At 40.4% G+C, this 70,530-nt stretch overlaps 1 protein-coding gene across 1 annotated transcript; it reads right to left on the reverse strand.

Moving 5' to 3' along the window:
* Positions 1–20,135: 20,135 nt before the first annotated feature.
* ntsr1 (neurotensin receptor 1 (high affinity)) lies at positions 20,136–54,260 on the reverse strand. Its single transcript, XM_067528486.1, has 4 exons — positions 53,497–54,260; positions 41,869–42,070; positions 31,840–31,924; positions 20,136–24,992 (listed from the first exon to the last, which is right to left on the reverse strand). Exons 1-4 carry the CDS (start codon positions 54,160–54,162, stop codon positions 24,737–24,739), a joined length of 1,209 nt encoding a protein of 402 aa, XP_067384587.1. The 5' UTR covers positions 54,163–54,260; the 3' UTR covers positions 20,136–24,736.
* Between the last annotated feature and the right edge of the window lie 16,270 nt (positions 54,261–70,530).

Raw genomic sequence — 70,530 nt, forward strand, 5'->3', positions numbered from 1 at the left:
GATGTAACGGAAGATGTGGACACACTGCTAGAACAGACTTAGATAGATGGTAAAAGTTTTGTTCATTCACATGAATGTAAATTACACTAATCATCACGAGCCTTCAGCATGCGAAAACAGACACATACTTTGCATACGGCACAGCTTTCTGAAATCAAATGAAGTTCATAAGAAACCTAAACAAAGATGGGCTTAAGTAAAGAATAGCTTTGTTTAACTGTTGCATTGGCACTAAGAGGAGGAAAAATGTTCAATTATGCAGCCTTTCTATCTGCGGACATTTTTGTGTGACCCACTTGCTTTTGCTTTATTATTATGACTAGAATTTAGTCTGCCATCACATAAATCCAACCAAGTTATCTGTAGTACTCATTAGACTAATGTTACATTAACTTCCTGGTAGGTTTTCATTATACTGAAAGTAGTTCATAGTCCTTTATGGCTGTTTTGTACTGTTCATATGTTGCTAGCTTGAGAAAGCAGATGCGTCCTCTCCATTTCTTCTCTCTGCTGTGTATAATTGCAAGCTGGGTCCCAGAAGATCAAAGGGGCAATAATCCATCCATGGAGCTGTCAGCTCTGGGCTGTAGCCATGCTCTATGCGTTTACCATACAAATTGTCGGCCCTCTGTTTCATTTCAGTGTCTGAGCCTTTGCTTGAGGGTTGTTTTAAACCTTCACACTGCTTGTTCCTCTTTTGACTCCCGTTCCCTTCTCATCCAGACAGACGACAGCGGCGTCTGTGTATTTGAGATAGTAATAAAACTCGGTTGTTGCCTTCATCTTGCAGCTGTCTCTTTTGTCTATTGAACATAAGTCCGAAATTGAAAAGTGTTTTCATCACCTGGCATTTAACACGGTTTCTGTCAATTTCACTGACAGGTCCTGTCACTGTGGACCTCATCTTATTTTCTGCCTTTTATTTTCCTGTCCATCTGCCTCAGCTATTTGCCATTGGTGTTCTTGTCCTCTTTCAGAAAAACAGCTTGGTTTTGAAATGACATATAAAACACGCCCACTAAGTGGGCAAAGATTGATTGTGTAGTTGACTTAATTTAGCTATGATAGTAGATAATAGAAGATACATAAAATATGTAATATACATGTGCACATGCATCCTGTTTCATGAGACTTGTGACAGACAAAAGGCAGAAGAAAAAAACACAACCAACAGAAATATATAATCTACAAATATGTTATAATATTTCTTCTCACAGTTATTTGCATTTTTCAAATCCCACTGCCCACTTAATTATTACAATAGGTTTTTGTGAAAGATTAAACATTTGATTATTGAATTTTATTTTATTTATTATTGTGGCTCATCTTGCTTCACTAAATTCCTCTGTACATTCTGTAAAGTCTGAGCTTAACACACAGAAACATATTTGGAGTAATTTGGTTTGTAAGCACATCCGAACTTCTGATGAGCAGGCATCAGAGCTAAACCTGTTTTATCCCTGTTTTAGATGAAGATCTAAAGGCGTAGAGACAGTGTGCAGAGCTGTACAGGAATACACGGTGAATCTTTTCAGTGTCATGGGCCCAACTCAACAAAACAGAGGGTGGGTGCCCACTTGATGACCCTGCAACCTCATACTCTGTGCTTGGTACTTATACCAATACTTATTCAAAGTGGTTGTCTTTGGAATATGGTTCTTTTTCCCCATATTGATTGCAACAGTACAGATATTAGTAGCACGGTGAGGCGAGCAGTTTATGTAGCATCACATAGTTATGTTTCTGATATTCATGGCTCCATTACAGCCAGTGTTGTAGCTGAACAGAAATAGCCGTTTTATTTTTCACTGAATGTACATAATGATGATTGTGAAACCATTAGATGCTCTTGTTATGTTTTAGTCTGTAAAATTGTGAATCTTACTCTTGTAATGCAATGCACACAGCAGAACTTTTGCAAAGTTTCATAAAACATCGAGCATAACGCATCTAAAACTTGAACTGAACTGTCAGCAATTACGCTAGACAGCTCGGAACTGTGGGGACTAAGTAGTGACTGTTGCGCACTTTCCAGGCCACAAGAGTGCAGGGCACACTAACATGACATGTGGCTCATGGAGGGTAGGAAAATATGCCTCATTATGAAAGTTTAGTTTTTTAGATGTTTGGGTTTTTGATAGTTTGGTAGTATTCCAAAAGGACAGGATTCAAACACTCAAACACAGAAGAGCCATTGTCATGCCATTTAAAATCTTGTAAGTGGTTTTAGTAAGAACACTGGATCTGGATCATCTGGAGTTTTTTAACGATCGAATATGTACATTACAGTAATCCACCCTTGATGTTACAAGTGCATGAATCAAGGTCTCAACCTCGGTGAAGGACATGGTCTCATTGCAATTCTATTATGTAAGTGGAAAAAGAGCATCTTTAGTGATATTCTTAAGAGTCAGAAAGGTTTAAATGCTTATTTTTTTGAATTTATTAGTGGAATGATCCTCTGTCTTACCAGGGTTCAACACCAGAGTTTTAAGTGACATAGTTTTGGCCTTAAGTTTAGCTGTTCCAGTATTATCATCCACCCCCACACTGACACTGACATACAGCTGAGCATCATCCAAAAAGAAAAATGCACACAAGAAAATGATATTAACTTCTTTAACAAGTGGGGTTCCTGTCTAATGGGATATAATGGGATAAACGATATTTAATATTGCAGGACCTAAGATTGGACAGTTGGCCATAAGTTTGGTGATTTTATTTTTTGTATGTGAAAGCCAGTTAGGTGGGAAAAGAACTTTAATCATGTAGACTGGACTAGAGTGCAAGCATGTGGCTATTTACTAGTGTAAACTTAACTTGTACTAAATGCAGCATAGCAGTAAAAAATTTAAAAAAAAACGTATTAATTTTAAGCAGCTTATTAGGAGAACAAGGACTTTTCTCAGTACTCCTGATGAACTGTCAATGTTTGGGTTTTTTTTTTTTTACAGGTGTTGTGGTCCAATATTTAACAGGCAGGATTCTATTTTGCATTTACATTTACAGTCATTTGGCAGATGCTTTTATCCAAAGTGACTTACAAGTGAAGTACAAAGCAAGCAAAAATAGAAGTCGGGGAGAAAACATTAAAGCCCGGTGCCATAAGGGAAAATGTTTGAGTGACATGAGACGCAAGTACAAGAGAGAACAGATAGAGGAAAAATTAAAGTTTTTGTGTAAGTTGCATCTTCAGCGTTTTAAACATTTGGAATGAGAGTCGTCAGTGTGCTGAGTTTTCAGGCTGGCTCCACCATTGTGTGGCCACTGAAGTGAAGATTTATTAATGGCAGAAAAAGAAAGAAAGGACAGATTCAAAATGGATTTATGATAAACGACCTGACAGTGTAATACTTTCATTGATTACTTCTCAACAGTTAAATTTTTTTTTGATGCCTCAGCAAGACCCACACTGTCCACCTGAGAAGTTTCCAACACTATGTGTGTGTGTGTGTATGTGTGTGTGTGTGTTTGTACAGAAATAACATTGCAAGATAGGATTTGTTTCACATATAATCAAGACTCACAACTTTCTCAGAAAAATAGTCAAAAGGTTGGAAATATAAGGGTTTGTGTGGGTGTGTGTGTTTGTTTATAGGAAATACAACATCAAATAACCACTTTGAGTATTTTTACTGTGATGCAGTATTTTCTTTCTTTCTTATAAAGTATTTTCTTAGAGTGTGTCCTTTACTCCACATGCCCTTTATACTTTCACATCCTCTGGTCTGATTCTGGATGGTCATTTTTGGAGGAATAAAAGTGAGATTAGTTTGCTGGTCGTTCCTGCTGGTCCCACAGCACATTGGCTGTGGCTGAATTTACAGTGTGAAAGTCATGTAAACAGGCACGATTATGTTTCATAACCAGGGTCGCTTGCAAACACAGGTGTGTCCTTAGGTCAAATGAATAATTGCTATAGCAAAAAGTCAAAATTGGAGCCAGTCTGGACATTTGTGTTTATTAGTCTCTAGACCAGAAACACCTACTAGTTGGCACAGGGCGAACGAAATGCAGAGCCACAAAATAACTAAGCAGCAACTGATATCGTAATTGTCCGATGAGGCTGTGATAAAAAAAATACAAAAAATGACCTTTTTGCATCATTGAGTGACATTTTAAAGCAGTCATTGTCTCATTGCAAAGCTCAGTGTTTTATTATTGCAAAGGCTGACGCTGTGTAAATGCCACCCAGAGCTTCCTGCAACAGCAAAATGCCATCAGACACATTACACAATGGTATAGATCTAAGCAAAGTTGTGCGGCAGGTAATATTCATTTTAATGGTGACCAATTAAACTGTCAAATATACATTTCTATTCAGTCCTAGTTTCGACTTAATGGGCACTTTAACTTGTATAATGTACAAAAAAAAAACAAGTTACAAAAGGAACATGTGAAAGTCTGATAGTGACACAGTGGAGAAATTACAGATTCATGTGGAGGCATCAGAAATCTCACACTCACAATCCCACACACTCACCAGGAGCAACCAAGTTGGGGATCAGTGTCTTGCTTGAGGACACTAAGACATATGACCGGAGGAGCCCGGGGATTGAACCAATAACTGCAGGACTGGTGGACGGCCACTCTACCTCCTGCGCCACAGTCACAGAAGCGACTGAAACAGCCAAGAACCTTTTCAGTGTGTCTGTATTTTTAAGTGTCAGCTGTCACTGACTCTAATTCACCTGCAAGTCTGTCAGCAGCCAGATCTGTACAGGTCGAGCAGTTACATCGAGTTTGCACCCGATGATTTGGCTCAGCTCATCGACTCCCAAATGGCTCCTCATTTATTACAACTTCTGGCTTTTATAATTCAGCCACATTTAGCTGTAATTCGAACCGTGATTGGTACGTGTGCATGCACATAACTTAAATTACTCAGAATGTTAATATTAAGTAATATAAATGTTTCATCATGTAAAAACCTCAGTACACAAACATTTTGTTTGTTTTGAATTTGGGGACTTAGCATTCGCCCCACAAACACAGAGCCTCTGGTCCTTTTCATGCTAATCTGATGTATATTTTAAGTCTAATAAAATAACATTGACATAATGTATCTCTCCACCCCTCTACCTTTTTTAACCAGATGGCAGGATCCTTGTCTGTCATCATATCTGATTGGCTGCACACCAGTGCCTTGTGTGGCTAAAAGATAACCCTATTATGCTGAGACAAAAAAGGAACAATACAAAGAAACTATCTCTTTGCTTATTTACATCAATATAAATTAGTGGCCTGCAGCTGTGTTGTTAATGCAGCGGGAGACTTTAGTCAGTCCAACTTAAAATCTGTCATGCCCAAAATTTTCAACAATATTATCTTCCCCTCAAGACAGACAAATTCACTTGACCATGCCTATACCAGCATTCCATGCTGGTATAGGACGGAGGAGGGGGAAGAAAGAAAGGTGCATTTGACAGAGAATAAAAACCTTCACTGGCTACAAAAACTGCTTGTGAAGCCTTAAGTCCCACAGATAATCTTCCTTACACTCTGAATCAACTGATAAAGCGACGACATCAGCAGGTCAGATTCATCCCATGCACTCTCAACATCAAGTCCAGGTGGGGGGTTTCCAGGGTAGATATGCAACACCAGTTTTCTTATCAGACATATAGATCGAATAATGATGCAAACATAACAACATATATGTAGGGAGTGTGTGTCCTCAGTCCTTTCATATATTCCCTTTACTGCTTGCCCAATTACACCACTAGCGCCACTGTAAATGTTCATGATGAAAGCACATTGGCAGGACTGATAACTAATAAAAAGACAGCCTACAAGGGAGGAAATTAACCATCCGGGACAAAGGTGTTCCCAGAACAATCTGGACTTAACAAAAGAAAAGAGAGGATAATACACTGCAGGACACTAAGGTGAGTGGACCATCTTCCATTTAAATACATAGAGAGGAGGTAGAGTGGATGGGGGGGGGGACCGGTGCCCATGTACATATAAAATGATCATTCTATGCTAAAGAAGATGCAATGATTAATATTTTCAGGTGATTACACACTAATTGAAACCCAATTATAAAAACCAGATTACACTTCTAACAAGAGACGAAAGTCAGGATCCCGCTGCACATTTGCAGTCCAGAGGTGCAGTGCGGTTCAGCAGTCATCACCATCAGGATATACAGTTCAGATACTGCCGGAGACCTCAGCAGCCCCACGACCCCAGGCAGATGGTTAGGATATGGTAGAGACACTCACATGTTTGTGGTGGGAGTCCCTGGATTGCATTTTAATTTTTGTAAGTATAAACCTACTATACCTACTTTAGACCTTATTGCAATTTCCAGAAGGTAACTACATGTGTACGTTTGTACACATACGTAATTCAGTGCATTTTTTGATGGTTATGATGCTAATTAGTATCATTACTATCGTTAGTATGATGATAGCGTTTATTTAGTGTTATCAGGGGCAATATTTTTAGTAATGATTACTAAATGGTATGTTGGTGCAATTGTTTGATGCTGCTGTTCATCCAAGCTGGGGCTGGTTGAGAAATATAGACCCAGAGTTTAGGTTGATACAACTACATCACTATTGGTTCGTAACTCCTACAATCTTGTGACAAGAAATTCAAATTAAACTATCTAATTAACTAATTCAAAGTATGCACAGCCACTTCCTGCTTCAGCTTGGACAGCCCAGTTTTCATATTGTAAGGGCAAAGGTTTAGTTTGTCTGGTCATGTAGAATAGCTGTGATCATTTTTTCATTAACCCGCTTTTTATGTAACTCTGCGATTTTCAGATATTTCTTTGGAACCAATGCAGCCAGTGGCTCCAAGTGGGCCAGCAATTAATTATTGTTTTTCTGTAAGAAAACAATATGTAAAATATATCCAGTTGTATACTGAAATTCATTTCATCTTGTACAGTAATTACTGTAAATCCTACAGGCAATGTCTTACAGTCAAAGCAAATTTGAATGTCAGAAAACAGTTGGAGCGCAGGTTGTCACAAGCACATATAGACTGCACGTTTAAAGAAATGCCACTAAACCGTTTATGCGGGGTGTAAATATGTAAGACTGTAGACGAGATATCGGACTAGAATACAGATTACAATTCTAATTCAGTGCGCCCACCCCCTGAAATAGAATTACCCCCTTTCCCAATAACCCTGCCACCAGATCTGATGCCACCCAAGAGTTTTTATATGTTTAGTTCAACTCTCCTCCTGCTGCAATGACCCACTTGAGAAACACAAAAATTTGTTTTTCAGATGGATCTATTCGTAGAAGGCGCATTGCATTTTGATTATCTGACTATAAATTATGCAAAAGCAGTTTGTAATTAAAAGTTTCCCACTCTAATTATTTTTCTTTGAAAAGAAATCTGCTATAAATAATTATTCCACTTTATACAAAACCCTGACATAACAGCCATGTATTTGAAAATGATTGAAGCCTATTAAATTGTCTGTATGATTAATGCGCTACAGGAGATGAATGAGATGGAACATATCAGCTCGTGTGTTTGTGTGTGTTTGTGTGTGTGTGTGTGTGTGTGTGTGTGTGTGTGTGTGTGTGTGTGTGTGTGTGTGTGTGTGTGTGTGTGTGCGTGTGACTTTATGCACAGGCCCACATCTTGTGTTGCTTTAATGCTGGTGTTGAACTGTTTAAACCGATACCGTTTGGCTCTCGTTCCAGCTAAAATATGTTATCTATTAATTGCAGTCAGCGGGGGACTGGAGAGTCTGAACAGGCTGATGAAATGTATAATGCCTCCTCTTGGTGGAGAATCAGTAGTGCCTCTTTGGAGGTGTGGGAATTCATGCAGCATTTGTCTGGGCCAAGAGCCAAAAAATGGGATTTTATTTTGCTAGTTCAGTGAAAGCTCTGGCTTCCCTGCCTTCCACCAGAAATGACCCCAAGTATCCAGACGTCTTGTAGCTGGAGGGATTAGCCTGTTGCTCCCTAAATTTGCTCCGTTTCCCTTTGGCCCCCTTTCTCCCCTTCTCTCTCAACCCGTTCTCACAACCACTTACCCTATTGGAGAACATTAAAAAAAGGGGAAGGGGTGAACTCAATGAGAGTGGGAGACAATGGAAACATATTACACAACATATTGTGTAAGCTGCGTGACCCACCGGCAGTTAACATTATTGACATAAAGTGATCTGACATTACAATAGTGACACAAGAGAAAAGGTTATGCTTAATAATTCTCATTGGGAAAAACATTTTCAAAGATAAAGAGACAAAATGCTACTAAACATAGCTTTAAACTGTAAAACATAACAGCTTAGATAAACTAGTTAAATTAGATAAACGAGTCACCTTTATTCAGTTTTCGACAATATCTACTTCTTACTAGTTAGAGTTAATTGCAGTGTAAAAAATCTGAGCGATGATAACTTATAGCTATGCAAAAACAAAGGAAGCAATGACATTGCTACGAAACAGGAGCTTTGAGGACCAATAGGTGGAGAGGCGCTATATAATTTCAGAGCATTTAGCATTTAACGAGGTTGGTTCGGAGATACAGCATTCATCCTTAAAGGAAACCTTCACAACGCTAAGCTAAAAAGTGACACTGCACCCTCAAGGCTTGAACACAAGTTCCATTACTGAGTCACTACTGCTGCTTGCGCACACAGCTACAGTATCACGCACTTCCACATTAATTTTTCATTTCTTGGTTCGACTCAGGCCATCCTGCACTCTGTTTATCCCTGACGGTTCCCTCGCATGTTTTTGTTCCCCTGTGGAGTCTGGTTTTTATTTTATTTTCCTAATTTTCCATGTCACACACTCCATCACACTCATTCACTGTCTCATTAGTGTCATTTGAATGGGAGACAGACTGCTGTGGTAAAGGTCAACCAGCCATTTCATGCTCTAAAGGCTAGACAGTCCTTGGCACGAACAGTAAAATTGACGGATGGGTCGTTGACAAAGTCAGTTTCTCCTGCAGCTGTTTCTCCGTCTATTCAGCCTTTGCTTTGTCGTAATATCGACACAATTATTATGTACTGTATGTTGTTACTCAGATTGTCTGCACTCGATTTTGAATAATGTCCAGCTCAACATTTTATCTGGTAACCACGAGAATTTAATAGAATATGAAAAGAAAAACGTTTGGTTGGTTGTCGTTGCTAATGGAAAAGAAATATTACCCCAGATTTGACATGGTGACGTCAGCACTCTATAGAAAGTTTGACCCAATCAACTGCAAATTTTCTGGCATCATGCATTCTGTATTCTTTAATACAATGTTTGGGGGGAAAACAAAGGTTAATCCAAAGACAATTTAACACCAGTACAGATGTTGCTAAGCAGAAATCAACCTTCACAAAGCTAAACAATGGTTACTGTGTCACAACAGAAAAAAACTAGTGTGTGCTATAAAGGCCACAGAAAACAGAATAGTCATCAATGTTAGATATTTTTTTACTCCTGGAGTAGAACATGAAAATTCCAGTTTTTCTTCACCTTAATTTCTCCAAATCTACTGTAGATCTGTAAAATTAATTATCAATACTTGTTACTGATTGTTACTGATTTTTTTTTGCAGTTTTGGAGGTTTTGTATCACCAACAATAAGTTTTATGTCAAGATAAAACTTGGTAAAACAGGGGAGAAATAACTCGGACATTTTTCAGCACCCATCAGCCCATATTTATGGTTCAGTAGGCAACCTTCTACCTCCTAGGTAGGTTCAGGTGCGTCTGATCGTGTGCAAAGAGAACACATGGATACAATATTCTTTGGTGTAAGCACTGAATTGGCCCAGATAGGTTTAAGCACAAAACATCAGAGATAAGTTTAGGGAAAACTCATGAAATATCAAAGTACTCGGATTGAACTGGGAAGCAACTTGCTGGCTCCCAGTTAAGAGTGGGCTTTCACATCCATCCATCCACCCCAAGCTCCTCCTTGAACTGACATTTCCTTTTTTTTTCTTTCTTATATGTCACTAACAGTCCCTCTTTCTTCTTTAATACTTACTGTCACTAGATGTTGCCTCTCTATCAGTAGAAGGCTACCTACTGATCCATGAATATGGGCTGATACCGTTTATTTTCGGTTTGTTTTTATTTTTATGGCTGTCCATTGTGGTCCTAATTAAATATTGAAAAAAAAAATCAGCGGTGTCTTGAAGCACAGGAGGTGGCTGACATTTAAGTGCAACCATAATCGTTGTCTAATCCTTCAGCGACATTGAAATATAAAATTTTCAAGCCACTCACAGGCAGGAGAGCAACTTTCAGAATAATCGGTTTTCATTAGTGTTTCAAGCAGTGGGGCAGTATGACCAGATGCTACATTATTCAATTTCATTTTCCTTTGCACTAAAAGAAAGTTGATAAATGACAAAGAATATCCTTTAGTACAGTAGACTGGGAGCTGGTACTAACTTAATAACAATAATTAGCATAATGAATGCTACCACAGCATGCTCAACCACAATAACCATCCAACACATTGCAGTGGGAGACCGAAAAACTGTTTTGAGCTACAGAGCTATTTCAAGATCGAGAAGACGGAGGGTAATTTAATACTATTCATAGGCATGTGCTCCGAGGAACCAAGTTGAAAGTGTGTGACGTCACCCTGTTATTTAATAAAAACAAAGAAAGGGTTGAACACACACACACAAAAAGAAACAGCCTGCGTAACAGTCACCTGGACAGAATCAAAGAAGAAGACATGTGGAAAATCACTCATGTCCAATTATGGTGAACCTTGCAAAACCTGAAAGTATGTATCAACATGTTTCTGCATGCCTTGTCAGTTTCACATCTGCTTAACAACCCGTTGGAGGTTGAACAACTTCCAGAAAATGTTGGGAGTGAAGCCAAATCTGGGAACATACATCATCCTAATGCTTCCCACTGCCTTTCAAGATAACTTGACATAGACGCTACTGATGCTGCTCGGACTCCAGGGCTTAATTAAAGATTTTCCTAAGTAAATTTATATCGTGAGGCATGTTTACTGTATATGGTCCATCAGTGGAGGGATGGGGTCTTACAGAGGGTTTCACATTAGATTAAAATTTTGCTGAACAGGAAAAAAATCAAATAATGTGCAAAGGTAAAATAATTAGTGAATAAACAGAGTCTGACTGAAGCTTATTTAAGTTATGGTTTTAGGATTTATATTAATATTTAATTAGCTTTTTAGTAGAGCTTTGGTTTGTAATACTTCTCCAATATGTCAAGGTCATCTCTTAGTATTGTTTGGGTTTTTGCTTTTGTGGGAACCTAATTTCATCCATGGTCTGAAGGTTTATTCATTTGGATTTTTTTGTGTTGTTCTGTTAATTTTAAGATCATTTTAATTTAAAGCTAAACAAATGTGTAATTTGAAGCTACATGAGAATTTGGGACTTTCTAACAGGCTTCCGCATTTATCACTGTGAACTGCGATGCTAAGCGCCTGTAAACAGTTCATCCAATTGATCCCCACCACCTGTCCACATATCATTGTCTTTAGGCAAAGCACTGGACTGCAAACTGCTACTGATGGTTAGACCAGTGCTTTGGAAGTGGCTGCGATTCATTTCTGCATGCATGTACTTTACATGTGAATGGCTGAATAAGGATCAAATTGTCAAATGCTTTAGACAAAAGCATAAATGCAATTCATATATATGTCATTTACAAGGCAAGATTAAAATGTTTGACTGGCAGCTGGAGGGAAGCTTTTATTTCTGCTTGTGCCCAGTTCGATGAAGCTGACAATATGGTGCAACATTATGTAAAAGTGTAAGAAAGCCCCTTTCTTACATATAATGAGTAGGTGTGTAAGAAGACATGAGCAGGCTGGCAGCTGGTGCAAGCTGTTATTGATTAGGTGACAACTTTCATGCTTGTCATGTTAACACTACAAATGTCTATTGATCTGTGTGCATCAGATTGGTCGACTGTTCAGTAATTGTGCTTTAAAAGTAACTTTGATAACCGCAGCGCTAGAGTTTTAATCTTTGTTGACTTATCTGTATTTATGATTAAAACTGATCATTTAGAGGAAACAGTTTGTTTCATAAATGCCAGTTCAGTCTATAGATTGCTGTCCCTTTGCCATTATCATATATTTAATTCTTCCAAAATTGTAATTGTATTTTAAAGCCCACACTCTGTCTTTCCCTGAGTAAGAGGTAGATCTGTGTATCGTCAGCATAGAACAAGCCTTTATTCTGCTGTATATGCACAGGTTAAAGATAGCACCTGCAATCATTTTGAATAGGACAGATTAATGCCATTTCTGAAACCATAGCATTGACCTCACCCAATTTCATGCCATAAAAATGCCCCAAAACATTTCAACTTGGATTGCAATTTTTTTTTTTTTTAATGATGCCACAAAATCAACCATTAAAGTCAAAAGTCACCATGCACTCTTTTCAGGTGAGGAGAGGCAGCCTTGTGCCATGTCGCTCGATTTCCTTTTCATTTGCCGCACTGGCTCGGTGAATGAGCCTCGACTCGCCTCCAAGTCCTTTCAATCCCCCTGGTCCGAGTAGAGCGCTCGACAGTGATCCAGACAACGCAGTATGACATCAAACATACAAAATTCTTGAGAAAAAAATAACACAAGTTCTACAAGGCAGCCAGGAGAAGAAGCATAAGAGTGAAGGGAAGTGATAGACTGAGACGAAGACAATCAAAGAAAGAGAAGGGAAAAATGTGGCCAAGCGTATGAACAGCATGCTACTGCCCAGTCACTGGAGGTTGGTAGGTAAACCAACACAGGAGGGATCCAAATCCAATCTCTGGGAATTTGCACAGCAAATAGTTTTTAATGCCAACACAGGAGCTTAGACACGGCTTTCCCACAGCCTTCCACGAGGGAGCCGTCGCTCTCATTAGCTGCGGACTGACAGAGGAGGGAAAGCAGTCAGATAGAATGGCCGGGTCACGGACAAAGGACTCGGTAACATTCCTCAAGGTTCTTTCCATCATTTCGTCAGTCTTTAAAGGTGTCCACAGTTTGCCAGCACAGAAAAGCTAGAAAATAACATGCATTTGCTGAAGAGTCGCACAAAAATAAGACAACATACCGAATGTCTGTATAGGAAACTCACGGCATTTGAATATGAACACAGTAGAATAAGAATGGTTTACCTTGACCTCCACACTTCTACAAGCATTTCCAAGCTTTATGAACAAATGCATCATTGGCCTGTGTTGTTTATTTGATATATTTTATGGAACATTGTTGTAGAGTGGCTGTTGCTACAAGGCCAGTTCTCTCACTCAACACTGAAGAAGTTACATTCTTTTCATTTTTAGTCGCATTCTCTTTTTCAAAAAAACCAAAACGAACCCAACCTGCTTCACTGAGTCTGCTTTATTTCACTTTGACGGTTTAAATTAATATGCAGGCTGTGTGTACATGCTGCCTGAAAAAAACATCATCATGTGCTCTTTATTGATTGTTCTTCTAGAATTTTATTTCTACTGCCATGAGACACTTTAAACAGGGACAGGTCATGAATGTCTCGGGTGAAGCTATATGAATGTTATATCATTATTTTATAAAACACTGAATGTCAATCATTTCCAACAGACAGGCTTGATAGATCAGCACTGCTGGTTTAAATAAGCTGGTACCGCATCCGAATTTTTCTTTGCCGCTTTTTTGGGTTGGTGAATAGCAGCTTCCTGATTATTATGTTAACGTGACATCACAAATTAGGTCACAGTAACCTTGACAAAAATGTGCTAATTTGTTTCACGAGTGAGGCCAGGTGGGCATGACAGTGCAGTGATTAGCACTGTCATGTCACAACGAAAAGGTCCCCGGTGGGACTTGCGTGGGTTTCCTCCAGGTGCTCCACTTTCCTCTCACTGGCCAAAAACGTGCACGTTAGGTTCATCGGCAAATGTAAATGAGGTGTAAATGAGTCTGTCTGTGTATGTCTCTCTGTGTATCTCCATGGGATAGATCTGCCTCCTGCCTAGTAACAGATGGGATAGGCTCCAGCCTCCTACGACAAAAATAAGAACAAGAAAAGCATTTAAAGATAATGGATGGATATAGTTCAAGTTGACATTTGTGGCAATTTTGAAGGAATTCGCTCAAAGCATTCCTGATATTGTGTTCACATAAATTGACATACTTGAAGTAGAGATTGCTCTGAGTGGATTATTGTTAACGCAGCTGAGTTAGTTGCAGTCTCCCTCTTTGCCTTTTATTAGTATTTTTATTGTGACAAAACAGTTCCGACAGCTGAGTTGATGTGGTATTTTATTTTATTCAAAAGAACCACAATATCACAAAATAAAGTGTAATGTAAACTACGCCATACATGACCACTAGTTCTGCCCACAGAAAAAAATTATACACTGTAATGTTAAATATACGGACCAGTAAGTAGTTTGGTTATGTTGCACAGTTTTATGTGTCCTTTAAAAATGCAGCACTTTTAGTGATCGTTTTCATTGAAAATAGATGCTTGTTTATTGTATTTGTATTGCAGGCAACAGTCTATGCTGATTTCTGTTTGATTTCTCATGTGCAACGGCCAAGCAAACAGTAACAAATCATAAATGGTACTGAAATCCTATTTTACATTCTTACCACAGTTTTTTTTTTTTATTGTTTGCACATTGATATGTATGCTGGCTCATTGTGCTCTTTACTGTAAGTAATAGCATTATTTATTTTCAACTGAACTTGCGCTTGGCCCACATTATTTATTTTGTGATATTTCTGGGGGGTTGTGAGAATTTGTTTGCTGTGATAACTTGAGTTGTGTGCTTGCTTACACAATTTAAAGTAAAACAACTTGAGTTGTTTAATGTTAAGCTGAGACTTTAATGGATTGGTGTAATGGATTTTGGCATCTTCATGGATCCTCTAAAGGGCTATGAATCTCTCCAAACTACGGGCCCCCAAACACCATCTTGCATAGGGCCCCTGCAAAGCTAGAAACAGCGCTGACAGACAGCCTCCAGCCATGGCTGTCATTGGCCTGAGGACCACACACACACACACACACTCACACACACCAAAATGAGTGTTGTCTTCGTTTGCAGACATACTTTTGAGCTAACCCCTACATACGGTGACAAACACATTTCATTATGTGCATCTGCATTACTGAGGCTACTCAACATGAAAACCGCTCTGTTTTGGTAGTTGAATGTTGTTCATGTGAAGGAGCAGCTGTAGAAAAAGGTGGATTTAATAAGCAGCTCTAATAAAATTACAAACTTGCTGTGTTGCTTCCTGTCAATCTCTCATGTATGTGAGACGTAGGCGCCACAACAGAGATGGCCAACAAATGGAAAAACACTAAATAGGCCATTGGTGATAACATGTCAACATGATTTGGGAAAACATGTGCTTTGATGCCATGACTGTTATGGATTAAACTTTGAATGCATTTATGTTATTTATGTAACTCAAATATCAATGTGCTCACATAATGTGAAAAGCAAAAGTAGCTAGAATAAATACAGGCACTTGTAAGTCTTCCTCTGCAACCTCTGATGCAGCCACGTTGGATGATGTCCTACCGCCGGCAAAGTGATCAATACTTAGATTAGGAAAGTGTTTGCTAATTGGACTTAAAGAAGCCAAACACAACACTACTGCAAAGACACATTTGGTCCGATGTGATGCAGACGTCGGATCAGTTCAATGGCAACATCTCGGCCAGTGTTTAACGAGAGCTGTATTGATTGTTAAGCTCCACTGCTGAAGTTTGTATGAGACCCTCGAATGTTTTTGCTATAACAAGTTAACTTAGACTCAAATGACCTCTCTCTCTCGATCACACACACACCCACACACACACACACACACACACACACACACACACAAACATTCATGTGGGTTTTATGACCCACACACAGCCACTTTTATTTATGTAACAATTCATAAACGCATATTTTCAATGTGTCACCCGCTATGACGGGGTTATTCACAGACGGAGCAACTCACAGACGCAGCAGTGCCACGATGCGCCTTACAAAGCCCACAGCTGTAAGGTCATTGAAATTGACTGCTGGCTGAATGGCATTTTAGTCTCAACTGGTCTGCAATTAAAACGTCTGTTTTGTTCTGTCAGCAGAACAACTGGCACAGATGTTTAAGGCAACGAGGCAACAGGTAAAACAGGAAATAATCTTACGGTAGGAGGAAGCATTTGATTGCATGTTGTGTGCACGTTCAGTGTTAACTCAAGGTTTTTGTTCAGGTCTTTGGGAAAGTGTTAGCTAATGCTGAATATTGTAGAACATTCAATTCAATTCAATTCATTTCATGTTCACCTGGAAAAAACAAGTCCAGTTTTTAATATTTTGGTTCTGTTCTGGTCTAAATCTAAAGGGAAATGTGGGTTTTTTAGTTGCCACATGCTCCACTGTATTCGCCATATCGTCTTTCTGCTGTGCGGGTATGAGCATGCAGTGAACGGTGGGCTTGTGAGAGCATTTTAATTGAAACGAACTACTGAGTACTGCCGAGTACTGAAAGACAACAGTGTATGCAGTAAAAAGACTGTGCTAAAAAAAAACTGTGCTAAAACTATAGAGCTCGACAGAGCGGAGGGAAGTGCAGATACTTTTACTGTATGTGTGCTCATCACTACGAGGAAACGCTTCCTACATTACACATGGTCAGAGCATTAAGTTAGTACTCAAAAGGTGACTGATAAAAGCCTACCTTTAAGAGAGAATGTGAATGAAGGAGAAATGTATTTATCTGTGGAACATTAATTACTTTTTCATGCAGATCTAGAGCACCAGCCATGTTAAGGGTTCGGTACAGCGTTGCATTATTTGATGACAGTGTTTTTTTCAGTGGAATCACAGCTGCCAGCAGCCCTGTATCAGAGCGCTGCACGTTCTTACATTTATGGATCAAATCCGCCCATCACAGCTCGTGCATGATCCCACAGGTCTTGAAGATATTTTACCTCACATCTCAAAGGCTTCATCAGTTCTTACTGATGTCCTTTGATCCTGGGATGTTGTTTCTTGTAACAATCTAAAAATCAAATAGACACAAAATACTTCTTATTTCAAAACTAACTAAAAGCAAATGAAAGTGATAAATAAAAAGTTTTCGGCTTTAAAACAAAAATGCCCAGAAGAGGTAAAACTGGGAGATGGAAGTAGAGTCATCAGAGCAATCAGTTCTGGAAAACAATGAAGGCTGTTTGAACCAAGTTAGTCCCTGTGGTACTTCACTTGTTTTGAATACACACGTTCTTTAATTATAAAAGTGGATAAAGAAATAAAAAAACTGAAACAAAGATTTTTTTTATGTGCAGGACAATACACTGACAGAATGATGCACTAAGTGATAGACTTTTCTTATCGTTTGTTTTTCTTGAACGGGAACTCTCTCGGTTGGATGATGGGCCCACAGAGCGGCATTTCTCTGCTTTGCAGCTTACAATGCATCCTCACGTGTGTCACGCTTCAGTATCAGCCAGGTTACAAATGGCCCCCGCATCGTCCCATGCCACTGATTCCGAGCCGCATGCCTAATTACTGTACAACAGATTAGTTCTGCAGGAATGTGTTGAGGTGTTCCCCAGAGCGAGGGGAGAAGCCATGTGTGCGACACACTAAGAATGGAGGGATTATGGTTCCTTCTGTTAATGAAGCAGTGTATTTCCACACCTCTAGATATTTGTGGAAATTTCCAAGGTCTGGTAATAAGGTACCACATGCAGTTTAAGTAATGCAGCAGTTTGTAATGTGGGTCTAAAGTACTTCACAAAAAGCTATAAATATTCAATCAATCATCAATAGGCCGATGTGCGCGATCATCACTATAAAGTCTCTTCTACAATTACTAGAGAAACTCACAGGCAACGGTTTTGAGAATATTATTCTAACTCACTTCACTTGCACCTGTTCCCATGTTGGTGTTGTGCTCTGAATATATGCCGAGATCATATGACTAAATCGCCATCAGATCAGTGGACATGGGGTCAGGGCACTTCCTCTGTTCTCTAACCTTTAGTCCACCGCTGCTCCCGAACGAGCCACATTATAGATTTTTATGTTTACCGTGTCACCCGGCAGGTTCCATGCACTTTGTCCACAGATGCAAAACCAAACCTCGTTTGTTCACAATGAAAACTCCCCAGATTATATTTAAATGAATGAAATTGTCTGTCCTCAGGTTAGTGCAGAGAAGTATACAAAAGAGATGTGAGGAGAGGACCGTGTAAAGAGTGAGAAGCTGTTTTTAGCCGTTTTTCAGACGGACCAATTGCTTTGATAAGTATTGCTGTTTTGATGGCTGATCATGTCCTGGTTTCCTAAGGACTCAAATTGTCTGTGCTTTGCTGCCACAAACAAATTCAAATGCTGCCACTTGAATTTCACTGGCCATGAAAAAAAAAACAACAACTAAAAAAAAATAATCTCCCTCTCAGAAGTGGACATGGATTAGTTAGTTGTGGTTCGCCATGTGCTTAAATTTCCATTTGGCAGAACGGAATCAAGTGGATAGGAGGCATGTGAGAGAATTTCAATTCGTGTCCACCTCCTCATGGAAAATGGATGGAGAATAATGGGTGAATGAAAAGACCGGCATAGGGCAGGTGGCTGTGGCCATAAACCTCAGGGTTTGTGGGTGGATCCCCAGCTGGCCGCACGTCAAAGCGTTTTAGAAAAAGACACTGAACCCCCACGATATAGCACCTTGACAGGCAGCTGTAAATTATTTCCCAAAGGGATCAATAAAGACTTTGATAAATAAAGTCAGCAGAAAGTTTAAAGTTGAGAAAGAATAACAAAGTTCACACGGTGAACCGTGTCCTCTCAGGCTTGGCAGTAGAGCTGCACTGCAACAAGGCGCTCTGGAGGGTTTTAATCTCCACATGAACTTTTCATTTCTCGACTGGAGAGTTTGAGTCTAAGGAATAAAGTTCTTCAGAGTTCAGATCTCATTCGCGTTTTATCCAATTTCTGCATGCTTCCACAGGGCGGTTACCTTAATGCCTTCGTTAAGATCGCTTTACATTTGCTGTTTCCTCTTGTGACACAACTGTGAAAGTACATGCATATGATTTGAATATTAATGTAAAATTTATATAATAGCATTTGCTTGGCCCGGGCCACATTACAATGAATGGTATAAATAACACAGGTTCTACAGGATCACGGCCAGGCAGTAAAAATGTGGTTAAATACACCCGTACTGAACTACAGAAATACTTTATAACATGAAGATCAAGCTCCAAAGAATAGAAAACTGCAGTTTTTTTGTTGTTGTTGTTGTTTTTGCACGGCATCACTTTCATCCCCTGCAGCTTGGATAACTTGAGTTTGTTTGTTTGTTTGTTTGTTTGTTTGTGTGGTGCTGATGCTAGGAAACATGTCCTTAACTTTCAGCCACTTGTCTGTTATGGGACCATGGGTGAAAAGCCCCCGTCCGGTCCTACAGTACTTGGGTCCTTCAGTCCGAATGAGACACGAATCAACTTGTTTTTTTTTTTTTTTTATTACCTGATATGTGGTTCCTCTTTTTGGTCATTTTTTTTTGGTAACAAACATCTTTTGTTTCTTTCTGGTCATTTTTCATGCTACTTGATGTGAAATAAAGGGAAAAAGACATATTAATACTTCTTTCACAGCAGTCCTGTTTGATAATCCATCTATGTATGAGATCCGTGTGATAATAGTAAGGAGCAGGTGTGTAATACAGTGCAAAGCTTAACCTTATCTGGGGCCTCAGCTAATACATCTTCATGCTGCGAAAACTCCTCGTTTGAGCAGTCAAACACAAAAACCACATTTTCATTTAGTTTGTGGCTTTGCGAGTCCGGCCTGCCGCTTCTCTCTTCACACTGGACAGCCGAGAAAAAGTCCCATTCAACTTGTTACCTTCTTAATGTGTCTTATTTCTTTTTAATGCATTTCAGTTTCCCGCTTTGCCGAGTGGAGAGTATTATGGTCCCTAGCTATTCCTCGGTTAACACTTTAAATAAGACAACAAAGCTCTGCACCTAGACGCTGGTGCTTTGTGAGTGACATTTGTTTTTTCAAGCCTACAGCTATTAATTGTCATGAGTGTACTTTAGAAAAGGTCAAACACTGCTCTGCTAAGTGGTGAGTGTGTTTGTGTGCACATCTGTGTGTTTGCACACCTCTCGTTGCTCGTATACCCTTATACCCAATACCGTCAGAAGGCTCGTGTGGCAGGGATGAGGCAGAAATAGATGTACAGAAAACAGCAGGGCCAGTACTTCACTGTATTACATATATTTGTTCTTTTATTTCCTTTTATACTGAAAATGAAATAATGTGACATTCAGTTAAACAGGACTGATCTGAATCATCAGTTGAAATAAGCAAAATGGTCCAATTAAAATACAGTGCAAAGTGGGCCAGAACACATTAGAGATATAAAACATTCATTTACAAGTACAGTGTGTACTGCAAAGGTCAGAGTACACAAACCGCACATCTAACTGCGTGTGCAGTTTAAACAGCTCAAGTTTAAATTTAAAGGGACATACAGTACAGCATGTTTCCACAGATTTCATCTATCTGTGGGTTTGAGTTTTAATGGAGGAAAAATAAAGTGTTTAAATCCTCCACAGATTTATCAACGACACAGCTAATGCACAAGAACGTAGAACCATATCAACCATTAAACAGCACAGCTAGTGACGGTCACCAGTCAAAACAAGGGACGTTATGTTAAAAACAACCATTCATGATATAAGCATATGTTTTTCATGTCTCTATTTTTTTATTTGAAGCCATGCTAAGCACAGGCCCTCACACATGATGATTTCTGTCAGCCTCCCACTGCGAGCAACTACTGCATTGTCCCCTGAAGATGTATCTGATTGTCTTTGGTGATCCCATTGTTTTTCCCTTTCACCTTTTTTTTTTTTTTAATTCGATTTAGACAAATTCTCATAACAATTTGTACAAACAATATCCCCAAATAGCTTTGGTGCCCCGTTTTTCTTACCTCCTCTCTTTGTTTGGATGAAATGTCTGAACTGGATCGACTGGATTGATGGCACGCTAACATGCTAACGTAAGGTGGTGAGCGTGGTAGAACATCATCTGCTTGGCATGTCATTATGAGCGTTTAGTTCAAGGCACTGCAAAGAGGTGCAGACTTGCATGCACACAGCTGATGAGTATCACTTTCTACTCTACATATATTTAACTAACCCCATTTCCAACCCTGAATCTGGTTGGGAACAGGGCAAAGCATTTCTCATCACCAGCACTCAACAACACTGTTGTGCAAGCAAGGTCTTTAATCCTAACTGCTTCAGTGGACCCGTCGTGGCCACAGATCAGACTGTGGTTATGCTGGGCAATTTCGAGGTGGGAATGTGTGTGTGTGTGTGTGTGTGTGTGCGCACTAAAGAGAAAGGCTCTCGGTGAACTGAACCTATAATAAATACATGTGAACAATAAAGATTTTACACACCAGAAAACACGATGGCAACTGTGTGTGGGTTATTAAAACTAACCGGGCGCCAAATGTTTTAATAAAGCGAGTGAAAGCAGGACTTCAGTGACACAACCAGTGCAAAGCTTGAATGACTGAAGTGCTGTGACTCAAGTACTGCAACATACTACAATGGATAACTGAAATCAGTGTATGCAGGTACTTTGAAAAGTAGAAGTACAACCTGGGTTCCTATGCTACCATCTGAAAATACTCTCCAGTAAACGTAAGGGATAAATGCAGGTCATTAACTGATGCCTTAAGTTTACAGTGAAGAAAAAAAAAAAAAAAACAAAGTTACTTGTGCGCAACCATCTTCACAAGTTACAACATAAATAACGTAACATTAAAGTACATGCAAGGTTTCTCTAAACCAAGTTAAAACTGAAAACAATTTCAAGTCTACTCAACCGATGGTTTGTCCCACGCGTCTTCATCACACTGCTCCAGGTTTTGTATGTACAGCTTCAAAATGTTCATATATTAAGATCAGGACTGTGAAGATGCTACTTCCGAACGTTCGGTGTTTTCTTCTCCTTTCCTTGATGTTGTTTGTTTGATAGAATGATGCTCGTCTTCTCTGAGCGTAGAGCTGATGTGCCTTTAGTACCTCTCTCTCTAAAAGTGGGATCTTCCAAAGTCTTTCTCCATGTAGTGGCCAGAAAGTGACGCAAACTAATCTTATAGCAGCTTATGTCTGTGTAGAGGTTTTTCTCAGTTCTTCGTTGCTTGGTGGTCCTAAAGCCCTAAATACCGTGACCTTTACCACTAGGTACTGTGACTATTTTCTTCCTTATCTCTTCAGTCATATCTCTTCTTTATCTTGTTCCATTCAAGCAGCACTTTGAAGATTGTCTGCCTGCAATATCACAATTTACTTGCAAATTTATCACCACTTCTAATGGGAACATAAAGTAAGACTTACTTCTTTTCTGTGTTTGATTTTATGGCAAACTAAAAGCATTCAGGTAGGTGTGACGAATAAGGTTTTTTCTTGTCAGGAACAGGATACAGTTTTAGCCACATCTGTAGAGTACATGCGTGGAACAACAATTATCGTTACACCGTGCTGTGCAAACTGTGCTACAACGCATGCGAAAAACCAATGGTCATTTATCACACAGATAAAGCTGAATTATGACCGATCACCGAATCAGCCGGTGTCCCCAGTTCATTTTTAATTTGCTGGGCCACACAAAATACATTTGCTTGAAAAGTGGCTCAGTCCATATCGGGGCAGACGTGCTAAAACTACATGGCAGTAAACTATTTCATACTCGCACTAGTTGGTATTTTAGCTGTGCATTCATGTACACATGCCTTCACATTTTTCACCAGACAAGATCATTGATCCTCGACGGCGCTCGATAAAAACCCAGTGTTACATTCAATGACCGCAGTTGTTTTTTTTTTTTAATGTTATGAAAACGCTATGAAAAATCAGCGTATTGTAACTTGAGGTGGGAGAATGGGAAAGAATGTCACAAACTATTGTTTTTTTTATGGTTTTATGGGTTTTGTAAAATGTCAGCAGGCTTCAACTGAATTGTTTGCCATGTCTGCAGAGGTAAGAGCTTAACAAAAGGAAAGACGGACCATATTTTGTTTGGAAAAATTCAGACCTCCCCCCTTTGTATGACAGATGGATATTAACCTGACAAAACTGGTATGACACTGTATGGATTCGGACAGATTTTAGCCCCCACTTGGTCGAACATGACGAATTTTAGAATCTGCCTCAAGTGGTCCTGGTGTCTGATTAATCACTTGAACAACCAGTGATCCAGCTCCAGGATGATTTGTTCAGATTTGTGGAATATCCAACATTTTGGTGGTCTTGCCTTCCCACACAGTTCCATGATGTGATTTCCTTACAGGACTATTGTCGAGATATGTGTTATAAACAGGAGTGAGTTCTTTTAAATATAATTGGAGTAATTTACATGTTCTGAAACTGTAGTATAAGGACAATGTCTGCATATTAAATAGAAATATGTCTGCATATTTCAACCATCTGTGGCTTATTATTATTGTAATAACCATTCTCCATTGACCCTTTCCTGTCAAATCACGAAGAGTAAAGTAACTTAAGACCGAGAGCAGCAGTGAACAGCAAAATCAAATAAGTGAGCCTTGGCGTTCCAATTAGTTTGGAGGAGACTGTCCGTCATGGGGTGTAGAATCGCCCAATTTGGGTATAATTCATATGGATACTGCCCTGGTACACTGGGCTTAATAAACAATTTATCAGACTAGTAGAAAATGCACTTTGTAATTTCATTCTGGAAGGAGACAAACATGAGGCATCTTGTGCTACCGATTACAAAATTACTTTTCAAAGTGCTCTTGCTGAATCACAGATAAATGATCAGCACTTTTCTAATTCCTTCCGTAGTGCTTCTCGTGTGCCTTGGCTGAAAAAGTCCAGATTGTTTCACATCTTTGTGCTGTTCTTAATGGAGGCGTTGGAGTCCCAAGCCCCCTCCCCTCCCCCCCCCCCCCTGCCTCGGATTTCTCAAGCCGCAGCTGTTGGGGAAGGCATTAAAGCAGGTGCTCTGTGTCTGTTGGAGCGATCCATTTTCTGTCCCTGATGGACTAACATCATGTTCCAGGTAAGCTTGCTTTTGTGTCTGTGCATCAATTAATTACCAGCTGCACACGGTCACAACTGTTGTGTACAAATACCTCAATTAATCATTTACAGCCTCTTAAGGATGGTATGAATGCAGAAAACTATTATCAAAAATAATTACAAGGTCCTTCTGCACTATTTAGAAATCACATAATGATGCAAATGAGTCTTCCTATACAGAAAAGTAATATCTAGTATTTGTCACCTTCTTTTTTTTCCTAACATCAAATCCACAGATGCTCACTCAAAACAATATAAAGGAGGCTTCTGTCAACTTTTTTTTTTTTTTTTTTGAGAGCAATCATATCAGGAGATTGATGCTTAAAAAGTAATTTACAAAACCAACTGAGTGTGAATGATCGGTGCAATAAAAAGACATAAAAGCATCTTATATAAACATTTGGATTCGCATTGTCTTCCAGTTTAGAGATAAACTCTGAGTCCGTAGTTTTTTCATTTTAAAAACTCATGCTGAATAAAGACACAACACATTTTAGTTAGTGCGTCCGAAATGAAATCCCAGTGGTCTCAGAGTGGGCACTTGACCTGACATGAAAACTGGCTTGTGCTAAGTCTCCGATCCTGTACCAAAATGTCGGAGTTGAAGTTGGATCTGTTATCACAAAACAGCAAGCGGATGCATTCATGGTATGAGAGCAACTGGTCCCTCGCAGTTCAATCAGTAAGCAGTCTCCTTGATGATGTTGGTGGACAGGGTGTGGTTGCTGGAGATGCTGATGGAGTGGCGGGTCAGAGGGTGGGGATGCCTCCTCGGTGCATGGCGACAGGGTATGCAGAAATAGCGCAGCGTGGAGAGGAAAATCTGGCGATAGTTGCTTGACACCAGGTTGTAGAGGATGGGATTGATGGCCGAGCTGATGTAGAACAGGACATTTGTCAGCATGTAGAAATAGTGGTAGAAGTCATACAGGTCACTGTTGGAACACAGAAGACAGAGACAGAGCGTGACGTCTTAAAGATGTGGTCAATGCAAATAAATGCAAGATTATTCAATTATTTGCAGTGATTGTTGCAGTTTTTACTTAAAGCTACGATGCAACTTGTTAAGAATTATTTAGTGAAAATTAGCTCAATAACTTATCTTAATGTGAAAAGGTGCCGTTTAAGATAAAGACTTACAGAAAAGCACTGGGAGCCTTTCAGAGATTTTCACTTCCAAAGGTTTTTTTTTTGGGCTCACGTTTACTGTATCTATGGTGGATTGATTTAAAGTCTCGTGATGCAGCCATCTTGATTGCCACAAGTTGCATATTGTAGCTTTAAGTAAAGAAAAGTGGTTTTATTCTGTTTCGTTTCAACCATCGTGTTGCTGTAGCTTAAAGGACGCCTTCACTGATGTTTACCTTGGTTCTAGTTTGGGTTCTAGTTTGGGTTGTACACGTCGTTAAACATCCATCTGACTTCCCTATGTTACAATATCTCTCCGATTCTGACTAAAAAATGCCTCCAGATGACATCACTTGGAGGAAATTTCAGTTCAGATTATATCATGTCATCACTTATACATGTGAATTAGGGTTAGGGTCAGAGGGACGAGATTTAAGTGTTTGGCAGCTGTGCACACACATAGCAATTCAAATTTGTTAAATTGGTAAAGATGTACAGATTGGGCAGGGCTATGAAAGTCAAAGACCAGCCCTGTCCTTGTGCAACAGTAAAGAACGTACCATGTAACGAGAGTGACTTTACTGCAGTGAGCAAATACTTATAATAATAATAATAATACATATAATACAGAAATCTACACGACGTTTCATTCCGCCACACAGACTGAGTGATGCCTGCACCACTGGATAGCGAGCATGTACAACCCTAACCCAATAATCTTCTCTTAAGATGTCACTGCTCATTTTCTGATCCAGTACCACAATTTGCATCCAAAGTCATCAAAAGGTCAACTATTGAGGAAGCATGTCCAAGTTTGTGCTGCAGGCTTCCTGCCAATCTCTGGCTTTATTAATGATGCCAACGCATCAGCAAGAGGAAGGGAACATTTTCTGTGCTCAAATTAAACCGATACGTATTAAAGAAAGATCAGCTGCTGAATTTGTTGTGGTGCATTGGTAATGTAAAGTTTCTGGAAAATAAAAGATTTCTGTTTGCATGGAAAACCATAAACAGAGTTGCACTGCGGCTGAAATCCTCTTTGAAAAGAGGATATTCATTTTTCTTGCAGTTTTTAAAGGACAGTAAATATACTTTGCCATAAAGTGCCAATTTTTTTTTTCATTCTTTTGAAGATGTTTTTTTTTTTTTTTTTTGTGTACAATACAATTTGTGTTTAAGTGACTGATGACTGTGATTGCTGGAGAGTAGTAAGGGGGAGATTAAGCCATGAGGGGGAGCGGGGGGGGGTAAGGATATAAAGATTACATAAAATGGGACAGGCAATCTGAAGTCGTAAGAAAAAGGGAAAAAGTCACACACACGGGGGCTGTTTGCACCGGCTGCAAAAAACAACCACCAGGCACATATTACCATTCTCCACAGTTTTACAGGGGGTTGTGTCGGGTGGTGGATGGGTCACGAAACACTGCGCATTTAGAACAGGACACTGGACTAACCCTAACCATGTTTGTCGTGTGAGGCCAAGAGTGGTGCAATTTCACCAGCTGCCATCTCCCCAACCTGGCAGAGCTGTTTCAACGAAATGGTCCATTGGGTTTGAAAGATTTGGCAGATTTTGACAGCACCTCTCCACAGTGCATTTGTTTTTAGTTTTGTTGAACTAAATAAGCAAACAAGTCAAAACACAAACAGGAAGCATATAGTGCACAGTAGATGAGTCTTTTTTTTTTTTTTTAACAAAAATTTAATTTAAGTTAAGTTTGGCTGCACAAACAAAGCAGTGAAGAGAAACAAGAGAAGGAGATGAGACAATGGTATAAGAATAAGAATAAGACATCAGTCTGTCTAAACACATTGTAGATAGAAACTCCTGGGCATCACGTTGATCACTAGGATTTAGTGTATTGATCCGTTCTGCTCTCGAAATGAAGAGAGATCACTGAAAGGTGCACAAAGTCAAAGATGTATGTATCCGCCCGCATACAGAGACACCATTAAAGATGAATGAGGGCAGGACTGAAAGGGACATGACCTTTTTGTTATTACTGAGTCAGGTACATCTGTGGGCTCTGTTTATTTAATGGAGAATGACACATGAGCCAAAAGTGAGTCTTCAGTTTGGTAGATTTTGGGGTTTGGAAACAGGCGGCGGACATTTTTCATATGAGTTACAGGCGCAGCATTTTCCCGAATGCAGTCACTGTGTGATTTAAGCACATCAGTCAGTTTTACTTTGTGGCAGATTGACTCCGGACCAATCTGGCTGTCATGGGTGTATCAAAGAGGACAGCTATTACTGGCAGAACATTTGGACTGGTCATGACTGCAACCTGTGCCTACAATACTCACTGATACAGACCCACATCCATATGCCCAGTGTCTCTCAAAGTCCAACTCACCTGCAATAGTTTAGTTTATTTATTTCACCGACATCGGGATAAATGTGTATTCGGGAAAGATGTAACACTGAAGATAGAGGATGTGTCAACTGTCTGGAAAATGTGTAGGTGCAGTACCTCAGTGGTGCTGCCGCTGCTTAACAAGATGCTGTTGCTGATTCAAAGTAAATCATTTGGTATTTGACGTTTCCATCTCTTTGGATTTTAGTTCAGCTGGCGTTTCGAAATCATCCTGACAGTGTCACACTATTTTTCATACTGTAGCAAATCATTGTTTTCAAACTAATTAACCGAATATTGATTTACATGTCCTATTAATAATTAAAGAAAGTTTCCAGTGCAAAGTATCTTCTAAAAAAAAAAAAGAAAGTCTGTGTTTTCTCTATAGCTGACTAACCAAACTGATCGCCAAGGTCACATCAGACAAGCAGGAGCAATGAAAAATAAAAATTTCTGAATATCCATTGAATAAGTGACCTTAATTCACTGCTGCTTTTCACCGTGGAAAAATAAGACATTTCAAAATAAAACCCTCTGTCTGAAATGTTGCAAAATAAAATAGAGTTGACTCGTGCTGTCTTTATGAAGGCCATGCTGATGTTGTACCCTGTGGTTTCTTGGGTGCCAATGGCAAAAAAAATAAAAAAATAAAACCTACTGAGAGAATAATACCACTCCCTTCCTCTCAATAATATCTCCACTGCGGGCATAATGCAGAAAACGCATCAGCACACGGTTTAAATAAATTCCATTTATTTTAAAGAGAAATGGCTGCTTTGCAACCAGCGAACAAGTAGCTGAAATGTGAAATACTACAAATTTGTGGTCTCAGGGAATTTAGCAACTGAAGCTCAATCATTTGTGTTTGCCACACTGCATATAGGGATCTGGGTTTAAAATAAAAAATAAAAAAAATATTCTGTTAGATGTACTGTAGATGTACATACAACAAAAGATGAAACATTACATACATTTATCTTTTGCTGTTAAACCTAAATGTCCTCAGAGTACAGCAAAAACAAGGGAATTTTCCTTGCTGTTCCAATACTTTTGGAGAGGACTGTATCTTAGAAAAGAGGATTTCAAAGTGTTGCACAGTACAAAAGAAAGAAAATGAGAGCACAAGCTTCCTTCCTTGCAAAATGATAAAGCTGCAGGCCCTGCACAAATAGATAAGGAGCACAGAAGAAGAAAAGCTCTAATCTACAGCAGCAGGAAGACGAGCTACATGTTTCAAGCTCAACGCACAGTATTACTTTTATTCTATTCATCATGCTATTTATTTGTATTGGGATTTTATTTTTATTCAGTTTTATATATGTGTTTCTTCCCTTCTGTTTTCTAATGATCTTAATTCCAAGATGGCTCCAGTGTATACAGCTTACCGTGTGATATTTTTCTTTGTGTTTGTGCTTTTAGAAACTGTCTCTCAAAATATCAAAGCGCTACTGTTGTACGATCGCAATACGCTCCTGGAGCTTCGATTCTCGCTGAGAAATTTGTCTTTTCTTCAGCTGGTACAAAATGCAGCTGCACGTTTGGTAACTGGAACACATCGACCCGGCTTCAGCATCGCTGCACTGGCTGCCTGTCCATCTTAGAGTTCATTTTAAAAATTCTTTTGTTTTTAAGTCCTTAAATGGTCTTGCTCCGCCCTCCCCCTCCAGGTCGCTCAGGTCTGCTCACCAGATGCTCCTGGACGTCCCGAGGACACTGCGGAAGCTCAGGGGAGACAGAGCATTTGCTGCTGCAGGCCCCAATTTGCGGAAAGCACTGCCTTTGCAAGTTAGACAGGCCATTTTAAAATCAAAGCTGAAAACTCACTTTTTCTCCCTGCACTTTGCCACAGCTTAAAGTTGCTGTTAAAGTTGTACTTTTGAATTTTCCTCACTTGAAAACAAATAGTGGATAATGATACTAAGTGTTGTTGGATAAAATATTCATGGTCACATGAGCAAATCCTCACTGGGCCCATTGACTTTATATTATATTTATAGGAAGCTTCTAACAGCAGAAACGAGAGAAGACTTAGTGTTGGTTCTATATTACATAGGCAGGCTCTTGTGGGAACCATTATTACAAAGCATCAGATATAAACAATGTTCTCAGTAAGGTTTTCAACTACTGCAAGAAAACCCAGAGAGAGTCAAAGGGCTAGAGAGGTAACATTTTTCCTTTGTCACCACTGCTGAGTTTACTACAACATGGCAGCAGGTGGAGATGGGCAATATGGCAGGAATCAGAACTTAACCATTAGTACTGACAACTGAAGTTATTATTGGGACATCTACACAGGATGTAGGAAGAGAGAGCGTTCAGCCCCTGTGACGTACGTGGATGACATGACCACATCACCATCACAGCACCGTGTACAAACTTAAAGTGTGCTAAGATGAAAATTAACTTTGAAAAATATGGGAATTCAAATGTAAATGGTGTGTTCTTAAAATAAAAGCTTTTATCAATGAGGAGGCAACAGTGTTAGAGACAGACCAGTTAAAAGTTTAGGTAGGTGGTGCAAGTGATAAAGAGCAAATTCAGTGCACGACGCTGAGTCTATACAGAAAGCATCAGCTGCGTTTTTGATATATCTGTAATCAGTGCCTGTCACTCACAAACCAAAGAATATTTTTTAGACCTCAAGTCTGGTTAATGCACATAACTACCATCATTGTGTTGGGCGGTTTCTCAGCAGTGAGGAAGTGGAAACCGACGGAGGCGGGTTTACAAGCGGAAGCCTGCCTAAGGGGAAAGAGAACAGTTGAAGAGAAGAGTTTCTAATCTAGGCTGAACCTTCGTTGTTGGAAAACAAATGTTTCATTTAAAAATCTATGTTATAGACTTCAACTAAAAGTCCCTGCAGTTTCATGGCTTTATGTCCTGCCCAGTCAGCGTCCAAAGTTTTTTGTCTTTAGGAAGAAGTTTAGAAAAGTTGTAAGTATGAAATGAGAAGCCTGGATCCATTGTCTCCCTCTTTGATTGGTCATTTATGCATGTAGAGTATAGAGTATTAGAAAACTATGAGAATAATAACAGTATATCTAAAAGTAAAGTCCTCGTCTACGTTTTGGGCAAAAGTTTTTTAATTTGTAATGAAAACATGACACAGCCCTGCACACTGCTGCAGATGTTTACTAAACTTGATAGAATTCATTAAGTAATAAACTTATTAAATGAGGACTCTTTCACTTTATACATAGAGCTCAAAAATATTTCAAAGTCAAATTTCTATTTGCGCTCTTATAGCCACTTCTAACTGTCAGAGCTCGTTGAGAGTAGAAGAAGAAACTTAGTTGGAGGGAAGTGCTTGGGATTAGAGTGATAATAGCAGTAACTTGCTATGACCTTTAACCTTTGGAATATTCTACTACTTTAAGCTTTTCAAGTTTTTAGTACTAGATTTTGCGCCTCTTTAAGGCTCAACGCTGCAGGACACACTAATGTAATATATACATAGATTAGTAACTTAAAATTGTGTCTCGGTGGTTCATTAGCATTTTTACAGTAATACAAGTATAACAGCTTCTGCGTATAGTACAATATGTTGTGCTGCAAGTAGAAGATAAATGAAATAACCTGAAAATGCTAAGCAATAATTAAAACTCTAATATGTAACACTTTTACATGAATCATTTAATACTGAATACTGGACTATGGAAATTTGAAGTCCTGTCCCGTAGACTTCTCACGGGACACAAATCGCTCAGGATTCTCATCCATGGTTGTTCCCAGCATGGTCGTACATGAGAAATGTCACATGAGGATGATTTTGAGAAAGTGAGGATAAGTGAAGAGAATGCAAGAGCCTGAACCAGAGTAAATGTCAATACTGGCTTTTACTTGTTAGTGAGAGCTGGAGAATAGATAAACAGATGGAGGAGCTGACCGGTGTTTCTACTGTTGTACCAATAAGTAAAACCTTCTTAGCTGACTAGTGTATTTGATTGATGTGTGATGTGATGTTCGTCATGTAGTTTGTAAGTTTGCTAGCTGTCATGTTTGTGGAAAATTTGCCTATCCATCATGTAGGACAATAGAAGATGATGCTTGCCAAGTACTTACGTTCATTCACATAAAAGGGTTCCTGTTCAGTTTAATTAGGGAAACAATATTGTAAAACTTTTAGAGCAAGAAATGGTTATTAGAGAGAAAGAGGATGAGTCCATCCTGCTCATCTTTGTCAGACATTCTTAACTGATTATCCTCCATAGCCAATATTTGTGCATGTGAGTGTAAAACAGTGTTATGCATGTAAAGGTGTGTGTGTGTGTGTCACTGAAGAATCATTACTCACTCAGACCAGTGAGAGACATAGCAAAACATGAGGCGACGAGCGTGATAGGGCAGCCAGCAGACCACAAAGGCTATGACCACCGCTCCTGGACAGAAGGGAGAGACAGAGAAAGACGGAGAGAGACAGAGAGAGACGGAGACCATCAGAAGCCGGGAAGTGGCCAAAAAAGTAAATTAAAGAAAAGCAAATATACACAAAGTACAGTACACAGCATAAAACCAAAGTGCAAAGTGTAACGGTTTATATGCAAACTATGCATAGTTTTCAGATTACAAGATGACTTGTGATGCAAATTCTATAAATGTGCATGTTGAGTACACAAGAATAAAGAGAACATGAGTTATTTGAAAAGTTATTATCCTGGCAACAACCCAGTGGCAATGCACAAAAAGTACCAGTACACATAAAGAGGGAATGTTTATTTGTACAGACTTTCAGTGCATTTAAAGACACCATGTGTGCAATGTTCACATGGATGTACAGACAACTTAGTTACTGAAATATGATTCTGGAGTTATAATGAAAAGGAACTGGAGCCAGATCAAAGAAGAAATCTGCCCTTCATATGCAATGGTTCATTTTCACACACACACACACACAAAAACTAACACTGCTTTTACGAATATAATGAAATTGTAAATTCAATTTCACGCACAGACTTTCATATAGGTGAGAATGAAGAATTTGACCCGTTTCCTTTTCTGTTACATGCAGTTTCTCAGCAGCGTTAAGACGACACATTACAGGGACTTATGATGTTTTCAGTACAGTGTCCCATATACATTTATTTATTATCTTGGTTTTTTGGTAATTAGCACTATACATGTATGCAAGCTTTTGGTTTTATGGTTAAATTCTAAATCTAAGTAGCCACTTAGAGAAACCATAAAGAAGGCAGAAGTAAAATGTCTCTCCATTTCCCCCCCTGTGCAGATGTGTGGCAGTTTGAAATAAATGAGAGGAAACGTATTCTTGGCGTGGGTGGGTTTTTTTTGCTCTTAGCTTTCCTCATTTATACAAACCACAACACAACACACCAGTGGCTGTGGCCAGAAGGCTGAAGCCAGCACGGCACAACACACAAGCTGGCTGTCAGGTTTGGCATTTAGGGTGGACTCAAGAGCAGCAAGGCGAGAGGGGTTCGCTGAGAAGATAAGCTTTATTAGTAATTATACCAAAAAGACAAGAAAAACGCATCGCTGAAAAGCGAATATACAGGAAACGAGAAAAAGGGGGACAAAATAAAAGTCCAGGGCAGGAAGTGACTGTGAGGGCCAGATCAAGTAAAAATTAAATGGTATACAATCTCAGGGAAAAGAAATTTGCAATTTGCCTGGTCTTCTGGACGATATTTGACACGATCTCCACCAAAGTGACAAATATTAACAATCAGCAAGTGCTTCCTGTGGCTGTGGATTGTTCCTCACAGAGATGCTTCGGCGACGTCTGGTGTGAACAGCTCTCTGGAGATCATGCACAGCATCTCTGTTTGGCCTCTGAAAGGCTCCAAAATCACCTCCTACTCACTCATTCCCAACTTCCTTTAAAACGTCCACTAAGGCCTTCACTCAGTTGTGAGCAGTCGGCGAGACATTTCTGACACTTACCATACACTGTCATCACTTACAGGTGTCTAAGCTGCAGGACCCCGTAGGTTGAGTAGCTGTTCTGTTTTCCCTGTACGTGTGTGGTCTATCTTCCCTGCTCCCCTTGCACAGTCCCGGTCTAAGTTGTCCTCCCCTTTTGGCTCCTCGAATCAGCCTTCTCAAATCCTTTTATGAGAAATACCCTTTTTCTTTGTACCTCCTCAGGCCGTCTCCTTACTTGGGTCCTGGCAAATTACTTATTCAAATCGTGACCCTTCTGTATTTGAATCCATACATTTGTGACTGGATTACAGGACTTTAAATTGAACTGTCTTAGCAAAGGGTTGTCATCGGTTCAGTCTGAGCTCCTCCTCCTGTGTCGGTGCATCTGACAATACCGTTTCAATACCAATCGTCTCGTGGCAAAATTGTATTGAAATTGCCTCTGAAAGAATAGGCTCAAACATTGCAGGCGAGGTTCACATTTGTATGCATACTTTAATCTAGCATTTGTTTAAAACTGTACAGTTCATTCTTTTGAAAGACCTGTGTGAACGCATTGATTTCACAACTCTCCAAAGCAGCTGTGAATGTCTTGATTGGAAAAAGTACTGTTTGACACTGAAAACAATACAAGGTAAAGCAGCCAACCTGTGCAAAGCTGCACCGTGAAATATGATTATCAATCAAATCCCTATTGTTTCGTCTATATTGGATTGTATTTGAAGCAGTGTCTGTAATTGAACAACATGGAAAAGGTAAATGAGTCCAGGTTACCTGTTGTTTTCGAGAAAACATTGTGAACTTATGAAAAACACTCAGTATGCAGAGTCAGCAATCAGCCAAACTTGGACTATTCATCTCCACTGCCTTAAGCTCACATTTACTTAAGACAGAGGCTTTAAATAAATCAACTGCTTCCTGGCCGCAGCCTTGAAAGCACCTTTTCACGATGCAAATATCTAGAGGCACTTGGCACATGTCAATAAAACCATGGGACTTTTATTCCATGGGAAGAAAAGTCAGGATTTCCTACGTCATTACTATTCAGTTTCTTGGTAAATGTTACAGAAATGACGGAAAACATTTGCTGCGACGCTTCTGCCTGGACCGAAGTTGTGTACGGCCCTGCTGTCAGCGAGGCTGAAAATGTCGGCTCAATTCTTAGATCAGTAGGAGATAATGGAAAGAAAAAAATCATGAGTACGGCAGCCCTGACACCAACCTCATGCAAAATTCATTTCACCACCTTCAGCACAAACTTAGCTCACAGCTGTTTCGCTCACTTGCCACCGACACCGCAAGTCCTGCCAAAACTGTCGCCCGTCTCCAGATGTCAATGTGGTAAAACACGAGTGAAACTCTTGCACAACATGATCGGCAACAAAGTGTCTCGCCGAGAACACGTAACACGTCTGCATCATGGTGTGCTTGAATGGTGAAAGGCATTTCGTGGTCGTAATGGCTTCTTCTGTAATTTGCACCTTCCAGTTTCCAAGCAGCTTCTCATAAGTAACCCTGCTGTCATCCCCAGTATTCCAGGCAACAAATTTCAGGTTATAATGAGACCTTTCTAGCCCTTGACATTTTGAAGTTTTGAAGTCAAACTTTGAACTTTTTTAAAACGTACGTTGCAGAAAATGACAGGCAAAACGTACGTCACTATTGTGGCCATTACCACAGGCATAATAAGAGAAACTACTATGGTTCACTTGAATGATGCTATTCTGGGGTCAGGTCCAAACTTGGATATAGCAGGAGACTCATCCAGTTCTTTAAAAGGAGCACTTATCACTGCATGATGAGCCAGCCACACAGCAGAGATCTCCAGTAACAGATAGCGGTTCCCATTCGAAGGCCTGTCAGGAGAGATTTCATCACGGTGCATCGTCTCACTTCTCGCCTCTCGGAGCTCTTTGGTGCTTTTCTGCAGGCGGTTAAGTACAGCTCGGGTATATTCTTCAACACAATTCTGCAAAAACACAATGTCGCCTGGATTGTTTTCCACTCGGCGGTGCACCGTTTGACGAAATGTTCACACAACCTGAAAAGGTCAATCACATACACTGTGCATGAAATGGCAGCTCCGTCCTCTGCTCCACTGTCGGTCCACATTGGTCCGTCAGTCATCAGACACACACACACGGCTCACATTCACATTTATCGCTCATCATTCTGAAAGCATGAAAACCCACTAATACACTCTCAGCTTCACAATTGCTTGTTTTATTTAGAGACAGCCCTCTGGTTTTAATGTTGGTTACACCTCTTAACTATAAACGCAGTCTGATCAGGCAAAACCCAAATCAGAAACTGAGCACAGACCTTCAGTGCTATTTATAGTTTGAATAATCAGTGTCACAGGACAAACCTGGACAACAAAACACACCTGTCAGCCACATGTTCTTACTATACTTTGGCTCACATGAAAAATGGGTGGTGTCAAACGAAAGGTGCTATTTTCTCCAAAGGTAAATACATAGAAGTAAAAGCTGTGTTTTCAGTCTACACCAAAAATAAAGGAATTGGCCTCACTGTTCCAATAGCACACGATTTCTCGTAGCTGAATAGAATAAAACTGGACGCCTGTGAAGAAGATATTAAGCTTTACATTACCATGGCAACGGTACTGCAGCTTCAACAAGTCTCAATTAGACAAAGAAAACCCATCTCAATTCACCTCTGTGGACTTTTACATAACCTCTGCACATCTGACTCGTGATAAACAAGGACGTATGAGCAAAATGGGGGGGAAAAAAAGTCCATGGAGAGACGGTGGAAACATCTAACAGAGGCACAGCTGAGTAAAACAAATTCTGCAGTTGGATTATTTCAGGGGTATAGAGTGAGTTACAGCATAACCTGGCAATCTAAGCTTGAGAGCAGCTGTCGACACCTACTGTGCTTGAGCTCAACTTCATAACCTACACAGGGTTTCGCTCACCAAATCCAGCTTTTAAAACTGTACTAAATATCTAAGTACACACTGAAGTGTAAAAGTACCATCTTGTTTACACTTGGTTTTAATTGTGCGTTCTGGTCACACTAACACGAGTGGACAGCCAGTTCACACTCGTCTATATACAGGTGTCTCCAAGATGTCGAGCAGACAAGTCCTGTTACGCTTTTGTTTGGGCTCTGTCACTTTTTTTAAGTATTCGCCAAATTTGTGTCAGACAGACGCGCAAAAATCTTCCAAAACATTGTGTACATGTACAAGCTATTGAAACTGCTTTTTCTTTTTATTGAGCATCAGTGCAATCACTTGGTTGGTGCCCCGCTCTTCCCGACCCGATCACAATGTCCCTGGGCCCACTGAACTAAGGTTAAGTTACAACATAAATTACATAAAAGCTAAATGATACAAACAGTGACAACAACACACATACTTCCTTACTGTAGTAACCACGTGTGACCCGTTGCATTACGATAATTTTTAAAGGTCAAAATCTATTGTACTAGAGTTGAACCCTGGTCTTACTTAACTGTATTTGTGATTTTGAAATTTAGGCTGATTTAATCTTTTTGCCACGGCGCAAAATTTCTCTGGGTGGTGACAGAAGCAGAAAAAAAGGAATTGCTTCTATCACAAAGTCTGACATGTGAACATGGAATGTGTTTGGTTTGAGATTCTACACAATAGTCACTAAAAGAAAAGCTGTTCTACTTCTATCTCGTGTAAACAAAGCCACATGAATATAATCTGTAAATCTAAACTTTAAGACAGACCTGTAAATTGTTTCACAGAGACCAGTGTTAGAGGGACAAGAGTCTCTCTCCTGATTGGTTTGTGTATGTTGAGCCAGTATGAGTAATGTATGGACTCTGGATTTTGAACCTTCAAGAAGAACAGGAAGACTTGTTTGGTATGTAGAGGTCAACATGCATTTATATACAGTAGGAGAATCAATCAGAACCTCGAGCAAATGTGACTTCGCCACAGTACACAGCTGGTGTTAAACAGACAAATGGATCGAACCAACTTCCTGATGATCTAAAATGTGCCCAAAATCCGGCCACTCGCAAACTTCAATGGAAAGCGCAGCTGCTTTCCAGCGGCTTGATTGATTAGTTTCTCTGCTGCACTCATAGTTCCTTTGTTGGATTGTGAGCACAAATATATTTCAAATCTATTATTATAATTGTCTTTTTGTATTGGGTATTGGATCTGTTTATTATTATTAAATAGTATAGTTTATTCAATTTTAAGATAATTTTAACTGTACTTCAGTATTTAGTGGTTATTGTTTTCAAAGTTGTTCAAATGCCTTTCATTGCTTTTGCCTCTACAGTATGTATGAAATGTACTGTACGTAGATTTAACGTAACGCTTTTGGTGTCTAACATCTGCGTTGGCATTTAACAGTCTGGTCATAATACACACAGAGAGGAACAGTGGCAGAGACAGAGGTGAGTGGAGCGATGAGGATATTTAAGCTTTGACTTCTGTTCAGCCCAAACTACAAACAACATGCTGTTACCCAGCTGTTATCGAGGAAACTGTGAACTGTCAACATACAGTAAAAGATGGCATCTGATTGAAAAACTGGAATCCTCAGATCCTCCAGGCTCCTTGTGACAGCACTTTTTTCCTGTTCTACAGGTCAAGGGTTGTATACAACCACCTGAACTATTCGTACACATGACACATGCAGCTAAAGCAATATGAGGAAGATGTTGCTGACAATATGTGTAATAGAGTAGAATCTTGGTGGATAATACCTTTAAAATAATGTTAATGGCTCTATGGTTTTATACTGTGGGCAAGCTTTGAATAGAAGCTGATTTTAAAATGTCAGATAATGAAACAGATAAATAAAAAGAAACTATTGTCCTTGACAACGGCGAAGCTATTATGATGAACTGGGTACTGAAGTAGGATACAATGACTTTTAATTATATTTAAGTAAAAAAAATAAAGGATGACAGAGAAAAAAGAGGTTGAACATGCGACATATGACAGGGAAGATTGGATTAGTCCTCTGGGTGATTTAATAAGGTAGTGTCAGATATCCATTAATGCTGTCTCTGTGTTTGAACTCGCCCGGCATTGATGAATTAATTGAATTATCACAAAAGTGCAACAGTAGTTGCACTGAACGCTGTTATTGGGACTATTAGAGACCAGACTACACTGTTCTGGCACAATGCAGTTTCTCCACTTTCACCCTGATCCAATTAAGCTTTTTCAATCTTCAATTCAATCTGTGATATGACGATGTAGATCAGAACGAGAGCACAGTCGTTATAGAGTGACAGAAATGTCAAGTGCCATGAAAGGTTAGCTCAGGGGTCCCTTAATTTAACAAGAGATCAGAGTAAATAATGCAGTATTACACACACACACACACACACACACACACACACACTGCAACTTGCACATTTACACAATAAACACGATATAAAACATTCTCACACATATGTCTTAACAAAAGCTAAAGTAATAAAGTCAACTGAGTACACAAGTTTATCATCATTTCTATGCTAATGGGCACAATGAAAATGCTAATATGACACTATAATCCTCATTTTAGTTTAGAATGTTAACATGCTAAAATACAGAGGTAGAAACTGGTGATGCTGCTGGTACTGAGCTTATTTTCCAATATTGATTTACTGTAAAAACTGAAGGTCCTGATTCCAAACTGAGAATGGATGTTTGATTTGTTGATGCTTGATTGTTTTATATCAAGGGGAGGTGGTGGTGGTGGTGGGGCTTCCGGGGCTTAAGCGCTGAATGTTTTCTCAAAAAATTACTTCTTTGTGTCGTATTTGCACTCAACCTTTATGACTGAGCTGTTAGACCAGTGGAGCTGGAACAGTTTTAGTACTTTAGTACAGGAAAAACAAAAAAACAACACAGGATCCTCTCACCCATCAGCCACCTTTGTACTTTTAATCACGATTATAAAATCCCCCATCTCTTTCTTGTGTACATCCTCCTTATTGTAGTTTTAATGCAGCAAATGTGACATCACATCTGTCATAATAGTTAACCTGACAGAACAGCATAAACCTGTGGCCATGGCTTAATAAGAGCTAAGCTCAGAATGTTCACAACATCTGGTTTCATCACAGCATAGGAGCTGTGGATTTCAGGATTAAAAGCACTGCAACATTTACATTTTTAAATCGACTCCAAAAAAATCTTTTTTTAATGGATTAGATGAGCGTAGTACAAAAAATGTCCACAGTTACTTTATTATGCTGCTAGGTACTTGAGCTGTGTGCATAAATGCAGCACTGCATGGTTGCATGAGAGGAGAACATGATATTAACAAAGCTCCATTAGCAAGAGCTGTAAACTGTCTGTTGTGAGCACGGGTGGTGTCAAACTGCCATTGGATCAATATTGCTGAAACACATGAAGTGGTCAATCAGGAGTAACTATATTAGTCTGGAGCCAAATGATTGATCCCTGGAGTCGGGCTGCTAGCATGGTTTTCATAGGCGAGATCATGAGGCCACCAGGTCCAGATTTGCCTGGATGATGGTCACTACATGGCTTATTTTAGGATTAGATGGGACAGTTTGGTAATCTGCTGTCAGTCATCAGGTGTCTCAATTCATCTGCTTGGACAAAACAAGAAACAAACAAAAAAAAAAAACGCCGCTGATGTCGAGCGCTTTTTTCCAGATGTGCTCAAGGTGCTGCTGCAAAAAAAGGCCGAGCGCATCGAGTGGAGAAAGGCGAGGAGCGCCACACGCAAAAGCGCTGCATCGAAAACAATTACAAAAAAGTTAATTAATATATAGTAAAACCGGAAATGTAGAGTAGCTTTTTTAATATTCCTCTTTAACCCTACTCAAATCTCCTGACGTGAAAAACAAACTGACGTGTTTAATGAAAGTGTTTACATCAATCACAATTTGTAATTATGGTCACTGAAAAAACTAAAAAACACAAACATGCAAACAAAAACCAGCACCAGGTGGGCTTTCCTGAAAAAAAAAGAAAAAAGGAAAAATTGCACGTTAAATGACAGTGTTTGTTGTTTGGATTACAATGACCGTCAGCTGCAGCTCATAATTTAGCCACAGCTGATTTACCACTACATCACTGACTAGATAAAAAGTGATGAATAAGCTGATCACTGCCAGTGTGATGAAGCAGCTCAGTTAATATATAAAACTCTTGACATCTTTAGGAGTGTGTGTGCATCTGAATGTGTATGTGAAGACCAGATTATTACAATTCAAATTGCCTAACTGTGATTGACAATTTGATGAAGAGGCACAGAAAACAAGTGCAATACAAATAAAACAATATGTTCTAAGTTTAAAGTGGCTACAGGTAAATGTTCAATGATCTGTTCGATTATCTGTCACACAAACCACAATATCAAGGTTAACAAAAGCTGTCAAAGTCACGTCCATGATCATATGATAATCAGTTGGCAAAGTAATCATTGTAACAGGAGCATCTCCGGCATTCGTTACACCTTTCATGTGCCTCCACACCTCCTCCGGTTCGCATCGCCACCGTGTTCTCCACATTGGCGTCTTGTTTACGGCGTCGTGTGTTGTCAGCGGAAGGCAATAAGCTTCGTGATGGACCATTGAGCAAATGCTGTTGGCAGGCAGTGCTCATGGGACTTGTCACGACTAAAGAAACAGACTCACCACAGTGTATATGCTTTAAACTAACAAGAACTACACTTAACATTTATTACAAACAGCAGTAAACACTGTAGCGTGGTTTTAAAGAACGACTGACTTTACATTTCGTCTGTGTACTGTATGCTGGTCCTCGAGACCCCCTTCACATTTTCACTGCCCCGCGTCCTAAAATCAGGGCAGTACATGAGTTTCTTGACTGGATTATATGTCATCAGAAAACACTTTCATGTGGGAGACAGCAGATTGTTTCCCAAAAAGATTTTGCTTAAGTATTTTAGCCCAAATAATGGAGACTGTAGCTCCAGGTTTATTTTGTAACCACGTTTGGGTGGAACCAAAGAGAACATAGGAACTCACTCAACCTGCTAGGAGGTGGAAAGTAACCTACTGAAGCCTAATTATGGCCTGAAAACCACTGTGAATTAAACATTAAATTATGTAATTTCTTCCCAACTGGGTGCCTTCATGGTGATGCTCGGATGTTGCCTAGTTAACTGTGAAATCCAATGAGTTAATGAGTTAACACCTGGCAGCCAGGTGTTTAAAATCAGAATAATTTCAGGTTGAAAAAAAAAAATGCAATTTGTATAGAAGAAAACTTGTTAGTAAAGCTGAATTAATTTGTAGGAAATGTTGTGAACTATGTGGGGAAATATTAAAAAGCACAGCTTTTTGAAAGAATTATATGTGTACTTTATACTATACAGTGTGTACTTTATACTATACAGGACGTGTATGTGTGTGTACTTTATACTATACAGGACGTGTATGTGTGTGTACTTTATACTATACAGGACGTGTAAAGTGCGGGATCTTCACTTACGGAGAACCAGAACTCCATGGCGAAGAGACTGAGCTCTGTTGGGCTCCACAGAGACATTCAGCATGGTGGGATTTCCCCCAATGATGCAGACACGGTTGTCTTGCCCTGCCTCGCGGAACATCCGCAGCAGCTGATTGGCTATCACCCCGTTCAGAGCTGATATGGCCACCATGGGTATGACAAAGGACAGAAATGCGTTTACCTGTTCAGTGAGGAAAGGCAGATGGTTGGAAACACTGGTTAGAGGGAAGAGGTCAGGTAAAACATATTGCAGCTTAGAAGTATTATGAAGCTTCTGGATCGGTTTTATCCGACCTGAGGAGTTAGCATGATGAGCCTCCATTGATGAGGTTTTAAGTTGGCATGAGCTAAATAGCGGGATCATCAGAAAAATAAAGGAACCAATATGTTTTTTTGATGTGTGTGTAATTGAAATGTGATGAAGTCATATGTTGATAATTGTACCTACATGACAAGTCTAACTAAGTTGGTGAGGCAGTCGTCCACGGACCACAGTATCCTGGTCCCTTCTGGCTACGTGTCAAAGCAAGACACTGAACCCCAAGTTGCCGCCGGTGGGTAATGTGAGCACCTTGCATGCCATCGGTGTGTGTGAGTGTGTGTGTGTTTGTGAATGGGTGAATGAGAAGCAACACTGTAGCGGCCATTTAAAGGAAGCTGCAGACGGAAACCCCTGTCTGTGGTGTTACAGTCAGGATTTCTGGATGAGTTAGTAAATTGTTCATTAAAAATAAAGGTTCAAAGCATCAATCCTACAAAGTAATTTAGGAGGTTTAATCCCCTGCTCTTCCTGTCTTAGAACAAATCAAATTCCCACCACTGTGTAGCTGGAATTAAGTAGCATTTGGTGTTTTTGCTTAAAACATGACTCAGAGCAGATGAGATCATTCACAATGCTCACAGCAAATAAAGTTTGGCCTCTTTTCATCATCAGCTTTTCAAATGAGGTCACAATATGTTGTCATATCAACCCGCTTGATTCACAGTACATGCAAAAAAGTTATTTATTATTTAAACAACGTGTCAAATCATGGAAAACCCGCAGAATGGGAAAATCAGACACGTAACTTCAGACACGAATGAGAGTGATGACAGACGGCATAAAAACAAAGGGATGTAGAAGAGAATGTGCAGGAAGACAGATGGGAGGTGGAGGTGAAGTGACTGACAGCACGATAAATCACAGGCACATGACAGACATTTAGGGCTGCGCCACTTTTTACACCGTGCAAAAGCCGTCTCTCATCAAACTAATTTAGCAGAAACAAAGAAACCATAGTTTTCAGCTCTTGCTTTGTTTTTACCCTGACACAGGATTGACAGAAGTGTAAATTGAGTTCATACCTTAGCAATTGAAAAGTTCCATCTAGAAACACTGAAAAGCACTTGAAAAAATCCGAATTTAGGAGCAATGAGTGGAAAGGTTTGCGCAAATATTTTTTCTTCCCACTTTGAAGCTTCACTACTGAACATATCCATCCCACACACGCACACACACGCTTGTTTTTCCAAGGGATAATCATGGATGAAAAATGTTAATGGCTTTAATGAAGAGGCCGGCTGACTTCTGAGGGGTCTGACTTCTGCCTCCTAGACACTGTTATCTGGCTAAAGTTGAAAAGGAGAAAAGCAGCAAGGCAAACACTGGCCAAACCTGTGGCTTGGGTGGGAATACAGTTATGAAAACCAGCCAAAAAACTGACAAAGTTAATGTGGATAACTGTGGACTGAGGTGCAAGAAATTTGACATATTAGTGAAGAATGATTGGAGGGGAAACGGTGACACGCACACACACACACAGAGAAAAGTCTGAAAGGTTTGAAATGTCTTATTACACTTTGCTGCACACAGAACGGAAAACTCAAACCCCTAAAAATGAATATGTTGTACAAAGACAACAGGAGGTTGTTTGCTGCCTGCTGCCAGTTCCTCAGCTGCGTACAGTATCTTAAGAACCCGTTTTTCTAATTCACCTCTTTAAAAGGCAAAAACAGGTGATTTATTTAGCCTTTTGCTCAATGGAGGTCAGGAGATGACACTTTGTATTCTGTTCCCTTTTTGCTCCCTTTGGTGGGGTGGGATTCAAACCTGCAGCCTTCTGCATCCCAACCCAATGCTCTACCACTGAGCCACCAGATTTATTCACCACCACTCTAATAAACTTCAACAAACCATCTCACTGGTCATTTACAGTTTATGTAAAGTTCGGTTTTGGCCCCACTGGGCCGAGCAACTACCGGTAATGAGCAACGGCAAACAACTTCTAAATGTTTTTAAGTGTTTAAAGCCTTCGTGTCATATTTGACTTTTCAGTCCGCGTTTAACTTTTTGTTGGAAACACTTTGAAAAACCGGACAAGGACGACAGACAAAGCCACACTGATGTCTGGTTTTCTTGGTCCAGTCTGGCTGAACACTCAAGCTGTTAGCTGGCAGAGATGCTCACAACTGATGTTTGTGACAGAGACAAAGGCCGACATGACTGCAACTCACAGGCAAGCACGAAACAAACAAACCAGAACAAAGCCAGAACAAGGACGACGCTCCACTTGCCCCTTTTACAAAGTGTTTTGATCATTGTGCTTCACGCCTGCTTTAGTTGTTGCCTCTGCGCAGCTCAGCTTTCACTTTCTATCAGTATCAGAGTCTTGTGGCAGATGCTGGATGTTTGGTTGTTGTGCTCTCACACCTGTGAGCTGTCTGCAGGGAAAAGGCAGCGTTGGCATCAGCTAGAATTTGTCTCGCCGGGTGAGACATAAGGTTAGAGCCACAGCTTGTCTTTTCTAGCACAAGTGTGGAAGTTGCCGAACTCACGTACCCGACAACAGTTGGTGTCGGCCGAATGTAAATATGTCTGTTGTCATTTCAGTGAAATGTACAAATTAAATAAATGTCGGTTGCAGGACGGTGTGGATACAGTAAAGGGGAACTAACTTTTTAAAACAAATCAAAAAGCAAATTTCAACACAAGTAACTTTAAACAGCTCTAAACGGGCGTTTTCCCACCCCAACCAGCCGCAGAGGTTAACGTGGTATCAGGCGGAGTATCGGAGAAGTTTTACTAGTACAAGTACACATAGGCACGTGGGGCAAAGGCAGGATACTGGTTTGGACATGGTGACATCCCAAGCAATCACAGAACCCCCACGGGCACTAAAACCAACAATGATTTGCCTCCTCGTGGTCAATGTCCTTCAGTTACTACAACTCCTTAGTGACGGAAACCTGCGAGCGTTGGTATGGGACTCATATACATATACCAGTAAATCATTTCCCTATTGTGTTAAACCAATGACATAAATGTAAGTAAGAGGTTCACATCAGTGCCTGACTTTTCTGCTGATCTCTTCAGCAGCACCTGTCGTCTGCCCTTCCGTGTACAGAGTGTAGCCCCGCCCTCACACTTCAGGCTGCAGCGAGATAACCTGAAGGACACGATGTTCATACTTCAGAAACATTTTATGTCCTTGCTTACATCACACTACCTGAACTTCTATATATAACATTTCTGCAGTTATATAATACTTATTGATTTTTTTTTTTTCTGCCAGGCTTCTCTCTCTCTGGCTTCCTTTTACATAAAACCACAGGAAGGTCAACAATTCAGTCTACCCACAGGATTAAAATCCATGGCACACCAAAAAGGGGAAAATATTGCAATATCCCAGCATCTGCTGATTTGATTTTGAAATTAAATCCAACTATTTAAAATATGGACATAAAATCCTAAATTGCCGTAGTTCACCGTTTAGTAAAGTCATCATGCTGCCGCTTCTCGTGATTAATTCAAAAGTCTCACTTCACAAAATGTGTTTTGATTCCATTTCCCCTTCCTCGCATCTTCTTCCTGTATCTCGTTCACATCTAAAACTCGGAAGCTGCGCGCGCCAAGATAAGGAGAACAAGGAGGGAACAGCGAAATGACAAGTGGCAAGAGGAAAAACGCCACGAGTGCATCTGAATTTAATTAACTGCATCAACGTTTTCGTCAGGCGTGTCCTCGCATCTTCGTGCGTCGTGCTGAGATGCAAGGGAGAGTGAAAAAAAAAAAAAGATGAGGGGAATGAAGAATGAAAACTGAAATTCTGTAAACTGTATTTCTGCTCATCGTCCACAGGTGTCAGAACACAGGACCCGCTGTGTATACTGACCCCTTTTCCATCACCACCACCACAACAACAAAAACACCAGATGGTGTTAATGTTGTGGCTGATCATTGGACAGTAAAACTGTGTGACGTTCAATAAAAAAGGTTTAATGACGGCTGACTTGTTCTCTATACTCTGGACTTCTAATGAAAACTTCCTCCCTCTTTGCTTCTCAACGCAGAAATTAAAGTGATGGAAAGTCTTTGACGAAAGCAGCATCACAAAACAATTTATTAGAATTATTATCCAAACTTGTGTGTGTTACGGTATTATTTTTTTGTGTTTGCAGGCTCTTTATAGTAAGTCGCGTGCACTGCTCTAATATTTGCCATGACCTGGTTCTTCATATCTGAATAAACATCTATCTCACTTTCAGCAGGGCATAATCCAAATATTTACAAGGTGGTGACACTGTTCAGACCGAGGACCCGAGTCAATAATCAAACTCGCAAACAATAACTGATGCACATCTGGCTCTTGTCTAGTCTCAAACATCCACAGTGTGGAAAACCAAGAAAATGTAGCAATATTTAATTACGCACCAAAATCATTTGGCCACTTTAATTAGGATTGTGTCGCGTTACCATAGTAGGGAGGTACATGTCTGACATTGTCATTGTACATTGTTTTTATGCAATTTGTCTTGTAAATTATGGGTTTTTGTTGAGACTGCACAAGGAATATTGGTTTTCGGAGAGAATCCATGTTTTAAACACACAGAAAGCAGCCGGTGTAACAACGCATTTGTGGAAACGCGAGTCAGCAGTAGATTTGTCCGTGAGGCCAAAGCAGCATTTGTGAGGACGTAAACGTACGAGACTCTGTTCTGCCTGTGATCTAATGAAGATGACCAAATATAGACCACTGTCGCCCAGAGTCCTACTAAAACATTATGTTTTAGAAGAAGCCCTGATTCTCTTTAATACATTTTCAAAATGTTTATTCCTCCCCGGGCACAGCCATTAGGAAATTTGTGATCATGAAGCAGCAGCTGCTGCCTGGAAACTGATGAGTAGTCGAGTTAAAATACTGTACGAGACGAGCTGCCTGCAGAGGTTATCAACCACTTGTTTCCCAGACATTCGGTCTAGCACCTTTTTGTTAGCAAGCTGTTGCCAGCACTTTAGAAATCAATAAATCAAGACTATGCTCATTTCAAGCCTGTACTGTTGCTGTGTAAATACTATAGGCAACATCTGCTGCCATTTCCGGCCCACACACTGTGTGCCGCGCTCAACATGCTTCCCCCCGACCAGCTCGGTGACGGCTAGGTAGATTCTGTATGTGACGGCAGGAAGCATAACCATCGGTGGGAGGTGCTGTTCTTCCACTGTGCAAAACTCCCAAGTGAGCAAATCCCAATTTAAATGGCAACTGCAATTTTTGACAGGAGAGTTTGCAAATTTCCCATTTCCCTCAAAGCCGTCGAGGTTAACCGAGGTGACCCGATGTTGACTGCAAGGAACCAATAAAACAATTCGGCCTTCATAAAGGTCAGCAAGCACTTGACATGCATGACACATTCATGCAGCCACAGACAAAAGGTTGTGCTCATCCCAACATGCACACAAAAAACAAGTCAGTTTACATGCGGACCAGAGGCATCATGAATACTTGAGGGGAAAGGAACTTCATGTAGAGTCTATACGTGGGGATATAATGTAGGACGCTGTGTTCTATGTGGTTTTACGTGTATATGCAGGACTGAAAGAGCAGTGTGGACCATCAGGGTGCCATGATGTGTGACAGTTTACTAATGGCACTTGACTGAGTGCTAAAAAGTAGTTTATTGTTTTTTAATAAACAGCAACACCCAGGAATTTTGTGCACATGCTTCAATTCCTTGGAGCTTTTCTGAAATCGATATTGCCCCTATTTAACCCTCAGCAGACCTGCTCGGTACAAGCATCTGGTAGAACTTCTGCTTGGATGTACATCATTTGTACATTTAAACATGTAGCGGATGTTTTGAGGTTCTGCTGAAGATAATTCCCACGTAATCCTCCTCCTTCCTTAATCCATGTGATGCTGCCACTGCGATGCTCAACAGCTGATACAATGCATTTAGGGATCCCATAACCTCGCATAACTCTTTGAGTACAGTTGTTTGAACTCGTGATCTTGGAAACTGCAGTTGTTTAGCAACGGCTCCAAACGTCATTCCTGACTTGTGTACCGTGAATCTCCTCTCTGGACGGTGTGTAGATCAGTGCAAAGAGCACTGTCGAACAAATCCATTGTATGTTGGCACAAAAAGGCCAGTAGCTGTAGTCCGTCGCCATCGCTAACAGGAAGTCAAGCGGCTTCGGGCTCGGCACATTAAAACATTTTGGACAAAACAGTTGGGAATCTGAGTGGATGCAGGTATAATTTTGAGCCTTTTTTAATATCAGAAAAAAAACTAAATGAATTAATCCTTTGTGCCCTGAATTAATCATTGTGACATCATTCTGTCCCAGCAAAGATTGGATGGATTGCTATAAAATTACAGACATCCCGAGAGCGTATATGAAGAATCCTAGTGACAATATTAAATCCATGGACTTTCATTTTTGAGACAGCGTGAAGTCGACATTCTTGATTTTAAGTGAAATGTCTCTGCAACAATTAGATGTTAATTAGATGTTCCCATCTCTCAGCTATACTTTATGATTATTACTAATAGGCAAATGTTAGCAAGCTGATACACTTTTAAGTGAGATATGTGACATGTAACAAAAGAATTATCTTGGTCATTAGAGTTCTGTTTGTGTTTTCTCCGCATCCTGTTCAGTCCTTCAGTTCTATAAAAGAAGCATTAGTCCGTAATACTATTAGAATAGTACAATAGTTTTTGTTGTTGTCTGTTTCTTTAACATAGCCTCATAATGTGTGGACCTATAAAGAATTTAATTAATATGATTTATAACTGTCTCCTCTATAAGTGAATTTAGCCCATTAAATCCCTGTTATCGTCTGGTTCGCATTCAGCTTTATTGCCCTAAATTCTCAACCCTCACGCACCTTGCAACCCCAAAGGGAAACATTAAAAAACCGATCATGTCTTATAGCTTATACTTTTCATGCGGAGATAATTTTATCTGCGTTTATTGAACTGGGGCTCTAGTCCTTAAGATACGGAATTTGTAAAAGTCTGATTGTGGAAGGTTGTAGCTCAGTAGGTTCAAACAGTGCCAGCGTCTCAGAGCCGCTAAGTGGGCGACTTGCTGATTGGCTCATATTACGGCTCTGATAAGTATTTTGTAGGGAGGCTGTCGCTCAGTTGTCCATAAACTACAAGGGCAGTGCTTTCATTCCCAGTTACTTCTTGCCAAATGTTTGGAAAAAGCATCTGTCAAATGTTTAAAATGTTCATTACTGGTTTAAAATAATTGTCAGACCTGACATATCATACATAATTTACAATACTTTTCAAGAACGCTGGATTGTTTGCTGATGCTAAAAGGGCTCATTCATGCTTCATCAACAACTAGGAGACGGAGCATTGTTATTATGTTACGTTATGTTATGTTTTACTATTATGTTGATGAAGAACAACTCTTTGTTTTACTGTTCTTACCATTTCAACACGAGAGGATGCAAACTTTTTATGCCAGTTCTCGCAGCTCCAACTAGCTCGGCTGCACATCCTGCACGACCCTGAACAGTCCCAAACTGAAATCCCTGCACAGCAGGAGACCACTCAGTGCACCATCAGCAAACAACCTCACAGGTAAGCGAGCCAAGGAAAGTCCACAGAGGACAGCATACACCATACAAAAGCATGAGAAATGTAAATATGCTGCAAATATCAGCTATCGGGAAGTAAATGTCACTTTGACGTTGCTAACATCCTGCAGCCTTGAAGAAATAAAAAGCAGATACTGTCTATTTCTATATGTCCTTTGGTTGTACTCTCTCATCCTCGTGCTCAACAGTTTGGTTTTTATCTATGTCGGCGAAAGAAAAAAGTTAACAGCTTCAAGAGAAGACACTGAAATGAAGAGTGTTTTGCTCTACATTTAAGAAAAAGAGATACTTATTAAACCTAGAAACCTCAGAAACACTTTTCACAGTCTATAATAGGAAAACACACATTTGGCAAAATGTGCAACATGTCAAAGTTTATTCTACAAAATCTACATTCTACATTCCAAGGCCCCTTTATAAGAAACCCAGTGTTTCAGTGTAACACGAGACTTGGCTGAGAGCTGCTTTGAGGACACTAACACTAACTACAGCATCAATGTGTAACGTCAAGAATAACAGGGGAAAAAAAGCAGCATGTGTTCCAACACCACTGTTTCCAATTTGACCTCAGTGCTATCAGCTTCACTGCCTACTGGACTTACAGCCAGATGCAACGGTCGCGTCTCCGTTGTGTTTATGATAACGTCTTTGCTGCCCCCCCGGGACTTTTGAAGCATGTGAATACAAGTTATTAAGGACTGTAACAGAATTTATGGGTTTTAAATGGGAACATGGTTCAACCCAGGAGAATGTGCTTGTTAAGATTCTGCAGTGGAAACAGTTTGCAGATGCTGTGCATTATTTATATTCGCCATTTAAGCTGCGGATGAATTTTAGCCTCCTGGTTAATTGTAGTGGGAATTGAACTCCTAACCCTTGCAGTGTTAGTGGTATGCTTCTATTAATCTACACATAATCACCCCCCCCACCCCTCCTCCTCGCTTTTTGACTGCATCATCTTTTCTTTTCACTTCAGTTTTTTTTGTACAGACACACACACACACACACCTTGTCTTGACTCAGTGTCACGCACTGTTGTCAAAGAGAAATGTTCAGGGACCCTCCATAGCTGCAGGGCACCTCATGAGTGAGCTCATACTGCATTTTTCATACACACATGCACTGTATATAGCATATCCATAAACGCTTTTATGTCATTGCAGCAGTTTTGTCATCTCTTCTCTGCAGTTTGTGTTATGCGATGGACCCAGAGTCAACTGTCAACTAATTTATTCCAACATCTGACTTCGACGTTAAATGGAGGGAAATAACACAAGGTCTTGTGATTTGGGTAAAAACGTTTCTTCACTGACAAATTATCCGCTTGGGCCGGTCGCCTCAGTGAAAGCCTGTGCACATAACCTTGGCGCTGCTTCAGCTAGTTATTGTCATGCAGGAAGTGATAAATGGAGCCGCCATAGAAAAAAAAAAAAACCCAACAGAAAACCAGCGTGGTATAACCGGAAACCGCAACACATAAGTGATTCATGTGATCATAACGATTAAACAAAAAGCCGAAGAAAAACACGCATTCAGGCCCCGACAGCTGATGGCAGATTCCAGCTTTGCTTTTGTCTCACGCCAAACGTCGCACACGATCATTTCTCTCGCAGCTCTTTCCCAAGAATGTGCATGGTAAACAAAGATGGGGAGATTGTCTTAATTGTTTATACAACCCACAATCTGCAGAGCAATGCTATTTATGTTGAGGAGCAGCAGGGACAGTGTGGAGAAACGACCTGTTTCTGTGGATTGCAGAGTATGGAAGTGTGTCCCTCCCTCCCTCCCTCACCCACTGATGACTGATGACTCATAAGCTCTTTACATTAAGCCCAACGCGCCCTTTTACATGCACTTAGGGCTGCAACTAACGACTAGTTCGCTAATCAAATTTATTCTCCGTCAATCTACAGTATCTGGTTGTCAAAATGTCAAAGAAATTTTAAAATAAAAATATGGCTATGACAATTTCCTAAACTCCATGCTGCCACGGTCATTACAAATACACGCTGAACAAACTCCAGAGCTGGATGTTTCCTAATCCCAAGTTCCTTAAGGTTTTATGTTCAAATATTACTAATGATTTTATGTACAGCACTTTAAAAGACAGAAGAAACTCTCATAAGTGATAAATGATAAATGATAGTAGATACACTCATGACGTTTTAATGTTGTGGCTAATTGTATAAAATCATAAAAGCCAGAATAAGGAAGAGTTGTTTAAACTTCAGTGGAAAATGGAAAAAACATCACTGTATCTTCAAATAAAGTTTTCATTCTGGGTTCATGTTGTACAAATGGAGCATTGAAGAATGTAATTTCCATCCAATGTCTTTGTTTGGATAAGGAAACATTTGCTAAGTGGGAAGTTTTTAATTTTTTATATTTTTTTTTGCCCAGCAGGCTTTTTGTTTTTATCCAGATGCTTAGAAGAGACTGACTTCAAGATCATTTTTCAGAAAATTTAAGATTTAAGCTTTGTGTGCCGAATGTAATGCTTTACTGCATCAACGGGAGAAACGACAGTTTGAGACAAAAAAAAAAGCAACTGTTGCTTATGTTCAAAAAGTTAACTTAACAATTGATGAGTGAACAAAGGACGCATTCACTTATGTTGCTTTTTTGGGTTCTAGTTTGGGCAGTACATGCAAATGAATGCCATTAAACTTCCTTTTGATTTTCCTATATTAAAATATCTGTCTACTTCTAGCTGAAAAACGCCTCCAGATGACAGCACTTGGGGGAACATTTAGATCAGATTATGTCCTCTTGTTGCTCAAATTATGGAGTTTGTATTCCTGGTCCACCTGCTTTCCCAGAGCTGCTCCAGATGACATCATCTGGACTCCTAATGATGAAAAACTCCTCCGGGTGATGTCATATGGAGGAACTTTTTAGCTATAAGCAGAGAAATATTTCAATAAAGGGAGGTCAGACGTTTAAGTTTAAAAGCATGTACATTTACACACTAAACTAAAGCCAAAGAAAGAAAGTTGAAAATTAGTGAAGTCGCCCTGTAAGTTTCTGTCAGAACTTCAACTCTGCATGCAAAACACACTGCACACAAACTGGCCAAGATGACAGCTTCCCACTTTAGACAACACGACACCTGCGAGCGCGTTCACTTCACTTTGTAGGAGGTGTTAATAATAATGAAGAACTGAGGACCTGACAGGCCCCAGTGTGTTCAGCATCATGTTTGATCTCCTTCGCAGAGACGCACATCTGCTGCTGTTGACGGTGGTGAGAGTCTGTCTTGTTCGTTTCGTGACAGCAATGAGCCTGCAGCGAATTACCGAGACGCCTCCGGCCAAACTGATTTTAATATACAGGAGTTTAGCCGAAACAGCTCAATTATAAACGCGCTCCCTCTGCTGAGTTTTGTAGCTGTGTAGTAAAAATCAGCACATGCTGTTTGTGGGTTGATGTACGCACAGAGGTGTGTTTTTAAACCTAGAAACCTCACACACACACTATTCACACACGCACCAATGGCGGTGGCTGCCATGCAAGGTGCCCACCTGACCAACTAGGAGCAACTTGGGGGTTCAGGGTCTTGCCCAAGGATACTTTGACCCTATTTTGACCATTGACCCTATGGTCCGTGGACGACACCTACGAATTAAACGCCCTCTAAATGTACTTCTCTTCGCTGTTTTCTGGGTTGTACTCGTGCGTAAAGAGCAACATGTCCAAATCTCACAGTGAAGTGCAATTCTCACACACCCACCTGAAACAGAGTCTTCATGGTGACGGTGGAGACGATAGTGGTGCACAGATTCTCGCCATTACGCACCTCTTGGCCCATGATAAAGAGCATCGGTGCGGCGAGCGCGAAGGACGCGAGCCACGTGGCGGTGATGAGCTTCTTGGTGCGGCTGCGGGACATGATGCTCTTGGCTTTGAACGGGTGGCAGATGGCCATGTAGCGCTCCACGCTCAGGCTAGTGATGTTGAGCACAGTGGCGTAAGAGCAGCTGTCACGAAGAAAGTAGTAACCCTTGCACACGGCGTTCCCGAACACCCACGGGTGGTGGAACCATATGAAGTTGTACAGCTCGATGGGCATGGAGACGAGGAAAATCAGCAAATCAGACACGGCAAGGCTGGCCAGGTGGTAATGCACCGTGCTCTGGAGGTTCTGCAGAGTCTTTTTGGTAAACAGAGTGCACAGGGTGATGGAGTTCCCCAGAGAACCCACGGCGAACAGAGCCACGTAGATGACAGTGACTATCACTTTGGAGTAGACGTTCGTGTTGACGTCCAGATCTTCCTCTTCCATTGTCGTAGAGGTGCTGTTATCAAACGGAAACCGGGAGTCATTCCCAAAGAGTATCTGCGCCAGTGCGCCCGAGCTGGACACGTCGCGCCCCGGGAGCGTGAAGTTAAAATCCATGGTGCCTTTTTTTATGTGTGAGGAACGTGCGATGCGTTTAAGGACACCATCTGTTGGGTCTGCAGTTGTTCGCCAAGCGCGGTGAAGCGGACTCTCAGTCTCGGTGAATCGAAGCAGAGCAGCTTTTATATTTGGCACGACAGGAGGCGAGCTAGCTATTGGCGCCGCCGGGATGACGCGCAGCCATTCAGTCGGAGGAGTCCTTGCTATTTTCTCAGTTAATGTTTGGCCAACAAATCAAAAATCACGGGCAATTAATTGCAAGTGCACTTTGTTAAACACATGATTGGATACCTTTTCACACCTAGCACGTGTGTGTGTGTGTGTGTGTGTGTGTGTGTGTGTGTGTGTGTGTGTGTGCAAAAGTCCTCACACTCACTCAGACTTGCAGAGAGACATTGTGTTTTGAGGCAGCTGGAGAGCACATGAAACTGTGCACAAGCATTCAGTTAAGATTGTGTCTTTAGTGCTAATGATGCCTCCTCAGTGTGGAGGGGCTCAGAGGTAATGTCACTCTAATGGTTACTTTGAAGCAGCTGCCAATGCTGCGACCAGTGTAGCAGAGCAGTGCCCCCAACTCCCCCAATGGTACATCTAAAGCCCTTAATGGTCTTTCTATATCTAGCCTGGTAAATCTAATGATACAATTTTCCGCTTAGGTCTAAATGGGTCTGAAAGTTGGTAAGAATTTCTTGTTGCTTAGACAGTGAGATTGCCCAAGTGATATTTCTGACTTTTGTCACAAGGTGGCAGAATTAACTAGTGCATGATGGGGCTTATTGTCTTTCAAGTGGGAGAAACCAGAGAATAGGGGGGGGAATCAACGGATTCACGATTGAATCATAGATGTGGATTCGTTTGTTCTCGTTTCTGTGATTGTGTCCATAACCCCACTGCTGTTTTATGTTTTGTCAAATCGAAACATTATTCATTATTGTTTGCATGCATGGGGCACACACATGCTGCAACACATCGAAGTGTAGTGTGTGTGTTTGTGTGTGTGCAGAGAGGGATTCTGCTGCTGGTCACATTCTTCAGATCGTGTTTGGCTGACAGCTGTCACAGAGGAACAGAAATACAGAGAATTTCTTATAATACAGTAACTGTCAACTGGTCAACGTTTGGCCTGTGTCTGTTTTGCAGTCCAGGCTCAGTGGATGCTGTTGAGTGGAAACCTGCAGCCCCTTAAATATGATGTTTACTGTGGGACAGGATGCAATTTTTTTTTTTTTAGGTTAGGTTTTCCTTAGCTCATTACTTCCTTAGGGTCCTGCAACGTTTTGGAAAGAAAAAAAAAACTTGTGTAACTTGTGTTACAGGTCGAAAAGGTCCTGGCCAGGCAAAAAAAAAAAAAAAAAAACTGCCAAAGTGACATAATTATTTCCCATTTCAAATTTAATCAGCATGCATTTGAAAGTCATGTAACCTCTCTCCCTTCTTCCAGCTGTGGCCAGAGCAGATGAATTCCTGGAGGGTGTGTATTCATGGGAACTAGCATCACTACCTGGACTTAATTTGAATTTGTTGGATTCAGCGTTCATGTCATCATATCGTTATGACAGGGTACAAAAAACCCCGTCATGATCAGTAGCCTCAGGTACTTTTTCTAAAGGTGGGGAGTACGACAAAATACCAAGTGATACCTTGCTGAGACCAGGAATTAATAAGTCTGACACCTTTTGGAATAGCTGTATAATTTGCAGCCATAACATTATGACCACAATAGGGAAACATCCTTCGAGTGCAGCGGTTTTTGGAGTTGCTCTGACCCACTGGTCCAGCCGTCACAATGTGGGCCCTGTCACAGCCGCTCAAATCCTGCCGCTTGCTCATGTTTTCTGCACCAAGTGTTCACTTGGTGCCTTTTATATCCCACCTACTTCTAGGTGCCACTGTAATGAGATCACCAAAGTTATTCACTTCACCTGTGACCCATAATCATGGTCATAATGTTTTGGCTGTTGGGTGCACAAACACATGTATTCTGTCTTTTTTTGTCAACCTCAGAAGCCAGAGTAGCTGATAACAGGATACTGGTTAAACCTTGTGATTAACATTGTGTTAGATAACAATTAGTTGCAGTTATCTTTACACAACACAGTTTGCATTGTTCTGTTTGACAATTTTACTCTTACAACTTTTCATTCTTGTTGCTTGCATTTTATTAGTAACGGTTAAAAAGCAGCACCGTCATCACAGACGAACATTAACCTACCACGTGTGCAGACCGATTCAAAAAAGAGCAAAAGTCAGCAATATTGTTGGCTGGCTAAAGAAGCACTTCATGCCAAACTTTCCACTATTTGACTAATTAAATTGCTGGAAAGTTGAAAATGGTGGAATACTGACAAGTTTGATTGTATTTGAAAAGTTTTGCTTTGACGGCGAGCGAGTGGCGATTAAGACGGGAGGACACATTAGAGAATCGTGGCTCATTGAACGCTTTTCTCGCTGCTACTGACACTAATTTCGCTCCAAAATGCTCACAGAAAAGAAAATCCTCAAGCTCTAAACAAAACATCTAACGTCCTGGAAGCTTGTTACTACTCAGTCACCAGGAAAGTGTCACAGCAGGAGAAGGTGGTCCGCTGCTGTGGGGGCTCTTTTGGGGAAAACACAAGCCTTCAGTTTCATGCGAACCGATTGCGACTGATGAGCGGATGAAACGGGGTTTAATGGACTCAGCGCCATGTCCAACCTAAATTCCTCATTTACAGTTAATTTCTGCTGCTTTAGTATAAAAGCAAATAGAGATGAAAGCAAATTAGCCAGAAAACACTTATACTGCTTTGTTCATCATTGCAGGCCCCAAAACACATTACAACACAAGCTATGCTGATAAATATTCATTAGTGCTGTTCAACATAGAAATATTCAAGAGATTATAGAGTAGATGTAATAGAATCCATAAACAGCATCAGTGTCTAATGAGATTTGTCAGCACTATAAATATAATTTTATAATCATTGGATGCATTGCCTTGTAATTTGGTAAAGACACTACTGTCCCCCACTTTGCTGATAGAATCATTTTTTCATTTTTTTACATTTTCATCAGCCTAAGTTGTGTTTCGTGTTCCTTGCTCCTAACATGAAGGCCGCTGCTTCTTATTTTACAAATGCCCCTGTTTTAAAAAAATAATTAAAAACATACCTTATTAAAAGAGAAGATTACAAATACTCACACCCTCTGCAACACGTTGGGAACCATTGCTCCGGGCCTGTGTGAGACCATTAGCCACAATAGGTGGAAAAGGGGAAGAAGAAAAAAAAAAAGACTTAGAACCTAAAAAAAATTGTATTACATTAAAAGTGGAATCAGCTGCAAAGTGCAGCAGACACTAACTGGAACATAGTTGTATGAGTTTCTTCTCCGCTTCCACTTCCTTGCTGCAACTGCCTAAAGTTGAAGCTTTACATTAAGTGTTTTTAAAACTACATATACTTTCCTGATTATACTTAGCTACTTTTACTTTAAAGCAACAAATGCAGTACTTAGGTACTTAGGTGCTTTGTACATTAAGAAATTAGTACTTTAACGCTCACCTATAACATATGGATTTTTAGAAATTAAAAAAAGACAAAAAACATTCGCTAAGATTTTCTCTCTAAAAGCCAGGTTCACACTCCACATCAGTTGGAGAATATCATTTATTTCTGTGCGATTATTCCATTTTGAATAGTAAAGCAGGGTGAAGGAAGGCTGTCCAGAGCAGAGAGGGATTGATTTTAAGTCTTGTGCTAGTCATCGCATAAGTTGCATATTGCAGCTTTAAGTACCTTATCTGTATACCTGCTCACAAGTAGTGAAGATAGTGCACGAAAGGGAAAACCAAACACAATACCACAAATTTAATCAAATAATCAAATTAAATGAATTATTGCAACGTACTAAAAGTTACTTTTCACAAATAAGGTTTCGTGTGGAACCCGTTACACCAATTCCAAAACATCTGTGTGCACCATTTGATTTCTGCACATGCAAAACACCTGCTGTTTTCCCACTGCACAAGTTAAAAGCACATAAGATACGAGCCACCACACTCTGGATATTGTGTTGGTTACATCAGCGACTCGATCCGTTGAGCATTTGTTCACCACAAGGAATCACATAAACATGATGCAGTGTCCATTCAAGGGCTTTAGTCGGCCCAGAGTAAACAGTGAAAGAGAAATTTCATTTTGGGTTATAAGTGGATATAAGTGCGAGTGTGATCACAAGTTGTGTGATTTGTGAAATTAATAATTTCCAACAAAGTATTCAGTTCAAATTATTCAGCATGTACTGTATTGGCACAGCAGTATTTATAACATTGGCCCAAAACAAACCCAGAGAGGCCTGTCATTAAAATAGATAACTATTATTGCATGTCTTCATGTTGAGGAAAGATGATATCCTGCAGCAAAAAACCCATTTGATTGCATTTAATAAAAACAGCACAAGCCCACAAACACACAACACACAACACTGCTCCACAAAAATGTGACATTTTACCACATAAGTGATGTTCATACTTCTCTGAGCATCTTAAACCGCCTCATTAGCAACCAAGAGCTCTCGAATCAAGGTCAGGGTAAGAAAAAAGGGGTCTTAATGAACAGCAATATTTTGTGCACCGAGATCTTGAATTCTGCCACCTGCAACGTTCATGAAAGCTTCTGCCTTTCATTAGCATTTTAAACATTCGAGAGGATGTATGACAGTGTTGATTTATGACGTATGCAGCAGGTGGGTGAAAGCTGTGGAAGTCGAAATATGGAGCCACCTGTTTTGAGAGGACCATTGACCCCCAGGCTTCACAAATGCCATGAATGCAAGGCCAACTATAACACATTTATTGATGTCGTCCAACTCATTGCCACCCACAGCTACAACTACCTTCCTGACCTCTGGCAGCCAGGAAGGAAGAAGTTAGGTGACGTATCATTATTAAACATGTTAAAAGTTCCTCAGTGGTAAAAACATAAACAAAAAAACTTAATTCCTTATGTCTGGGCCTGTAGAGCATGTGCAGTGCCCTGCTCCTCGATTCATGGAGATAAAACACAATAGTCCAACTATTGAATGGACAGCCAGGAAATTTAGTACAAGTTTTATAAGTTCACGCTTTTTTTAAAGCACAAAACAGTTGTGCAGACAAAATGGAACCTAAATAAGATTTGTTCTTCATGAATTTCCCTGCAGTTAAGTTTGATTTTTTTTTTTTGTATTTTATTGACATTTAAAATCTATTATTAAATATTCCATTATTGAAACTTCAGGCCAATTTTTCACTTAAGAAACATCCCACTGTACAGTTAAGTACACACCTGTCCCTTCAGGAGCATCCCTCCATTTTTGTCATAGCTCACATCTACTGCTGACTCTGACTCCTGATGACCGTTTGAACAATCGGGTTGTCAATGGGATTAGGACACTATTGAACTGTGATGCTGATAACTGAGACATGCCGATGTCGCATCAGTAAGTTCCCTTAAGGAATTTCCACTTGGCATTTCAGCATTTTTAAAGGTTCCACTGCTACATTAATTATTAAGCCCGGAGTCTTTGATGCATTGCTTCTTCTGAAGAAATCGCCAACGCCGCTGCGAGAGCTCCAACCGAGAAAGTGCTCCGTGCTCCTTATGAGACGACTCCTTTCCTCCTCACTGCAGTACTTTACTGACTTCATGTTCGTACTGAAGAGGGAGTTTCACACAGGAAACACTGAGGTTTTGGGCCATTGGTCTAAGTATGTAATGATGTCGGATGATGTGATACACATGAAAAGCTCTTTAGTATTAATTTGTTGCTGCCCATCAGACGTTAATTTTAGTTAAAAACAAACTGGTTGTTAATTTGATGAGATGGATTCTGGAAAGAAACAAAATTATAATATAATGGACCAAATGTCTATTTTACTTTGCTCAGTAGACACATTTAATTTGTGCTGATGAAGGCTGAAAACGTTCATCGTTCTGTGAAAAACAAACCGCATACTTCTCACACCAGACATCACCAGCATTTTTTCATGATCCATATCATTTTCTGTGGTTTTTGAACTAAACAATTTTTAGTTAGATTTTCCTGATAGATGGAAAACAAAAAAAGGTCTCAGAGCTGATTAACTTAAGCTTTTAAATGGCAACTTCACCAACTTTCAACTTGCTTTCTATGGCTTTAGTTCTGGATGTAAATGTACATTATTGCTTTTAATAATATTCCTCCTAATCTAAACTAAAGGTTCCTCCAAGTGATGTCATCTGTAGGCGTTTTTCAGCTAGAAACAGAGAAATATTTAGATATAGGGAATTCAGAGGGACATTTAATGGCATCTGTGTATCCGTGTACATGAACTATCCAAACTACAAACAAAAGAAGCAAGTTCAAAATCATTGAAAGCGTTGACTGATTCACCTCTTACTTGTTGGGCAGCTGTGCCTCCGTTGGTAGAGCAATCATCTATGTCTCCTTTTAAGATGGAGTGCAATTTCTGAATCCTCCTGGCCACATGTCAAAGTGTCAAAGTTCTGTCCTGGGTGAGACGGTTTTCACTGCACATTTCGGGAAACACAGTATGTTGAACCTATCGCCACACAACACTGATAGTGAAAACCCTTTGGGTTTATTCAATGACAACATTTTGATAATCCTGCCCCTTTGTGGCACGTGGCTACTAAGAAGATAAGGAGGCTACAGGCATCCCAGTAACACTCCGAGGATTTACTAGCAAATTCTGGGAGCTTTAAAGGATAAAGTGGAAACTTGTTTGTGCTACAGGTCAAGGGATCAACAACGTCGTTAAGATTGATCCACGGGGGACCACAAAAAATCTAATCAGATCTTCATGGCAACTGACTCAGTATTTGGTCTGCACCACATGCTGTTTTGGCACTGAACAATAAACTGCGAGATGTGTCCAATATCAAAACGTAACCGTGCATATGAAAAGTAAAGTTGGATATGGATCAGTCAATTGCTTGTCTTTTAATTGTTGCCTAGTCTACAGCCAAGCTGGGGGCCCTGTGATGTTGCACTAACACACAGTGGTGCTTTAGGCTGACGTACCTTTCTTCACCCACACTGCACTCACACTCTACTATGTAAATGTTAATGACTTTGCCGTCTCAGTTGTTTGCTCAGTGCGCAAATATGACATAGTGTGCCTCCGTGAGGAGCGTAATTATGTAACTCGGCATGGGTCAAGGCTCATATTTGAGTCTTTGCCGTGGATTTAATTACACAGGTCTTTCAGGGCTCTTGTGTTTGTGGAAGAGGTGGGTGATTATATCCACAGAGACGCTCAGTGAATCATCCCCGTGATGGACCTGCGCTCTGCAAGGAATGGAAATCTTGAGGCGCAGGGGAGGGGTGGAGTAAATTGAAGTAATGAATGTAAAGCACTTACTATAAACACTGTTCATTTTTGCACCAAAGAAATTGAGTACGGGAAATCAGCATTTCTCTAAGGGTTATGATTCCTCTCTAATTAAGCGAGGAGCAGCAACAGCTGACCCTGAAAAGGAGACCTAGCAAATAACCAGCCTGAGATCTATACAGAAGCAGCACTGGCTGGATGCTCTCTGCATTTTAATTTTTTGGCAACGGACGGGACAAACCACTGCTCAGACTAAAACCTTATCTACCTTAAAGAAGAAAAGACTGATTCATATCGAAATACAATGAAAACATGAAAACAATCAACAGACCACTGGAGGGATGCTTGAGGGGCATCATTATACTTTCATTAGTTAGTTTTTAACAGGCATGATGAAACACAGCCATAATTAGATCTACATCTACATCTGAATCTGCCTCGTGAAAGCACTTAGAACTTTCATTGATTCTGTAAAATCTCGGGGACCCGCGACAAGATGTGTGCTGATGCAGCATGGAATAGTTCACAGGTCATAAAACCCGAAATGCTTCAAGTCAGGTCAGAAGCGTGGATCTCGTGCGGAATGACAAATGCCAAGCTGGTCTCCTACAGCAGATCAATTCTGTCTCAGACTTATACGGAGATTTTTGTTAATTATCGTAATTACAAATGGAGCGTTTCCTATTAAAATAATGGAGACATGTCAACAATTAACGAAAATGTGCAAACTTGCAAGAAACAGATGAAACGTACCCAGACAACTAAAATATCTGCATCTTACTTTTTGAGGCTCGAGGTTTCAGGAGACACCTCAGAACTGGGCACATTTGTGATTTGTGCAAATAATTTACTGCGCTTCTGGTTAAAGTAATGTTTGTCTCAACGATTTATGTTTTGATTGCACGATGAGAAATCAATCACTAATTCGAAACGAATGGCGTTAAAATTACAATGAAGTGATTTTATTTGGCAGAACTTACTGAGCTGTTGTTTGAAACAAATATAATTCACTTTCAGATGTAAGAGTGCACATTTTAAGGCTACAGAGAAGCAGAAATTAATGTCAGCCAGGCTGAGGAGCATTAAGCATGATGAATCCTATACTGTATGCAGGGGTTTGTTACCAAGGCAACGACATTCCTTCAAAGTGAATTTGTTTACTGATGGCTCAGCGGATGTGATGACAGGAAAAGGGCCAAAACATCGGTGAAAACAGGTTTGGCACCTAATTTATTTTATTTTTTTATGAACAAACATATGGTGTGTCTGTAAAGTCTGAGTCATGAACGTTCGCACAACTCTGTGTAGTTTTCTACAAAGGCTTAAAGCCAAAAAAAATTTAAAAAATAAAAATATTTCTAAAGATGTCAGACTTCCGTCTGGTGAGTGATAGATAAAGTGAGTTTGTGTGTGTGTGTGTGTGTGTGTCTCAATGCCTCATGTATCTAAATTAAATGTTGGAGCAGCAGTCGCCGCATCTCTTATACAATTATCGAGTTATTTCTACACATTTGACAGATGCTGTGCACCAGGAGTAACTGCTGTCTCCTGAAAACGACAGCCATTACAAAAATGTCCAGGGTGAGGATGTCCCGATTGTTGACTGCAGCAACTCCATCCTCCATCTGTCTCAACTTGTAAGCAGTAACCGAAGAGTCATACATCATCATCCTGTTTTCCTGAATTGTTTGAAAGATTATTAATTTAGGTAAACTGGTGGGAAAGTGTCCCTTTTTCCCGTTCCCCTCTTTCATCCCAGATCCCGATCACATCCTCCCTAAATGGGAGACCGGTTACGGTCTGTAGAAGTAATTTGCAAGGACCCAAGTTAGGAGACCTTAAGAGGAGGTACAAAAAAAAGGGGCTTTGGAGGTGAACACAACTAAAAATCAATCCACAAGGAGGGTAAAGAATTTACAGAACAAAACTTCATAAATCCAAAATGTAAACATAAATACCCAAAAGGGGAGGACAACTTAGACTGGGGGCTGTGCCAGGGGACCAATGAAAACAGACTAAAGACGAACGGGGAGAACGACAGACATAACAGGGTGTGCACATACGAGACAGACGGGACACGGACTAAACAGAACCAACGTAGGGTCCATCCAGGGACCAGACAAAACCGTAACCAATATTAACACACAGGTAAAAAGGGAAAAATGAACAGGACTAAACAGGACAGACAAGACTAAATAATACTCAAACTAAATGTACACAAGAGTAACTAACACAGGGAGCAGGTGGAGGATAAACCAAGGCTACAATGTAACAAGAGATGACTAAACCACTGTCCAAAACTGGGGAGTCCAAAAACGGGCAACTGGCAGAGCAGGGAGGCGAGTGTCCAAACGGGGAAGGTCCAGGAGCGTGAGCACACTACAAAACCAACTGGCAGAGGACAGTGGGGAGAGCTGGGTATCAGAGGACAGGGGAACAGGTGAAGAACCCAAACAGACCAACAGGAGGAGCAACAAAACAAAAGCCAGGGACAGGAAATAAAGCTGGAACAACTAAACACGGGAACAGGACCGAAATAGGCCCTTTATGTCGCAATATGTAAAACGTGTGGCTACTACACACACCGTTAAATTATGAATGGTTTCCACACAGCAGGAGACAGCTGAGAACCGATCCGCCTGTTTAAAACAATATTCCTTCTACTGTTAATTGTGAGTGAGCAGTCTACATGCTCCAGTGAATGAGAGTAACGTGCCTGTGGGAGGTTGTTCAACAGAAACAATGGCACTTGAACAGTGAACATCCATCTATTATCTGCACCCACCTATCCTGTTCAGCGTACCCCAGCTGTCATTGGGCGAGAGTCGGGGTACACCCTGGACCTGCACGGGTCTCCAGTCTATCTCAGGGCCGACACAGAGAGGCGTCCAGCAGACACAGGACTCATGAGCGGAGCTTGGGTCATTGGCTTGACAGTCCTGTGCGTTATGCATCCGCCAACCTCCCCAACCCACCTCCTGACAGCTCCTTTTGTTTTGATGAACGTACTGTGTCAGTCCTTCAAAAAATACCGCTGGGATGGGATTGCGTTTGGATTCGCACCTGAGACCTTCAAGCTACGGGGTGGCAACGCAAACCACTCCCCCACAGTCAGATTCTAATAATTGTCCAATCAAAAGAAATTAAGTAGTCAAATAAAGCTACTGCTAAAAAGCACAGAAAATACTGTGGGAGTTTCGAGCTTCCTGTTCCACTTTCAAAGCACTTTCCTAAAGAGACAAATCAATTTGACTGATGTCCCGGGTCCTTGCAGCACAAATCCACAGACATTGCTCAAATTCCCCGTTACATACCACTACCCAGGTAAGGTTTGCATCTAGTTTATATCTCCTGTTGTTAGGGACGGTTAGGGAAAAAAAATTGGAAAACTGAACTTTTATCTCATATTCATCTTTTGATCTTAGGCCCAAAATGTCTTCCATGCACAGCAAAGAGACATGAGTTGGTTCTGCTGTTCTACTACCTTCGGTGGGGACTGTATATAGCTTTGCACGGATTTATGTCCACATACAGGAAATTGGCTGCCTCCAAATAACATGTTCTCCGAAGCACAAATATGGCAGAGAAAAAATGTAGTTTGACCTTCTGCTTTTCAGCCAAAACCATTAGATGCATTGAGGATACAGAAGTAATACAAATAACAATGATACATTACATTACGAACATTTGTATTCAAGACTAATATATTATACTGTCTTTTCTGTCCACTCAGCAAGGAGTCATTGATCCTAATATTGTAAATGATGTTGTTTTTGTGAGTTGAACAGAGCGAGGAAGACAAAGTGTGTAGTTGCAATTCTGTTCTTTTGGGCAGGTCTCAGATACTTCATCTAAACAGTTGAGAGTAACTACAAATGCTCCTCACACCAAAGTGCTGTTTGCATTAATTAAACACCGTTGTAGCCCCCGTGTGCTCTGCTCAGTAACAGACACTGCGTTTTAGTCCACAGCTCTCTCAAAGATCAACGGCTGCTGAAAATCAGTGTGAGTGCTTTTCCTGTCACATGGTACAGAATATAGGTTTCTTCAGCTGACCTGCATCACTTTCTCAGTTCTTAAGCATTACATTTTCTCTATATTAAGAATAACACACACGTGTTTGATGTTCATCAGCAGCAATATACAACCGGAGGCTACAGCAACTAGTTACTGTAGCCTCCGGTTCCCTTCTCACACACACAAAAAAAAAAAATAGGAATTTGATGTGAAATAGGCCATTTAGCATTGACTTTTGCGGCATTGTCTTTGAAGTTTTCCGCATCTTTGAAGTTTTCCCTTTCCTGAAGCGTGTGCGCACACACACACACACACACACGTGTTGTCTCTCTTCTCTGGCAGATCTGAGAATCACAACAGCCTGTCATCCCTCCGATTCTGATGTTTTGCCTGACAAGAATGTTTACTCCATCCTTCTTTTTTACTTTCAAAAACGCCAGATCCCCCTCTCGTTGACCCCTGCAGTCCATGAGACTGACCTCTTCTGTCAGCTGCTTTGTGGCTTCACTCTTCAAAATCAGACAGCCCAGATAGTGCTACTCGCATGCGCTGCGGCAAGCCTGTAAGTGTTAGCATTAGCTTAGCCTCATCGGCAGTCAATCGCACTATCAAGCGACTGGTGAGGTGGCCCTGTCTGTGGCCAGCCCTCCTGTCTGCGAACCCAATGTCAATCAATTTTCCATCCATCCATCCATTTCCATCTCTGCCACCAGGATTATGCACAACAGTAGCCAAGCCAGGACCCAAATTTGCACCGATTAAATGTCTCTGGTTCCTTACTTATTAGTGTTTCAAGCTGGTTTGCTGGTTTGGGTAGTAAGCAGGGATTTGTCGGTGAAGAAAATGCTAATAAATTAAAAACAAAAACCAACCTTTGCTGGCTATTGTGTTTTTCGCTCATTGTGCTCACTGACACGATAGATTTCCTACAAACAAGCCTTTAGCCTCAAACAGACCTCTGAAAGCGAGCCGCAGACACAATGTCCCGATTTTGCTAAAACGTCCCCATGCTAAAGGTATAAAACTGGTCATCACAAAGGTCACCTGTAGCCATGGAAGCACACACACACACACACACACACACACACACACACACACACTTCTACTCTGATCTGCATGTTTGCACATTCGTTTGTATTAAATTCATGTCAGCTTTTCTAAAGGTTTTCATATTGCACATATGCAGTCAAGGATTCAGAGCTCAGAGGACACACTTCACTTGTCCCTCTCTCACCACAGATGAACAGCTTTCCTAAGACAGTCTCCCAAGAGCTCTCTGTCCTCCTGCCCTTCCATTACTTTCACTTCTATTCCTCTGCTTTAAATTCTTCAACCACATGTTCTGCCTTTGTCATTAACGCCTGCTCCAAACCCTCCATTTTCATCACACGTCTTTTGTCATTTGGTTCTTTCACCCACTCCAATTTTTTTTTTTTTTTTTTGACTTCTCATTTTCCCTCATAGCCATCAATCTCTCCTTGTCTTCTCCCACTCTTAGCATTGTTGAGCTGTGTCTGGAATAACAAACTATTCCTCAAAGTTGGGCTGTTCGACTGTATTGTATTTATTTTTTTATTCACGTTGAGGGCTCCAGTGGTGAACAGGTATCACATGAGGCCGAGGCAGATGGGTGGATAAGGCTTAAAAAACAGGGACAGACAGGGTTTTTCATTTTGGACACAAATTTATTGCAAGATAAGAGAAACCTGATCCGCCGTAGTAAAGACTTTAATGCCAATTTCTAACTTTTAAGCTGGTTGTGATCTTTTCGTGTTCTTTAGATGTCAAACACAACTTCCTCATTTCTCAGTTCACTAGTTTCTCTGTTGTCACCCTTCTCTATTTTCACTGGACTGTGGGGATCCTGACACTGAGGGATGACAGTGAGAAATACGCTCATGCACAAACACACACACACACACAAAAAAAAACAGAACACAAACACATTGTCAAAGACTGGATATTAAGCAGATATAATGTAGATCGAGAAAAAAAAGCGGGTTTGTTCCCACTTCCATAATTTGTTTGAGCACTTTGGCAACGTTGGCTGCAACGACGTTGGTCACTTTAGTGGCGAAACCCACAGACCAATTTGTATTACCGATGCAAAATATACTTTGTTAAAGTAACAGTATGCGATGTGTTTCACAAATTTATGTACAACTGTGCACCCGCACAGAGGGGGCAGTGGAAACCGGTGATTTCAAAGATAGAATTGACCTGATGGACTTTTTCCAGACCTCTGCAGGAATGGTTCTTTGGCAGGACACTGCTGAGGTTCAGCCTACTGAACTGAATTTCACAGAAACCGAGAGCACGAGAGAAAGTACGTGAGGCCTCTGCAGTTCCCTTGTTTGCTCAGATGAGTACGTGATGTATTTGAAAGACAGACAACTACAATGTCCTGTCCTTTGTTGCTACTGAATAAACCTATGAATATTTTTAAAAGAGATATCAGGAGTGGCCATTTCAACGACTGAATGGCAAATTGTGAAACTATTTTAGTTTTCAATAACCAACTAGTTTGTGTCCTCTGTGAAGTAAAGTCAAAACACAGTGAAAACAAAATTAATACAATAAAGACTGAATATAGCAGCAACCTCTATGGCCTACGCTTGACCATGATTCCTTTCTCTGGGTAGGTCCGTGTGGACGCTTCTGTGTATTGACGGAGAAGTCTAATTCCACCTTGATCTCTAACTGCTGACCAGTCAGAATGGCAACAAATTAAATAAAAAATCATAATACATGTGAACGCACATTTTCATTGACAATAAATCCACTAGTTCAAATATTAAGAGTGGGTTTAAAACTGAAATGTGAGCTGATGGCCCTGATTTACCAGAGCGTGGAAAGAGAAGATGAGACATTTAAAGGGCGACTTCAATAATTTTCTACTTGCTTTCTATGGCTTTAATTTAGGGTGTAAATGCACATTAGTGCTTTTTAAACTTCCCTTCCCCATATGAAAATATTTCATAAATTCCTCCAGATGACATCACCCAAAAGAAGTTTAATGAAATTTTGAGATCTGTTTGTCCACCAAAAGCTAAAAAATCGATCACAATTCTAATAAGACTCTTGTTGCAGAACAAAAAGGTTCAGTTACCGTTGGGCTAGAAGGATGTAGCCGGATTGAGGCTGCTTTGAAATATTGTTGCTGAATAACTTAAGCTCTAAGATACGCTAAACATGTGACATCTGTATTGGCATTAAACGCGATTAAAGGTGGAAATGTAGTGTGACAGTGAAATAACCTGTGGTCACCGATGCCTCATGATGGTTGTCGCACCTTTGTAGACTTCAGAGTCTAAACTGCGCCGAGGGAGAGAGAACAGCTTCTATGAATCATAACGTTACTGCAGTGCCAGACAATTGTGTTTTTCTTTCTGTTTCATTTACTTAATCCGTTTTTGTTATGTCCATTAGTTTTATGAGGCTTAGTGCGGCGTGGCCTTTTTCCTCAGAGCCGTTTCATTTTCCGGATGTGCTCTGCTCTTTATTCATCTACGCTCGCAAAATAACTAATTATAAGTGTCTGAAAGGGCTGTTTAACAAAAGAGCATAAGGTCAAAGAAAATCTAACTCTTTGCAAATGATGCTCACGTTATTATCAAGTCTGTTAACTTATTTTAACTGGGAAGAAAACAATAATTTGCTCCTGTGAGTTTTTTTTTCTTTGAGCAGTGGGGTTGTAATTGTTTTCTTCTTCTTTTTTCTGCACTCTGGTGTAAACACGGCCTTTCAGCCCGACCTGCGAGGCTTCCTACAAGTTCTGATAACACTGTATGCCTCATAATGTCCGCGCAGAGAAGCCTCCTCTGTTGCCACTTTAAGTAATTGCACCTGATGCTGGTGAGAAAGAAAAGCAAAAATAACGGTCATTATTGTTTACTGGCCAAAGGTAGAAAAAGCAAAAAGGGGAAAAAAAAGGCAGCAAAACAAAATCTGTGCCACAGCTCTTCTCCGTCTTGCTGCACTTCTAGTCCTCCTTCACCTAAACTCCTCATTCTCTTCAGCTCTACCTGTTCACCGTCCTATATTTTTGCACCTCTGGTTGCAGAAATTAAGAACTCTCCCCACAGACAATGCACAGTTGGAGCTCCTCTATGGCTTGGATTGGCGTGAGACTCTTGTTGAGTAATCGATCGAGGAAAACCTGTTACCTTTCAGACAGAAAATGAAGCACCATCATTATTTTTAAGGCAGGGCAGAGCGTAGTTTACTGAAATGGTGTCTCACACCAGCAATACACCACCACCTGTAAGTTACAAATGCCAAACTAAAAGCAGTGCAAAACAGCTAAATCAGCAGTTCACACACGCATCCATCAAGCTACACTGTATGATTGTATGGAAAATAAGGACCAATGTCCAACACCCATATACAGTAATACGTTTGTCCCTACCCTCTCATTGGTTGGTTAAGGTTTGGCTTAAAGTCATCAGGCTTAGGCACTAAATAAACCTGGTTAGGTGTTGGTGAAATGTTGTGGTGTGCTTCACTTCACTTCACTCCACTGCTTTGTTGAAACATCCACGAACCCCGAACCCCTGCTGGCCAACTCCTGCACCTAAAGTGCCAGGTGATTGTGCTATAATTTGTGCTGACACCAGTTACAACCCCAATTGTAGAGAAGTGAGGAAAGTGTGTAAAACGTAAATAAAGGCATAATGCAAAGATTTGAAAATTGCAAAAACCATATTTTCTTCACAATAGAACATAAACAACAAATAAGATCTTGGGACTGAGACATTTGACAATTTCTTGGACACTATTAGCTCATTTTGAACGAGCAGCAACAGATCTCAAAATCTTAGGTTCACTGGCAACAGGTCAGTAACATGACTGGGTAAAAAAAGAGCATTTCAGAGACGCACAGCCTCTCAGATTTCAAGATGGGCAAACAGTAAAAATTGTGGAAAATGTTTCTCAACTTAAAATCGCAAAGACTTTGAAGCTTCTACCATTTACAATATATAACATCAAAAGAT

Source organism: Channa argus, chromosome 13 (genome assembly GCF_033026475.1).
Source record: "Channa argus isolate prfri chromosome 13, Channa argus male v1.0, whole genome shotgun sequence".
Lineage (NCBI taxonomy): Eukaryota > Metazoa > Chordata > Actinopteri > Anabantiformes > Channidae > Channa > Channa argus.

Bases quoted from the DNA above. Each gene is read 5' to 3' on its own strand.
- ntsr1 (XM_067528486.1), bottom strand. From the start codon at position 54,162: ATGGATTTTAACTTCACGCTCCCGGGGCGCGACGTGTCCAGCTCGGGC. The intron at 42,071-53,496 runs GTGGGTGTGTGA...CTCACTGAACAG, and splicing joins CCATGAAGACTCTGTTTCAG to GTAAACGCATTTCTGTCCTT. The intron at 31,925-41,868 runs GTAAGTGAAGAT...CCTTCTGTCCAG, and splicing joins CCATGGAGTTCTGGTTCTCC to GAGCGGTGGTCATAGCCTTT.